General features: G+C 40.7%; 1 long non-coding RNA gene across 1 annotated transcript; it reads left to right on the top strand.

Annotated features, from left to right (window-relative positions):
• Nucleotides 1-1,158: 1,158 nt before the first annotated feature.
• On the top strand, nt 1,159-9,265 carry LOC145801370 (uncharacterized). The gene is made up of 4 exons (XR_014342744.1): nt 1,159-1,529; nt 6,061-6,495; nt 6,566-6,622; nt 9,006-9,265. It is a non-coding gene; the product is annotated as an uncharacterized LOC145801370 (long non-coding RNA).
• Nucleotides 9,266-60,948: the final 51,683 nt, after the last annotated feature.

Here is a 60,948-nt window from a genome sequence, read left to right as displayed (position 1 = left end):
TAATTATATATAATTTAAACAACCTAAATCATTCATATAACCAAGCATCTTCATACCTGCACTATATTAGACTACTTACCGTTACAACCAAACATTAATATTCTTCTCCATCCATCCCTCATCCTCTCTCTTTCTCTGCCCTTTTACTTAGTTGTTCAAATTCTATAATGGCATTTTTGTTCTTCAAATTCAGCTTCAACAATTATTTATGTCTCCAATTCAATTACATGAGCTGAAATAAGAAACTCTGAAGACTAAATAGATGAAATTGTTAGCTCAGGATCAAATAGAAAAAGAATAGCAATGGCTTAGAGAATAAAAGCAAAGGCAACTTTGTATATATTCATCTCTTTCTCTGGTGTTTTTGCACTGCACCACTGGTCTTTGTTTGTATATATTTTCTAAATTAATCTGCTGGACATATCAATTAATATTTTGGTTTCTAGAGTCATGTTCAGGCCAGTCTGAAACTACATAAACATAAAATGCAGTGGCCCAATCATGAAATCAGGCTTGAGCTTAATTTCCTAAGCTCAGACCAAAAGGAAATGAAAATGGTAATGATGCAAATTTAACCCAAAACTACTTTAAAAAAAAAAAAAGAAAAATTTTGTAACAATTTTGATACAAATGATAGTTAGATTAAGTGGCTTGGCTATGAATTTCGGGGTTCACATCTTCGAACTAGTCCTTTTATCATAAATGAATTGGTGGCGGCAGTGGTGGTAGTGAAGTGACAGTGGCAGCAGTAGTGATGGTAAGGTGGAGGTGATGATGGTTATTGAGAAAGTGACGATAATAGAGTTTTGAGTGAAGTGACAGTGGCAGCAGCAGTCCTTTTCTTATGAATTCACTGAATACTTTCAGTTTTTAGTGTTGAATTGAGTTGTCAAACAACTCCTTAGCCCTAGTGAAAGCAAGAAAGAGATTATGCCATGTGATTAACAATGTAATGCTTATACTTGATAAGAGTTGATCTTATAAGAATTTGGTATTTTGTTTTTTGTTTTTTCGAATTTTCTTAGAGACATAAATCATTAAAGGGTCAACTGTAGTTGCTCCCTTGTGTGAAAAATTTGTCCCCTTGTCTCTCTCCATTATTTTGAAATGGTTCTGCTACTTCCATTCCAAGAGAAACAAAAAACATCCAATATTTTCAAGGATTCCATTTCTAATCGCTTAGGGGCAGGGTTGTTCATGAGATCAATTACAGGTCATGTATAATAAAGTAAGATGCGACAGATTTCTAATATGTAATGCATGATGAATTATCATTTGTTCACTGTCAACTTATTAGTCTAATGGGACTTATGTTTTGTTTTTGCTTCATATTTCAGGTAGAACTAATTGATCCTGCATTGAAGGGAACAGTTAATGTGTTAAGATCATGTGCAAAAGTTCCATCTATCAAAAGAGTGGTTCTAACATCTGCTATGGTTGCGGTCATTTGCAACCGAAAGATGCTAACTCCTGGTTTACATATTGATGAAACTTGGTTTTCTGATCCATTGTTTTGCAAGGAGTCAAAGGTGTGTACATGTGCTACTTTCTGAGTTTCTGATCATCATTTCTTTGCAATTGCTTATGAAAATAAAGCTTGTGGAAATTCTACTTCTTGTATTTCAATGTGATGATGTGAAACACTTGAAAAGATCACCTGTCAGTTTGGTGTACTTGTGAGCTGGAGCCAGGATTTGATCATGTATACAGCAGGATACTTTCTTTTTTTTGGTTTTCGTTACTATTACTTTACGATCAGAAACAACTGTTTATAATATGGCCATTCTCTTTCTTGGTCGCATTTTGAAATGTTGACTGACATGATCTGACTTTGTAATATGAATATAACCAAAAGTAAAGATCATTTTTCTGATGCTTCATAATTCATATGTTGGAGAATGTGGTACTTGGACTTGACAATTTTTGCATTGAGATTACTAGAAGTAGAAATGTAGCAACAATGACGTTATGTATTACAGTCGAGTTTGTAGCGATGCACATATTCTATGGTATTTATGTAACTTTAACACGTCTCTATTAATAACTAAAGTATGTGTACATATGTTAGATCCGTTGATGGATCTGATTGTTCTTGTAGAATCTTCATTAGAGATACCTAGTTTTTTTTTTTTTTTTGGATAAATAGAGATACATAGTCATTTTTTATGAATCTCTATATCATAATCTATCAAGAGCATTGTAGAAACTATTAGTTTCTTCATTAATATGCTTCATGCTAGAAATGCTTCTAGTATGCTTGATAGTTTTGATTCAGGTTGCACCACCGGGATGCAATAATCATGACAGTTGTTAAGTTAGCAAGTAATTATCCATGCATACATAAAAAGCCTTAGACCCGTCCAAGAATCTTCATTAGAGATACCTAGTCATCTTTGATGAAGCTCTTCTTGGATTGTCAAATTGGGACAGTTCAGGAGCACAAGTCTATGTTGTAATTAGTAGTTCTACCGCTTAAATGTAGTCCATCTCGTAGAGATTTTGTGTAGTAGCTTCTCATGTTCTCTGAGTGCATACTAGACAAGGTGTAGCAGTACACCTAGTCTATGTCGTGTACTTGGAGAATCATGGGGAGATGCTGCCGAAATTTCGTTAGAGATGGATAGAGCGGTATGAGCTACTTTTTACAATATAGACTGTGCATTCCTGAATGGGAAAGTAGGATGAACCAACCTATGAGAGAAGAGTTAGCGGTGAATGGTGTCATGTTGCATGCATTGTAATGTACTTAATTGAGGTTAAGAATAATTAAAATGAAATGATAATTTTGAACCTTGTTGATTTGGCAGTGACATTTGTAGTGTAAGACGAAGTCAGATGGATAAAAGTTGGATAAATCAGCATAGGTTGCATCCAGAATATATAGAAGGGGTTAAGGAATTTGTTAAACTTGCATGCCAAAATAATCCTCTATCAAATGAAGTCACATGTCCATGTAAACGGTGTCGGAATGTCAAACTAGTAAAGAAAGACCTTTTGGGGGAACATTTAATGGTCAATGGGTTTCTTCCAAGCTACACCAGATGGATTTTTCACGGGGAAGATTTATCGGCGTCTGTGCCATTGAATGAGAATGTCAGTGATTCGAATGATGGCGATGAAGTCAATGAAATGATATATGAGGGGTTCGGACTTCCTCCACCAAGCTTGGTTCATCGTGCTAGTAATGAGACAGGAAGTTCTAATATCGAACTAGGCCCGGATAAGAAAACTGAAAGATTTTTCAGTTTATTGAAGGAGGCCGAAAGAGAGTTGTATCCAGAGTGTCACAAGTTTTCAACGCTGTCATTTGTTGTTCGATTATTGCATATCAAGTGCCTTAGTGGATGGAGCGACAAGTCTTTCACGATGTTGCTCAAACTTTTGAAGGATGCATTCCCAAAAGGTGAAACTTTGCCAAAGTCGTTCTATGCAACGAGGGCACTCCTTAGGGAATTAGGCCTCGATTATCACAAGGTACATGCATGCCCAAGAGACTGCTCACTGTATTGGAAGGAGACAGCTAGTAGGGATGATTGCATAGTGTGTCAGACGCCTAGATACAAACAGTTTGAGGGTGAGAAGAATGATTATAAAAAGAAGCAACAAAGAATTCCCCAGAAGATTGTGAGATACTTTCCTTTGATTCCAAGGCTTCAAAGATTGTTCATGTCATCCAAAACTGCTTCATTAATGAGATGGCATGTAGAGGGCCGAATTGATGATGGCAAAATGAGACATCCTGCTGACTCTCTTGTCTGGAAAAATTTTGATACTTTGTATCCCAAGTTTGCGAGTGAGCCTCGCAATGTCAGACTAGGTTTAGCAGCGGATGGATTTAATCCATTCAAGGCAATGAATGTTCCTCACAGCAGTTGGCCAGTTATTGTAATGCCTTATAATTTGCCACCGTGGTTGTGCATGAAACAACCTCATATGATGATGATATTGCTCATTGATGGTCCTTCTTCACCTGGCAATAACATTGATGTCTACTTGCGCTTGTTAGTGGATGAACTGATTGAATTGTGGGAAAATGGTGTTCAGACGTACGATGCAGAAACTAATCAAATGTTCCAATTGCACGCGGTCTTACTGTGGACAATAAATGATTTTCCTGCATATGCAAATTTGTCTGGATGGAGCACGAAAGGTGCTTTAGCTTGTCCTTGCTGTAACATGCATACTCGACATCGGTATTTGAAGAATGGAAGGAAAATTTGTTACATGGGGCATCGCCGCTGGTTGAATGCGAGTCACAAATTTCGAAAAGATGGTGCGTCTTTTGATGGAACTTCTGAATTTGAACCATGTCCAACTCGGTTATCGGGGGCTAATGTGTTACGACAGCTAGGGCCTAAGCATCAACCAACTAACAGACAAAAAAGAACTAGGAAAGGAAAGGAAAAAGAGGACAACGAGCAGGATCATAATTGGAGGAAGAGGAGTATTTTCTTTGAGCTTCCATATTGGGAGCATAATTTGATTCGCCACAATCTTGATGTAATGCACATTGAGAAGAACGTGTGTGATAATGTATTGTGGACGATATTAAATGTTGATGGGAAAGGAAAGGATAATTTAAATGCTCGTCGAGACTTGCAAGAGATGGGAATTCGAAAGGCATTACTTTGTTGTCGAAAAGTAGCTAACCATGGCTTCTTCCCCTTCGCTATCAAGTGTCAAGTTAAGCCCCTCCGGAGGTAAGTCATCTTCAGCAGAGTCAAAATGCTGTACAGAGGTTGTTAACCTTTATGTTAGAGGGGCACTCCTGTTGGATTGGGCTGGAAGGGACACATAACCTGCTTCTATTTGGCTCAGATATCCTCATACGTGAAATCTTCATAGCGAGGGCATCAACAAAACCATAGTTGTTATCTTCTGTCTTCTTAGTCGAGTTATTGGATGAGAAAGCTAACATAGAGTCATCACTGAGAGAGCTGCTGGTTACTACCTTGTTTCTCTCCAACTCTACTGCATGTCTGGCAGTCAGTTATCGTGAAGTCAATCTTACATGGTTATCCATTTTTGGCTTGGAAGCCAGTGTCTTCAATGTGGATTCTGTATGGGCCAAAATCCACGGATGATCTGGAAAAATATAAATTGGATCATTAATGTACAAAGAGATGAGACAACGGTTTCATTTGGCTTTAACAAAGCCAAAAGTAAAAGAATGCTACGAAACTGGGGGTGAATGAGACAGAACACTTACCCATCTGATTCATCCTTGCACATGTTTCTAGTGAAAAAAAAATGAAAAAAATGAGATGAATGGAGATTTAAAACAGATTGGTATGCAACTTCCAACAAAATTAGTCATTTCCTTCATTTTAGACAACCAAAATGGTAGCAAGAAGAGAAGTGAACCCTTCCTGTGCCTAGTTATCTGATTACCAAAATGCAGCCTAAAGTGAACCCTTCATTTTAGTACTTCGTCAGCATTGAACCTCGCTGAAACATCCCTTGTAAGTGTATGAGCAATTAGATCACAAGCAGCTTGGGGTACTGATTCCCATACTCCACTGCAAAAATCAAGTTTCACCTTGTTGACAGCCTCAAACACAGATTCTACAGAATCACCTTGAAATGGGAGCTCACCAACCAATTAATTCTACAGATTCAAACACAGATTCAAACACTGATTCTATGTTTGTTGACAGCCTCAAACACAGATTCTACAGAATCTGCCTTACTTAGTACTTCGTTAGCTAATTGATTAGGTATTCATAGATTATAGATTAGCTATGAATACTATAATTTATAGATTTAATGATTAAGTCTAATTTATAAATTATAAATCTATAATAACATTAAATCTATAATTTAGTGAAAGCTTCTTGTTTGATTCCATTTACCTGTTTTTGCTGCCAAATCTACAAGTCAAGGACTGTATTTTTATGAATTTTGAATTTGAGCATATGAAGTGGAAGTGTCAATGAAACAATTTTGAATCTGGATTGATGATGTTATTGAATTCATATGGCCCAATGGAAGCAGGTTACATTTAACGGCACTAGTTATGAACAATTTTATTGGTGGCTAATTACTAATTAACAATTGTAGACACAAATGAAGGACCTTGGGGCGCAATCCAATGCTACAGATGAAGAAATTATCACACAGGTTCTAGGGCCTGAGCGACCTGGTCGTGTTCGAACATATGGATTGGGTCCTTCCCCGACAGATGTCTTTGGAGGCGGATATAGGCAATCGCAAGAACAAACTCGTATCATCCAAATGCAAGTCCAAGAGCAACTTAACCAATATAAAGCACAAATGGAGATGCAAATGAAGGAGATGATGGATGCTATGCTTAATCAATAGAAAGTACAAATGGAGATGCAAAGCACAATCCAAGCTCAACAAGCCCGAATAGAGCAATTGGAGTCTCAACAGGCCATGGGTGGGCCTGTTGCACCAGCTGCTACACATGTGCATTCACAACAACAATCCCATGCATACACCTCATCATTTAATTGTCATCGTTCGTCCGAGGAAGTGAGTAAAAGTTAATTATGAAATTTTCATATGACATTTTATTCATGTTATTTGTTCTTATCAAATGCAGGTTCACATATCAAAGAAAGAAAAGAAGAAGAAGAAGAAGTAGATATGACAAACTCAGGTTCATTCTAAACCATTATAGTTGGATTTGCTTCCTCAAAAAGGAGTTTAACTATATTTCATCAAAAAGGATTGCCTTATTTCTATGCATCCAAGACAATCATTTATAATCAACATCAATTAACTAAATACCACAATCATTTATAATCAACATCAATTAACAAGTGGGTCTATAAGAAAAACATACAAAGCTAGAGAAGAAGACAAATGGGGGGTTTTAACTAACTTGGTTGAGCTTTATTGTAATAATTAATTACTAGGATATGAGGTAGAATGAGAAAATAAAGCCAGATTGGTAGAGAGAAAGGGACAAGAACAAAGAATGAGGAAGAGGAGAGAGAAAGGGAGAGAGAGATTCATAGCTGTCGTCCTTACAATGCATTGATATACATAGACATGATGATGATGCAGAAGATGAAAGCTAAGAGAGAGAGAGAGAGAGGGCCTGAATCAGAATCAGCAGCACCACCGGATGTGAAAGCAGAACATGGAAAAGCAACAAGGGACAGATGGTTGGCCCTACAAATGTCCTCCACAGGTTCAACCACAAAGGATAATGTTCTCTCCCTCTCTCCCTCTCTCTTGTATTCCGGATTTGCCTTTGTGTTTTTTAGGCAATTCCTCGAACATGTGCTCTACGCACTTTACAATAAAATTTGTTTTCATTTTTTGTTTTGAGTGTGATAATATTTGTTAATTGGAACTAAATCAATGACATTCTGTGGAATCTCTCGCTAGATAAAATGTGAGCTTCTTGTTTTGTGAAGTGCGAATGGAATTATTCATGTCGTGTGAGATTAGAAGTAAAAAGATTATTTTGTCATTCAAATATTCAAGCAATTGTTTTTTTTTTTTGGTTCAAAATTGATATTTGAACTAAAAAATAATTTTAATTGAACCAAAGTGTGTAAATAGAAGCTCTTCAGGATCAGCAAATCTCTAGCCAGTCCCTTGGGGTTACATATAAGTTAATTGATGTTGATTATAAATGATTGTGGTATTTAGTAGAAATACGGAAGCTAGTGGTTCAGTTAAAGGGACAGCCAGACCTGTAGGTTGGCACCGGATCTTTCGTTGTCAAAATTTTAAGCCTTGTTTCAATATATTACAAAACATCAAAATCTTAGCCATTGTCTCAATGTATTTTTTGAAACTTAACCCTTGTCTCAATGTATTCCAAAACATCAAAATCTTAGCCCTTTATTTTTTGAAACTTATGATGTGATCGAGGTATGATCATGCGATTGAGAATGTATTTACATAAAGAAGGGGTATCAATTTTGGAGACAAAAGATCCATGTCTATAGGTCTTGAAGAATGTTGTGCTAGATATGCTGGACTTGAAACAAATCATATCATGAGCAAGGTATAGAAAAAAAAAATTGTAGTGTGCATTGATTGTCCCAATCAACAATAGATAAATACAAGACATCTAGGAAACAAATAGAACATGAACAATATAAGATCATTATGAAACTTTGTAGGTCTGGTGATAGATTCAACTCATTTAACTGGTGATGATAAAGTTGTTTCTCAAACTAGAGATGATTCAAGTAGACTTCAAACAACAAATTATCCCCAACAAGATCTCTTCTTCTTTCACCAGTGTCAACTAGCTAGGGTTGAAAAATTCAGAGAAGTCAAGAACCAAAACAAATCTGTTATCAAATCCTAACAAAAATGAGTCAAAATTTATACAAATTTTTGATACGGAGAATGGCTTCGTTTACTTGTATACCTAAAGGATGCTGAATGAATAACCCTTTAACAAGAAAAGTCCATCAATCAAATGCTCTAAGGTTGCAATAGGATAGGATTCATTAACATCTTTAATGATTTACATACCGAGAAAATGAGGACATGCGCAACCTGTATAAGATGATTCAGATTGGTATCTTTCATATTTGGATAAGCTTTTTAGCTGTTTTTTTTTATCGCCTTTTAGCTTTTTAACGAGCTCTTGTTTCAATAAGTAATCAATTTTTAAACTTTTTATAGGCTTTGTGTTTTTATTTATTTGTTCATAGCAGCCTTTTAGTAGAAATACGGAAGCTAGTGGTTCAAGACATCGGATAATTATTTTCTTCAATTAAGTGTCTCAAGACATACTTAAAAGCTTAGAATAGTTTATTGTGCTCTTATTATTATCATCGTCATTTTTTTGTGTGTACTTGGTTCATGTGAATGAAATTTTGAGCCTTTTGGAAGATTAAATTAGTTGCAGTCTGCACTCCTTTTCATACATTGTTCAATTGGAGCATTAGAACAAAATTATTTTAGATATAAAACTTCAGATGTGGTTTAGTGCACATCTTAAAACTATATCAACTTGCTTTCTTTTTCCTTTGTGACTTCTAATTATTTGATTTTTTTTCTTCTTCTAGAGTGATGCAGATAAATTGAATAGGAGGCTTGTTCGCTTGAAGTCAACAAACCGTACTCGAGAAAGGTTGAGGCGTGATGGCTTTTTGGGATTGTTTGGACACAAGGTTGATCTTTTAGATTACCATGAAAAGAAGCTACAAGACTTGGAAGTCAACAAACCGTACTAAAATTTTTTTTGGTTGTCTTGAGTTTCTAAAACTTAATGTGGGCATGGAATCATTTGTTTGAATTGCGTCCTATGGAAACAATGTGTTACTGACTGGTGGTTGTTTAGATGTCTTAGTTGACAATATGCATGTATATGACATTAGATGTGAAATTTTTACTTGAAATGATGATTCTGGTGAGATTATATTATGCATATATATGGCATGTATTGAGGATTGATTTTAAATTTAGCAGTTTGGTTGCCTAGAGCAAACATAAAACATGAGATTCCCAAATTGTGAATTCAGTTTCCACCACCACCAGCAGGGAACCCACCAACCACCCCCCCTCCCCCCCAAAAAAAGAAAAGAAAAGAAAAAGAGAAAACGCCACAAAATAACGTCACATATTTTATTATAAAAATAAAAACAGTGGCGTTTTTCGAAAAACGCCACTAAATGACGTCATTCTCACGTCACACGTTATTGGGGACGGACGGTCGTCAAATATTTTGCGGCGTTTTAAGAAATGCCGTATAATGTTTTTAGCGACGTTTTTCAAACGTTGTGTAGCTATTGCGGCGGCCCTATCAGCGACAAAAATTTTACACGTCACTATAAGATATTACGGCGTTTTTCAGGATTTTCGCGGCGTTTTTGAAACGCCGCTAAAAAACGAATTTCCTGTAGTGCAACAAGCCCAATTTCGGAAATGGTACTCCAATTATAGAAAAATATAAATGGGTAATTATATTTGCGAGGAAATATCATTTTATCGCTTAAATTTTTACGCATTTTTCAATTTGACCCCCAAACTTTGATTAATATTAATTATACATCTAAACTTTCAAATTTTTATTAATTTGGCACCTGTCGTCACATTCCGTCTATAATTGGACGGATTGTGCTGACACTAAAATTCATATGGAATTTCATTTTACCCCTCAAACTATATCTTAAAAATTAATTTTCCCCCCACATATAAAAAAAAATAAATTTAAATATTTAATACATATTTTTTAATCTCAATAATGAAAAAAATTAAAATTTAAATAATATATACTTTGCAAATATATATATATATATATATATATATAAATTCTCATTTAGAATTATCTTGAAACTATGAAGTATGAGTATTTTGACAAACATACCGTACCCATATTGGTACTTACCAAATTTTGAAATCTTTTTCCCACTCAATTTTGAAATTACTATTAGTCGATTAAAACTATTGAAATTAATTAGGGTAATAAACTAGTTATAATTGCGCACGTACACACACATTGAGTAGCCAAAAAAAAATTGGCTCAATAATTTTTTCTAGGATCGACTCGAGATAATTTGAGACCTATGAAGCACATGTACAGCTATGCGTATTGGCATTGGTACGATACGGGTACGTCTACACAGAAAAATCCAAATAAAAAGTAGGGTTTAGGTATGGTTTAGGCTTAGTACGTTTGTAAAAAAATATTTGTTTTGAATTTAGAATAATACAAAAATTGATTAAGTGGTTTAATTTGTTAAATCCATATACAATTGACATTTAATATCAAAAGTACATGTATAAGATAAACCAAAATTAAATATCATTATATTAAAAAACTTACAAACCATAACCTAATTTTAAAATTATACTAAGAACAAAACTAAAAATGAAACCGACGTCTAGTAAAATGAATTATATCTTTGTAGTAAAAGAAGATATTATTTTGACTAAGATACAACACGGCTTGGGTATATATTAGATGTGTCTGGGCATGCCAAAATTAAGAAAGAAAAATTTAAGTACGTGTTTTGTGTACCCGGTATATATGGAGAAATACCATACGTCGGTAAGTATCTGGTACAAGTATGACATTTTTGTTGAATTATTCATACTTCATAGTCTCAAGATAATTCTAAATAAGAATTTTTATATTTTATATATTTTTTTTTGCAAAGTATATATTTTTTTAAATTTAATTTTTTCATTATTGAGATAAAAAATTGTTTATTCAATATTTAAATTTAATTTTTTTATATTTGGTGGCCAAATTGATTTTTAAGGTATAGTTTGCAGGGTAAAATGAAATTCTAAATGAATTTTGGTGTCACGTCAGTATATTTCGTTCAATTGTAGACGAAATGTGACGGTAGGGTCAAATTGATCAAAATTTTAAAAATTTTGATGTAAAATTAATATTAATCGAAATATGATAGTCAAATTGAAAAATACATGAAAGTTTAGGGGACAAAATGATATTTCTTTTTTTATTTTGCACCCAAATAATAACTTAGTGCATCCAATTAAAATTTTTATTATACCTAATGTAAATTTACTAGGAAATATAACCAATAAGTCCTATTTTGCTATTAAAATTACTGTTGAGTCCTATCAAGTTTCAATATGGACAATTAAGTCCTATTTGTAATAAAATATTTCTAAAAAGTTTATTATTTCATAATGGTGTATATTATCTCAATTTTAACCTTCTCATTTAATATAAACAATAATTTATAAATAATTTAACTTAATTAAAATTAAAAAAATTTAATTGAATAAAATATTAATATTATATTAAAAAATATAACTAACAATTGGATCAAAACAACTTTAGTATAAAATGCCTCATTTTTTATTATTTCCAATTATGAATTTTATCTAGTATAAATAATTTAAAAATTTTAAATTTTATTAAACTTCAAAAGAGTTATGAAAATAATGCTATAAAAAATTTATATATTTCTCGATGCATGAAATAGTTGATAAATCTTATACCTATGTTTTTATTTATGAAAATTCATTTAATTCAACAATTAAAAATATTATTATTTTAAAATTTTAAATAAATTAAAATTATTTATGAATTTTTTGGTTCATATTTTAATGAAAGATAAAATTAATATGTATATATATTATTATGAATAATTGAACTTTTTAATAAGAATTTACAAAATAAAAAATATATATAATTTGTTTGTCAATATTAAAATTTGATATAACTCAATAGTAATTTTTGAAACAAAATAAAACTTATCGGTAATTTTTTCTTTGTGGTTTATAATATTTGAATAAAATATCACAATTTTTACAATTAAAAAATATAATTTTGCTTAGATTAAAAATACTTTTGAAATTATTGTTCATAAATGAAGGGTAAAATTAGGATAGCATACACCGTTATCGAATAATGAACTTGTTGGGAATGTTTTATGAAAAATAGGATTTACTTGTCTATATTAAAAATTGATAGAACTCAATTGTAATCTTAAGAGAAAACTAGGACTTAGTGATTGTTTTTCAAATTTACTAATAAGAACATTACACATTAAACACTAAATTTATTTGTTTATTTTTGTCATGGTACACTCAAGCGACTTATACGTATTCTTTCAACTCTCATTTTATCATTCCCAAATTTTAATTATTTTCTCTTCATCTTCTTCCTCACTCCAAAACTCAATTTCATAATCACTCCACCAAAACTCACTATTATCATCAAAAGAAATAACTGCAATGAAAAATTTGTTCAAAATTTTTTGAAAGGATTTTTCAAAGTCGTGCTACCATGCATCTATGAGATCCTTTAGAATGGTTTAGCTTCTTCATCCTTAGTTTTCTTTATACTTTTTACTTTCAAAAATTCAAATTAAAAATAAATTTTGGCATAATGTTTAGTGAGCTTTAAATCAATAATAAGGTTGCGAAATTTCATTTATGTTGTGTTTGATTGGGAGATTTGAGGAGGGATTTGGAAATGAAAAAAGTAAAGGTAGGTAAAATATAAATAAAATATACCTACATTTTACCTAATTTTACATACATTTTTCTTTTCCCTTTTCAAATCCCTCCCCAAACCTCTATGATACCAGTTCGATTTTTTTCTGGTCACATGAAACATCCAGAGGAAACTGCTGTAAAAGGTTTTAAACACTATCAATTAAAAAAAAAATATTTCTTGATATTGTTGGAAATAAAATGGATCACACAATGATTAAAGAGATTGAAAGAGAAAAGAGGAATTCTTAGCTCTCAATATTTGATTCCACTTACTTAGAACACCTAGATACATGAGGTATTTATAGACTGTAATAGACAAGCTGAGAGACTAATGCATCTTCTATATCCAATGTACCATACATGAATCTTTCTACATACATGAATCTTTCTAGATACATTCATTCTAGGAATACATGAACCTCAAAAATATATGAACATTGACAATACATGAATAAAATATAAATAAATACTTCTAGAAAATGTGTAAATCAATTGAACTAAAATCATGTTTATTATTTTAACACACCCCTTTAAACTTAACTTTTAGTAACTCCAAGCAAAGTCTGAAACTTGGTGAAAGTCTTCATACTTGAGCGGCTTTGTGAATATGTCATCAATTTGATCATAAAATTTCACAAACGTGAGTTGTACCTCCTTTGCAATGCATTCTCTAACAAAATGATTTATACCTCGTATCAATGTGTTTACTTCGATCATGAAACACAAGGTTCTTGGCCAAGGCAATTGTTGATTGGTTATCAAACAAGAACTCTATCACTTCTTCTTGTGCAAATTATAAATCCTTCATCAAATTCCTCAGCCAAATTCCATGACAGGTGCATGATGTAACAACAACGTACTTAACTTCACAAGTAGAAAGTGCTACTATCGGTTGCTTCTTTGAGCTCTAAGTAAAAATTGTATTTCCCAAGAAAAACACAAAGCTAGTAGTGCTTTTTCTATCATCCAAGTTTCTAGCCCAATCATTATTACAATAGCCAACAAACTTGTATTCATTTGAGGATGAATAATATAAGCTAAAATCAAGTGCTCCTTTAACATAACGAAGAATTCTTTTCGCAACCTTAAAATGAATCATTGTGGGTGCTTCCATAAAGCAACTTACCAACCCAATTCCAAAAAGAATATCTGGTCTTGTGCAAGTGAAGTACCGCAAACTTCCAACTAGACTCTTGAAAGGAGTTACATCAAATTTTTCTCCATCTTCATTCTTTGTTAACTTCACTCCACATTCCACGGGGGTGTTAACAGGCTTGCAATCAATCATCTTGAATTTCTTAAGTATTTCTCTCGCATATCTTTCTTGAGAAATAAATGTCATTCTCCATCTGTTTGACTTGAATGTCAAGGTAGTACGCCATGAGTCCAATATCAATCATCTCAGATTCTCGAATCATTACTTTCATGAATTCCTCAAACATGCTCGAATTGTTTCCTGTAAAACTAAGACCATCCACATACAAGCAAACAACCAAGACATCTTCATTTCCGTTCACTTTAGAGTAAAAAGCATGCTCATATGGAAATTTAGTGAAACCATTCGATATGAAATACTTGTTAAGTTGAGTATTCCATGCTCTCTGTGCTTATTTCAACCTATATAATGTTTTCTTTAGCTTGATCACTTTATCTTCCTAACCTTTGATCACATACCCCATAGGTTGATTGATATACACTTCTTCCATAAGAAACCCATTTAATAAGGCAGACTTGACATCCATTTGATAAATTTTCAAATTATTGTTGGTAGTAAGAGAAATCAACAACCTTACAGTTTCTAAATGGGCAACAGGGACAAATACCTCATCATAGTCAATCCCAGCATGTTGACTATAACCCTTTGCCACTAATCTTGCTTTTTATCTTTTTATCTCTCCTTTTCCATTCTTCTTTACCTTGTATACCCACTTCATGCCAATGGCTTTTTGTCCTTTTGGAAGAGTAATGAGCTCCCATGTTTTGTTCTTGTTAATGGCCTTGATCTCCTCATCCATAGCAATTCTCCACTTCTCATATTGTCTAACTTCTTCAAATTGGAAAGATTTACCATCAGCTAAAAAGCAAAACAAATCCATAGGCTGAGTTACCTCAGAGAGTTCATCAAGACTTCGCATTCGAAGCCTTCTTTCACTTGAGCTTCCTTTTGATGATGATGGTTCATGATGATGAAAAGGACATATTGAAGATGTAATAGGATCTCCTAGAACCTCAAAAAGTGATTTGTCTTCTTTAAAAATGGGAAGAATTCATAACTTTCATCTTCTTAAGTATTTCAATCTCATTTGCTCTCTTCATCAAACTCTACATCTCTACTGATGATGATCTTCCTCGTAACAAGATTGTATAGCATGAAGCCTTTTGAACTTGAATCATACCCGATGAAAATGTATTTCTTGCTTAGGTTGGACCTTTGTTGATCCAGAACATGAGCATATGTAATGCTTCCAAATATATGCAAATGCAAGACATTGGGCTTCATTTCACTCCAAGCTTCTTGTGGTGTTAAGTTCTATACACTTCTTGTAGGGCATCGATTTGTTAAATAAATTGCACATTCCACAGCCTCTACCCAAAATTCTTTTAACATTCTCTTAGACACCCCTCACAAAGTTGATCCGGATGGTTGATAAAAGGCAACCCATGCACCATCTTTGTTTTGGCCATCAACTTTGGTCTTCCAAAGTTCAAGTGTCCAAGCCTCATATGCCAACACCAAGACTTATCTTTCACAGTTGCATTCAAAAAGTTGGCGATGTCGATTTGAAAATTCAACAAGAGCATTCTATTTTGGGTCATTAAAACTTTAGCCACCAAATTATTCATTTCATCCCTTAGAGAAAGAATATGATCCTTCATGTGAATTTTGTAACCCTATTCTAAAAGTTGACCTAAGTTCAGAATGTTATTTTTCATTTTGGGCACAAATTATACTTCAGGCATGATTCTATGATCTCCATTTTTCAAACGAATTAAAATTCTACCTTTGACCATTATTAAAACTTTTGAGGAGTCTCCAAAAGTAACTTGACCTCTCCAAGTTTCGTCAAACTCCACAAATTTGCTTTTGTCACCACACATATGATTACTTGCACAATTGTCAAGATACCATAGATTTACTTCCAATTCTTCATTGTCTTTGACGGCTAGCAATAAAGTAGGCTCAGCTACTTCATCTTTTTGTTCAACAAGGTGAGTTTTCTCTTCATGATTGTCAGTAGCATCTTGGCATTTCGAAGCATAATGGCCATATTTGTGGCAATTATAACATTCAACTTGAGACTTATCATACCTTCTTGAAACATTTCCTTAGCCTTTAGCTCTTCCTCTTCCACGTGATCTTGATGATGAGGACTAGTTTCTTTCTCCTGACTCATTGACAAATGAGTATGAATGGCAATGGGCTAGGGTAGAGTCAAGGATTACACTCCCCATCCCCGATCCCTGAAGGTACAAAATTCCCCGTCTCCGCCCCCGATCCCTAGCGAAGAACCCATCACCCCCTGGCCCCTGTCCCCGCCCCCCTAACAGGGATCGGGTTTCCCCAACCTTAAAAAATCCCTGTCTTTTTTTATTTATTTATTTAAATTTTGCATATCACAGAGATCTGAGAGAAGCCTTCAAAGAATGGAATCATCAAGATCAAGATCATCATCTTATCAACAAGAATCATCAACAACAACAACAAGAGGAAAGTTGATCTAATCTGATCTCTTCTCTCTCTCTCTCTCTCTCCTCTCCCTATTTTTCTCTCATGAAGCTCTCTCTCATCGCCAAAAATGGCAATTAGAGCACTGTCGTCGCCATCGAGACAATGATCTACGGTGAGAGAGTGAAATCCGTGAGATATTAGAGATCGAATGTATACGTCGATCTTAGCAATGATACCATAGTAGCGAGATAAATAGATTAAAACCTCGTTCTTGTAACCAGAACCAGCACTGCCGTCAGAGTCGTGCTCCAACGATGACGAGCGGTGGTCGATGCTTGGTGCTCAGCTTCAACAGCCGCCATCGATAACGGCAGTGGCCGATTTGCTTCTTGATCTATAATAGGCCAGAGATGGAGAGAGAGAGAGAGAGAGGGTTTGATTTTGGTTTCCATGGTATAACATATATACACATAGAGAAACAAACACACACACACACACACACACACACATATATATAGGGGTATAATAGTAATTTCAGTTCGGGACAGAAACAGGGATGGGGACGGGCCGGGGTCGGGCCGGGGGAACCTATCACTGTCCCCGACCCAAAAATTCTTGAAGATTCTTTTTTGAATACCATCCCCGGCCCATCGAGGGTATTTTTTGGGAAAAAACCGTTCTAATCGGGGTCGGGGGGTGGGGTTCCAGTCGAGTTGGGTTCAAATTGTCATCCCTACAAATGAACCACGACCGCCTCTTGCTTGTTACGTGCAAGTGATCATCCTCGACCTTTTTGGCCTCTTCTACTTCTTGAAGAGTGTTTTGTTTGCAAAACATGTTCCATGGTCTTATTTGAATTGTTCTTTAGCTTTTCCTCCTGAGCTTGTAATGATCTCAAGAGTTGATCAATAGTCATAAACTCCAAATTCTCTGACTCTTCAATAACCACCACAATATGTTCAAATTTTGGTTGCAACGAGTGAAGAATTTTCTTCATAGCGCGAACATTTAGTAATCTTCTCCATATCTCTTTATTTGATTCACAATCACCAATGCTCTTGAGAAATAATCTGAAATAGACTTAGATTCTTTCATTCGAAGACTTTTAAACTCACTTGATTGAAGTCGAACTTTCTTCATCTTGTCAACTCCTTGTAACACTGCTCCGGGGCTACCCAGGGCACACTTTGTGTTTTTAAGTAAGAAAAATAATCCTAACACGTCGCACGCGAAAGGAGGAGGAGCGGTGTGAACAAATAGGTGCACTTGCTATTTTTAACCAATTTGAACAATCCTAACGCATTGCATGCGAGAGGAGGAAAGGTTGGTGTGAACAAACAGGCGCACTTGCTGTTTTTAATCGATTTAAGCAATCCTAAAGTGTTGCACACAAAAAGAGAAGGGGTGGTGTGAACAAATAGGCGCACCTACTATTTTTAACCGATTTAAACAATCTTAACGTGTCGCACGTGAGAGAAGGAGGGGTGGTGTAAACAAATAGGTGCACTTGTTGTTTTTAACCGATTTTAGCAATCCTAATGCGTCGCACGCGAGAGGAGGAGGGGTGGTGCGAACAAACAGGCGCACCTGCTATTTTTAACCGATTTAAGCAATCCTAATGCGTCGCACGTGAGAGGAGAAAGGGTGGTGTGAACAAACAGGCGCACCTACTGTTTTTAACCGATTTAAGCAAGTCAACAAAGGAACAATCAAACAATCAGAACCTAAGCAAGATTATCTCTCCCCCAGAAAGGCCTCAGCCTCAGAAAATGAAACCCACAAAGATAATAAAACAAGGTATGAAGCGAACAAGTGCGATAGATGCACAAAGTGAACAAGATGACAACTCAACATAATGATAATGCATGTTCCATGCAAGACAGACAATCGATGTATGATGTTGAAAGCATATTCTATGCAAGCATACTCAATGCGCATGCTCAATGCATGAATCATGAATGATGCAGGGCATGTGTGCAACACAAGCGTATATGAAAACGCATACGTGATGCAACAGAAGAGAACAAATACGTAATTTAACAGAACGAGCAAAAGTAATGTTCAGCGATAACCTTCGACTTACCTCTTGGAGATGTTGCAACATGCTCAACAAGGATACACCACATTTATCTTGGCAAGTGAGGCACATTCACACACCGAAACACAGCCATCTGAATCCAAAACAAGAACCTTCCATACACTATGTGGGAAAACAAAAGCACAAAATATTAGTAGATCACAAATGAAGACCACTGGCCACCTGTCAACCTCCTGGGAAGGCTTTTGGCCACCTATCGGCCACCAATAAAGCTTGCCGGCCATAAATGTGGCTTACCGGTCACCCATGCTTTTCTTGGGGCAGTTTTGACTGTTCACGCATGGGTTTTTAAATATACACTTCCATACTTCATTTCCTCACACACCCTTGTCCGAAAATCCTCCCTCTCTCTCTAGATGCTTCCTCTCTCTAAATTTGCGCTTTATACGTGTATTCCAACACCCCACGCAAACTTTTTCTGTAAAACCCTCTTGATTCTCTATGTTTTGAACCAAACAGAATTTGATTTTGTCACTTTTTCTTGCATTTTCACCACTTTAGGCTTGTTTCCCTCGAGTTTTTCTTGGGTTTTGTGAACTTTCCCAGATTTTGACTTTTTCTTCCATTTTCTCTCTCCTAGGGTTAACGTTTTCCAAGTTTTCCCTATTTTCTCCATTTTTCTTCAATTTTCACCCACTTTTCACATACTTTCCCAGATGGCAAACGATATTCCACATGACGGGGTTCCTCCAAAGGTTCCGCCTCCACCATCACCTATTGCTGAGATTGAGGAGCTAGCGGTGAAGGGTATTACAACTGACCTGGTAGCAAAGTTAGCTTCTGGACTTGTGCCCGAGCCATTACCACTGGGGATTCAGCCCTTCGATCCAGAGACGTATCATCCCCCCACACATATATTACTGCCCGTAGGCATTAGGAACTTTAGCGACTTTGCACGTGGTATGCTAGAGGACCTTCTGCTAAGGGAGCTAGACTCTCATCTTTCTTACGGCGCCACAGAGGTAAAAACTCTATTTTCATGTATTTCTGCCTTCCCTTGAATTGCATTTCTTGCATTGCCTTTATTCTGAACGCTCATTTATCACTGTTCTTTATCTGATTCACTCTTCTTTGTTATAGGGAGACTCCCGTGCTAACAAGGGGTATGGAGCGGCGACGGCTAGGGATTGGTACTACGAGCTCCTCGTAGGGGTCCGCGATATTGTCAACAAGGCTGGTGTCGGCCTTTTCTACTCCAGAGTTTCATGCCTCATAGCGAGTTGGCCCCTTCTCGAAGTGTTGGTGGAGAGGTGGTGAGACACCACCAATTCTTTCCACTTCTCTTCTGCTGGGGTGATGACGATGACTACCTATGACTTCTCTATGCTGACAGGCTTAAGAGTAAGGGGTGATACGATCCCCTTCGATATGGACGGGCAAGTGGGAGACAGCTTGGATCTTCTTACTTGGAGTGCGCCCACCTATATCCAGACCAGCGATGGTGCGGTATAGCTGGTTTTCTAGGCATTTCTGCGGGAACGAACCTGTGACCCTGGAGGCGATAGAGCAGTACACCCAGGGCTTCCTGATGTTCCTCCTTGGTACCACCTTGTTTGCGAACAGGTGGAACACCGTAGAATTGTATTTACTGAGCACCTTTGTGACCTTACCCTGAGTCCGATTCTATGACTAGGACAGAGCTGGCCTTGCCACACTTTACGGCTACATAAGCTCCACTTCCCGCATAAGGGGAGAGCAGGTCGAAGGCTACTGTCGAGCCTGGGAAGTATGCACTCCAGTTTCTACCTTGCATTTATGCCTTCTACTTCACATTTTTTGCTTTATATCTGTTCAACACCTGTGCTTTCTACTTTGTACTTTCTATATATGTTTATACTCTGTACTTTCTGCTTTGCACTTTCTATATCTGTTGACACTGTACACTTTCTGTATCTGTTGCACTTTCTATATCTGTTGACACTGTTGATAACACTGTTGTCATTTCCTTGTAGTTATGGGTTTACGCATATTTTTCGGCCCTTGCTCCAGAAACATTAAATGAGATCCCCCATGTTGTCCCTTACTCGTGATGATACGACGATTGGTGTCAACTTAGGAGTTATGATGATACGATTTTCGCCTTCTTTTGTCGATATTTTGACATAGTGGCTAGGTAACCAGAAATTCACAGTCATTGCTGCTCAACTACTGTTCTGATGTATATTTCGACATCTAATGACAACTACCAAACCTGTACATTCTCTATTTGCAGATCACGTGGCAGCCTTGAGCGACGATGCCAACCGGGGTGAGGGACTAGTATGCTGGGGCTTGGGCCACCTCTCGTTTTCGGATTCTGCTAGAAGGCCCAATCTACCGGGCCTGGTTTCTGAGCGAGCAGTTTGTACGCCAGACCGTGGGCTCGCCCGTTCTGGTTGTTTCCATGCCACCCCTAGAGTTTATGCGGACAGTAAATAGCCTCTCAATTGAGGCTATTATTTAGTTTATGGCGAGCCTGGATGCGAACTTCTTCAAAGCAAAGGGTGATTATGCGACATTCATCCAGATTCATCTTATGCCCCCTCTGACGGGCATTTACGCAGGTGAGGAAGCAGGGGCTCTTGTGGCGGGTAAGGCGACTTGGGCGACCAAGGCCCATACTAGAGGGGCCCCTCATATTGGGCAGATGACCAATTGGCTGGAGATTCCTACTACGTTCACATGTTGGTAGCTGACTAAGACTGCTTACCAGATTCTGATCGAGCCGGCAAAGGCAGGGCACGAGTATGTTACAGCTCGAGGCGCGCCTCAAGTGTGGACCATACTTCATAATTTGCACTCCATATTTTTCATTTCAGATATGTTTATTCCAAATATTGATCAGTCAAATGCACTTGCAAGCACCTATTACGGAGTATGCAGAGAGCCTCCTCGAGCTAGTTGCCTCTCTGATCGGCATAGTGCAGAGAAGAGAGACGTTGATTCATCTCCACGGTATTCAGGTATTTTCTCTCATTTTAGCTTGCATTTCATTATTAATTCTGTTGTGCACCACACTATCATATTTCCACTGATACATTGGCATCTCCGCTGTAGTCTTCCCCAAACTGTACTGATACACTACATTGGCACACCGTACTCATACTGTATCTGATTTCTGCATGACACTCATTCTGCATACTATGCCTGTATCTGATATGTTGACAACTGTTTTTCTAGATCCTAGCTGTACCGAGGGCACCAGTGGTAGCGGCAGCATCAGCACCAGCAACACCTTCTCCAGCAACAGGAAGGTAAGAGAGACGGGCCCCAACACGTAGTTGAGACGAGCGTCACGGTCGAGGTAAGGAGAGGGGTGCCCGAGGCCAGAGCCTGTTCTGAGTGGCAATGATGATGATGAGGCCAGCGCCTTCAAGAAGATAGTGAGTTGACATTTTGAGTCTGAGAGCGGGGACGATGATGTCGGCTCAAGATCGGGGAACGGAGATGACACCATGGCAGGCTCCGAGGCAGGGAGCGGAGGCTCAGAGTTTGGTTCTGATAGCGGCCCCGACAAAGACAGTGCCTCTGAGTCCCCTCCAAGAAAGAGAACGAAGAGGGCCTCTCGAGCTTTAGATGATTGGCACTGTTTTTTGGATTTTTTTACTTAGTTTCTTTTAGTTTGGTAGTTTAGCACATGTATAGCTTCAGATAAGTTTTACTTTTACTTTTGAACTTGTACTTCTTTTGTAAAAACCATGATCAGAATAAAACCCTCGCAATTTTTATGAAAAGAGTTTTGGTTCTACAACATGAACACTGCACCCCAAGTAACATACTTGCATGAAAAAGAACATGATGTTGAATTTGAAACCGAACATGCTTGCATTGGAATAATGTTCTTAATCAGATAATGAGCTGACCAATGACAAAAATACAAAATACAGCTCAATAAACAAAGCAAAAATAACTCAAACACAGACCAAAGACAGCTATACACACGCGCAAAAACAAAAAGACTCAAAACAAGATCGAACAATACAAAGACTAGGACAAAACTAGGCTGTCAAAACTATCCAACAAACAGGTGGGTGGACGTCCTGCCAAAAGAGGTAGACGGCCTGCCACAATTAGTGGCTTGCCAGCCACAAATGTGAGGGCCACGAAAATGCTGACAGTTGGCCTTCACTCATAGCCTTATCTTCTACTAAAGGTCTTCATTCGTGATTTCTTCTCCAAAACTTCATTTCAGCTGATGTTTCTTCCACAAATGGAGTTATTTCTTGCCAAGAAACTCACGGGTTGGATAGCCACTTTAGACGGCATTAAAAAGGTAAATTTTTGGGGTTTCGACATAAACATGCTTTTTTTTGTTGAGCCGCACTCAACTTTATTTTCCGTTCCTCCATGCTGCGGTCCGATGCTGGGAACTGATTATGCATGTCTTTTGCTTCGGAGCATAAGAAATATGCCTGACTCTTGAAGAATTTCAAGCACTAATGGAATCTTGACGCAATGAGGAAATCATACTTCAGCCCCATTTTGGCCATGCCTTAGCCTTGGGATGGATGTGTGGGCTTACTTTGCACGAAGTTCGATCATTGGAACACAATGGAGAGCTAGATATACCTAGCTTGATTCATCAATTTTCTGACATCGGTGACAGAGGCGACCTCCTCTGGCGAGGCTTTCGGCAACACGCCCTCTGCTTGTGTATGCTTGTATACTACCTTCTTGCCCCTAGTTTCGGTGAAGCCAATATCAAGTTGATTGAGGTAGCCCAACGCCTGAAAGAAGGTAAGAGTTACATCGGTTTGGCCTTGGCCAAGACCTTGATGGGTTTGGACGCTTTTCACCAGCGAGAGACCACTAGGTTTGTGGGGAGTCTACTACTGCTCTAGGTATTGTTTCCCACCCTATCTTATATATATTTCTCACATCACTCGACATTCACACTCTATTTTCTCTCAAAGCCTTTTCTTGTCTTTTCTCTCAACATACATCTCTCTATTCTTTAATCTCTCTTATCTTTCATTCCTTCCCAGGTTTGGCTGATGGACAAGCTGAAGGTAGTGAACCTTTGCCCAGTATACTCAGCTCGAGCGTACGTTTTTTGCCAAAGCCTAGTGGACTTCCCTAATGAGGGATGCTGGTGCAACTGGATGTGCCACAGGTCTACAGCCAACATAGCTTGGTATTACCCTGGCTTAACTTTGCCTAGATGAGCTATAGCATGACCCGACAGCCAGGTGTTCAGTTGATTGGCGTCACACATTGTGTGTTTTATTTCCGCTTCCGTTTCAGACACCAATTTAGGCATGATCAGACACGTCTAGATGAGGGGGTGGAATACCTGGCTCCATTCCCAATACGTACTTCAAACTTGACTCGGTACCTCACTGCCTGGAGGACAAGAGAGCTCTTGGCGCCTGCTCCTAGTTTTAGTTATGCCCTTTCTGACGAATGCTTGGCTTGGCTTAACTCGAGGATGAGGCACAAGCTGGACCAACTTTGGCTATAGGGACTTCTGTCAGTATGAGCGGAGGGCGCAGGAACACCTGACTCATATGCTCCTAGTTTTATTGCTTTGATCTTTCTTTTCAAGTTTTATGATGTAAAAGCAACTTCAATTTGTAACAAAGAGTTGGAGAATGTTCTTGATGTTGAAATCAATGGAATTAAAGTTGTAAGTACTAAAAAAATTTCTTTTGGTCCCAAAATGGTCTAAGTTGTAAAAAGTAAAATTGTGAGAAAAATCAACTTTTATTAAAACTTTTCAAAACTATTTTCAAAAACGATCACCACCTAACACACGTAGAATCAATCCTCAAGATGTATAACCCCAAATCGAAAGATCATAACTACCCCTGCTTGCATACCACTACTGTTATACGTTGTACAACAAGTCATCTTCCCAAAACGACGATCACAACCAAGCTACGAAGATCACAACCAAGCTTATAAATAACGAACAAGGATGACCTAATCAAACAAATGGACAAGACAGTTGAGTTGGAGATGATTACGGTCGAACTTCAAGATGAAGTTGCCTACATATCCCAAAGATAGGAATCAGGCCTTACGGTTCAAGTTCACTCGGGTTTTAAATCTCTCCTTTTGATCTCTAACTTTTGCCAAAGTTGCCCTTTAGGGTTTTACACCTTGCGAGATTAGTTTTTCGTTATTTCTAATTTTTTATGCTCTAACTTTTGCCTAGGTCATCCTTTCGGGTTTTCAGCCTAGTGAGCCTCTCAGGGATAATATTTCTTCAACTTGTCTATGTTGATCGGCTGTGAAAACTTCAGGCCATCTAGGTCCATGAGAATAACCACTCCACCTGACTAGATAGCTTTGATAATGTAAGGACCAGTCCAATCAGGTCTGAACTTGCCCTTAGGGTCATGGATGGGAGCTTGATTATCTTTGAGCACCATGTCTCCTTCCTTAAGATTTCTAGACTTCACTTTCTTATCAAAAGCCCTGGCAATTCTACATTGGGAGCCCTGGACATCATACAATGCCCTTAGTCCTCTCTCATCAAACAACATTAACTCCTCAAACCTACTTTGCTGCCAATCTGCCTCTACTATCTAACACTCGGCCATAACCTGTAGTGACGACACTTCAATTTCAATTGGCAAAACAGCCTCCATCCCATAAACGAGAGAATAGGGGGTTGCCCCTGTAGATGTTCGGATTAAGGTTTTGTAGTCCCAGAGTGCAAATGGCAGTTTATCCGGCCAGTCCCTGTAAGCCTCTACTGTCTTCTGCAGAATTCTTTTGATGTTTTTGTTCGCAGCCTCGACAGCTCCATTGGTTTGTGGCCTATAGGTCGATGACTTATGGAAAGTCACGTCATATTTCTCAAGCAAGTCTATCACCTCTTTCTTGAAGTGTGACCCATTATCAGAGATAATCTCATTGGGCACCCCACACCTATAGATGATGTTGTTCTTGATAAATTTAGCCACACGCGACGCTTTTAGCACAAAGTAGGACTGGGCCTCTACCTATTTCGTGAAGTAGTCGATTGCTACCAAAATGAATTCATGTCTATTTGGTCCCGTTGGTGTGATTGCACTAATAACATCGATTCCCCAGACTGAGAAAGGCCATGGTGAAGTCATATTATAGAGTTTAGACGGTGGTATGTTCATGCGATTGGTATGAATTTGACATTTATGGCAGCACCGAACAAAACCAATACAATCTTCTTCCATGGTTGATCAGTAGTACCCTTGTCTAAGGATAAGCATCACACCATTCATGTAGGCTCCGCACTCTCCTTCATGAATGGCCTTCAGAAGGTGCTTTGATTCTTCTTCCTCCACACATAGTTTATGCATTCCCATATGACCTCTTTTGTACAGCTTGCCTCCGCAAATGATATATTGAATGGCCAAACGCCGTATTCCCCTTTTGTCCTTGGCATTTGCTCCTGGTGGATACGTCTCCTTTTCCAGGAAATTCTAGATATCATAGTACCATGGGTTCTTGTCTGAAGCCTCATCTATCGCGGCAATGGTTTCATAGGTCGACGTGTACTTCTGTTCAATAATAATTGGACACATCCTGACTCTCAATGGAATGTCTACCATAGAAGATAGAGTTGTTAGTGCATCAGCGAATTGGTTGTTCTCCATTAGCAGATGGGTAAAAGTTAACTTGTGAAACCATGGAATTAGCATATCCAAGACTTGATGGTAAACCTTAACTTTCTCCTCTTTAACCCGCCAGTCTCCGTTGGCTTGAGAGACAACCAAGTTCGAATCCCCAATGACGTCCACCCTTTTTGTCCCTAGTTCTAGGGCGGCTTCTAAACTAGCAATACATGCCTCATATTCTGCTTCGTTGTTGGATACTTTGAACCGGAGTTTGAATGCTAAGGGTATATGGGAGTCATCAGGCGCTATCAACAACACACCGATCCTATAACCGTATTAATTGGCTGCTCCGTCAAAGTACATCGTCTATGTTTTCTCCTCTATTTGCAGAATATCTTCATCTGGGAAAAAGTACTCCACTACTTCATCCTCCTCTACTGGGTGATCTACCAGGAATTCCGCTATAGCTCTCCCTTTAACCGACTTGCGTGTAACATATTTAAGATCAAATTCGAAGAGAAGAAGCAACCAACGGGCTAGCCTACTTGTAAACGCTGGTTTCTCAGAGAGATATTTGATGGGATCTAATCTCGAGACCAGGATTACAGAATGAGCTAACAGGTAGTGCCTCAACTTTCGGATAGCCCATACCAAGGCTAGACAAGATTTCTCAAGGGGAGTGTAACGAGTTTCGTAATCCAGCATTTTCTTGCTCAACTAGTAAATGGCTTTCTCTACCTTGGCCTCTGACTCATGAGCTAACATACACCCCATGGTTGAGTTTGTCACTGACAGGTACAAAATTAGCGGTTTTCCTAATTGTGGTGGTGATAACATAAGCGAATTCTGCAGGTACTGCTTAACTTGTTCAAGAGCAAATTGACAGCGATCGTCCCATTGCAACTTCTTTTCTTTCTTCAAGAGACCAAATAGTGGTTCGCAAGTCAAGGTTAGTTTTGAAATAAACAGCCTTATGAATTGCACTTTACCCAAAAAGCTGCGCACCTCCTTTTTAGTCCTTGGTGGTGGCATTTCTAAGATGGCCTTGATTTTGAAAGGATGTACCTCAATTCCTCTCTGTGTGATCAGAAATCCCAGCATTTTTCCTGTTGTTACGCTGAAAGTGCATTTTTGCAGGTTCAATCTCAATGTATACTCTCTGATTCGCTGAAAGAATTTCTCCAAGGCGGTGTAGTGGCCCTCTCGATCTTTGGACTTGACAATCATATCGTCCACATACACCTCAACCTCTTTGTGGATCATGTCATGTAGAATGGTAGTTGTAGCCCTGTGATAAGTGGCCCCAATATTTTTCAACCTAAACGGCATGACTTAGTAACAATAGGTGCCCCATGGAGTGCTGAAAACGGTCTTCTCTCTATCCTCAAGTGCCATCAGAATCTGGTTATACTCGAAAAACCTATCCATGAATGAGAGCAATGCATGGCCCGCGGTAAAGTCTACCAACTCATCAATATGCGGCAGTGAAAAATCATCCTTAGGGCTAGCCTTATTCAGATCCGTGAAGTCGACATCGACTCTGATTCTGTCATCCTTCTTTTGGACTGGAACAATATTTGCCAACCACATCGAATACTTAGACACAAACAAGAACCCTGCCTCAATCTGTTTGGTAACTTCTTTCTTGATCTTCAAAGCCCAATCTGGGCGAACTCTACGCAACTTTTGCTTAACTGGCCGGGCCTCAGGGTCAAGAGGGATCCGGTGCTGTACAATCTCAAGATCGATTCTAGGCATGTCTTCGTAGGGCCACGCGAAAACATATATTTTAATAAAGAAATTAAACACTCGCATTCCTCTAAAGACAACGTGGACCCAATCTGGACCAAGCGCGGATCCTTCTCAGTACCCACGTTAATAGTAATGATTTCATCTGTACAGGGCTTAACATGCCTCTCCTTCTCAAAATCAACCAAGTTTTTCAAAGCCCGAGGAATTTTTTCATCTTCGTTTAACTCAAAATTTTGGAAATCAAGATCAGTACAACAAACCAAAGGCATAGAGTAATAAACAAAGTCCACCTCATTCATATTAAAAAGATCTAGCTCCTCAGTTATAGTGGACTCAAAAGAAAAAGAAAAAAATGACCAAGACAAGACTTTGGCATCCGGATTACCAGTCTCGGAGATGCTAGACTCTGAAGAACTCAAATTTGATTCCGACCTGACTAACTCAGTGAAATCAGACTCGGACTCACTATCCGATTCAGAACTGCCGACGGTGCCCTTCTCAAACTTCCAGATCAGGCGCGAAGCCTCAGATGCATCCACGATAAGACTAGTAAAATCCTCTGCTGGTTTATCCCCGATCATTGAGATAGTAAAACTATCCCCCAAGTTGGCGGATTCAACTCCAGTAGTAGAACTCGCCAGTAAGTCAACCAATGCCTTTCCTAGCAACTCCTCCTCTTCAATAACCAGGCTCGCAGCCCTTCCTTGATCCGTACCAGTGCTTAGGTCTGCCTAGCCATCCTTCTCTTCTGGTAAATGGTGCCCGAAGAAGATTTCGAACCCAGGATACCTAGTCTTCGTCTCCCAGTCATACCAAGGCTCCGAGAATCGATAGAAGGGGAAATCTTCTCCTTGGCGGACAAAGCGTCTATTCAGGGTTCCCCGTATAGGTTTGTGGACTAACTCATATTGCTTTCCAGTCCTCTTTGCTTTGATTCTTCCTCTCAACTCCTTTCCATTTCTTTGCCAGTCTGCAGTGGTAGGTTTGTATCCTAGCCCAAAAGCATGGGGATTATAACTCATCTCCTTGGCAATGGTACCTCCTTGTCTACCGCTTCTACTTAATCCTGATCCCGGAAGATGCTCTCTTTATTCATCATGTAGATTGATTGGGCATTCACATAATTTCCCTTGTTTTCTGCTATGATGTTATGGACCAGCCGAGCTTTTGCTAGAGAGAAGCCGGAGAGAAATACATCCTTTTCTCCATGTATGATTCCTAGCACTGGTGTGGTAGTTCCTTGGGGAGGGTGAATTGTAGAATTGATATATACAGTACCAATCCTACCTTGAAAGGGGTACTTCAACAGTTGGTGAATAGTTGATGACACAGCCTTCATTTGGTGGAGCCAGGGCCTTTCCAGTAGCAAGTTAAAGGTTATTATTACATCCATGACATGGAATTCCATCCCATGTTTGGACGGGCCGATTAGGATATGGCTTTTGAACGTTCCCATAACATCCCGTCTTGTATTGTCACAAGCCCGGATAGCTTAGGTCGTGGGTGTAAAGTCAATTGGCCTCAAACCGATGGCATAGGCATTTCTTACTAGACATACATTGATCGCCGATCTGGTATCTACTAACACCACCGAAATCTATTTTTTCCGACTTTAGGGTTACATATAAAGGATAGTTGTGGTTAGCGCCCTCGGGAGGCAATTCTTTATCCATAAAGGATATTACTGGCATAACGTCCCTAGAGGTGACCAACGACACCAATTGGTTAGCGGTGGTGTCAATGGGCAGTTTGGTTCAGTTCATTGCTTCGAGCAAGGCTTGTTTATGCTCCTGAGATGCCATTATCAGTCCCCAGATGGATATGTCGGTCTGGATCTTCTTTAGTTGTTTCAAGACTAGGTTTTTTTCAGCATCCTTCTCCTTTGCTTTCTCAATTTCTCTATTGGAAGATTCTGGCTGACCTAAAGTCAGGCGTTTAAAGTACCAACCACTGCGGGTCAAATGATCAATCTCATCAATATACCACGTATCATCAGGGGTATCATCCTTCCATCCTTCATCTGTGTATGCATGGCTTAGATTGCTATCTTCCCACCACTCCTCCGCGGTCATGGCTGGGCTGCTATCAGGTTCTATTCTGAGCATGTTAATATCACGTGCCTCGTCATCATACCATTCTTCCTCCACTATAGCTCGGGTTTCAGCATCCCGGTACTTTCTAAGTTTCCTTAACATTCTCTTTCGATCACAGGGTTCCCACTCGATTTTCTTGGCATTTTAAACACTGACGGTTGTGGACTCAACCTTTTATTTCTCTTTTTCCCTTTTCTATTTCAGAGCTATTTTCTTCTGGATCTCTTCTACTATCTCCTGTTGGAATTGTTTCAATGCCTGTTCTTTCTTGGTCAGAGGTGTAGCCTCAGCCTTGCCACTAGCACCACTTTCTTCTTCCTTCCCAGTCTCTCCTATCTGTTCTTCCACATCAGACTCCTCACTCAACCATCTATTGCTTGTTTCTGGCTGGCTCGAGTCCCACCATCCTATCTGCATACAGCTTGCATCTTCTTCGTCAAAGAAGTAAAGATCTTCTAGATCCTCTTCCAATTCTACCAAATCCTCCTCTAGGCTTGCTAAGTCATTTAGGCCTTGCTCGGACCACTCATTCTAATTCTGTGCCATTTGGTCTTCCCCGATAGCATTAATGCTGAGAAAGTTCGGCAGTATGACTACCGGTTTCGGCTGATCGATGGCCACAATGTATAAACTGGGATCGTACTCCTTCGAGGGTAAGAACCCCTTCTCTATGACACGGGTATCAGATGACCCTATCTTTAGTGCATTATTCTCTCTCTCCATTTCTACTGCCACGGACCTGGATTGGGTTTGTGGTGTTAGATCCATCATGCACATGTTTGTGCCTTCTGGAATAACTACCTTCGGTTTTGGTAGGTGGGATAAGGTAATGTATGTACTAGGGTTGAAGGTGGGCGGTAGTGTATGGATGTGGTTAATTTTTCTGGGCGGGAGGGGGGGCTTGGTTGTGTGCAATAAGTGAGTTGGTTGTTACGTTGGGTTTGGAAGGTGGGGCGATGACTTTGTTGTCAATGAAATCTTGGATCTCATGACGTAGATGGTAGAACATGTCTGTGGGATGGCCATGTTGTTGGTGGAAGATACAATACTGGGTAGGGTCATGTTTGGGTAGTAATGGGTCTGGAAGTGGACAAGGATCAAGAGGCTTGAGATGCCCCTTTTGCATTAATAGCTTGAGGGCGTGGATTGGGCTCATATGAAGGGGAGTAAAACCTCTTCAATTCCGGGGTGGACCGGTACTTTGTGAAGGTTGTGAGGTTGTGGCAGTAGCAAAAGGATCAGCCATCTTGGCCGTTGAAACAACAGTACTAATATCCGCAGATCGTGGAATAGTACTACTACTAGCATTAGTACTCCGAGAGAACAGCCTTCTTTCGCTTGTTCTATAGATAATACCCTTTTTGAATGCACTCTCAATCTGGACTTCCAGCTCATGTAAGGAAGCAAATATGGATAATGGTGCCACTATCATTCTCTGCAACATGTTTGGCTCAAGGTTCTGGACCACTAGTCTGACTTGTTCTCTTTCAGCAGGCCTATTTGTCATTTGTGCTGCCTTGGCTCTCCACCAGGCGAAAAAATCAATGAATGATTCTTTGGGGTTCTGGGTAGTAGCCTCTAGCTCACTAATGATTACTTCTATCTAGGTGTTATATGAGTACTGATTGACAAACGCCTCAGATAACTCTTTCCAATTCCATTTTGTTGAGTCTTCTAATTTAGTGTACCAGATGGTTGCTACATCAGACAGGGTTCTCCCAAACAAGGAAAGCTTCTGTGCCCTGGACAAACCCATGGGCCTCAACACATCTGAAAACAACCGGACATGCATAATCGAATCCCCACTCCTATCGAATCTGTCGATGTGGGACATCTTAAATTTCTCTGGTAATTTGACTGAAGCCTCATTGTACCCATCTTCAATATCCGAAATAGAGTTAAAGCCCTAGGATTTCTTCAATGTTTTCTCCAATCTAGCAATCTTGACTAAGGCTGGATCAATTTCATTGATATCAAAAGGAAAGATTCCTGCGGGAGGTTGAATCGAAGACCTATAAACTGGAGCCGAGGGAAATCTGGGATTGGCAGATTTTCTAATGGTAAGCATAGATCCAAGTTTGGCTGAGCAGTCGGGATCGGATGCACGGTGGATGCTGACGTCCCAGATGTACATTGTAGATCGACAATAATCTCATCTTGTCTAGCCATCCTCTGGTTTACAGTGTCCATGGTTCCTTGGAAAGTTGTCATCATGGCAGCAAATTCCTCTGCGTTCTATGTTATATTATGTGCCATTGCTGGTCTGGGTGAACTAGACGCTAGTGAACTGATTGAGTGAGAACGGATAGATATTTGCAGAGTGTTTTGTATTGGTGCTATTGACTATCTGTTCCTTCTTCGTTGGGTGACTAGCAGAAGCGAGACTAACAATGGCTGGCCACCAACAAGGTCTTGAGCTTTACAAAGCCTACCAAAGCGAGCCCACACAACTTGGGAAATATTGGGTCTTTCTGAAGCTATGATGGGAAAAACTACCTAGTAAAAAGAAAAAAAGAAAACACAGGATCAAAACTCGGACAACACTTCAGCCCTAATTCACAATAGTCATAACACAACTAAACTGTAATCCTCACCGAACTCTATATGAACCATCCTGTACAGTTTCACTGAAAAGACACATATCAAGTAAAAAAAAGAGCCAATGCACCCTTATAAGGGGGTAGGGTTGCCTTGTCCTAGTTTTTTGGCATGATCTAGGCTACACTATTTCAAACAAATGATTTCACACAATCCTACACGGGTGAGCATCTTGTCTTAAGTTGGAATAGTCACTATAGTTTCACTATATATAACTAGGTCAAATGGTCGAAAGGGTAACTCAGCAAGATTACCTAATATACCTCTCACACTTAACACCGAGAAGTGAAAGGTGGATCAAGCGATACAGTGGTGATCCAGATCCAAGAGTTGTGTTCCCAACATGGCAGAGCCTACGACTAGTCAGCCTTTTGGCAAGCTTTTAGGCAAGCCTCCGACAAACCATCCAGGAGTAGCAGTCGGTAAACACAGTTACTTAAGCGCACCAATGTAAATACAAATGCAAAGAACATATAAGTGTAGATAAAAGTTCACATCATGGAGTTGAAGTCAAGTTCTCTAAGTCCCCAGCAGAGTTGCCAGAAACTGTAGCTTGACTTTTCACCCTCCTTTTGGAAGACGAGAAGCCCTACAGTTCGGACTCTACCTGTGGTTCTGAATCTGATTTCAATGTGAAACAGTGTAAAAACAAAAAGAGTCTAAGTCTAGCAATTATTTTTAAAAAATCGATGTTTTGAATAAAATGCCAAAAATGGACTGCTTTGCCAGATTTTAGAGTCGCCACCTAAATATTTTTGATAAATTTAGGAAACCTAAGACTCGTGCCAAAGGCCATTAGTCCGTCATCACCAAAGTTGTCTAGGCTCGGGAACTTAGGTACGAGAGGGAAAGGTCATGAATTGAGCACTCCCCTCGCCCGATCAAAGATTGGCCTTTACTATTCATGATGTGATTTTTATTTACATTATATGCTCTTATTCTGATTATTAGTTACATTACTATGTGACTCACATAAGTATAGACTAATTTTTGCAAGAATTGGAACATTTGATTTCAGGTTTTATTTGAAATTATTTTGTGAATTTGTCACTTGAAAAAGTGGGCTAAAATGAACATTAATCAAATTATCCCAAGTCAAGCAACTAGCCTTCATCCACAGGCATTCAAACAGTTATATCATTTAAGCAATTAACCTCATGGTGAACATACTGGATATGGAAACAATCACACTTATGCAATATTCTAAAGTGAGTAAAGGCTCACCTAGTACTCTAATCCAAAATAAACAAAATAGTTTAAAAAAAAAATGCATGATCCTAACTAATGCAATATGACTAATGTAACACATGCGATATGCAATTACTAGGCTCGGTTACTAACATGGCATATGAATTAATTTAATAGCATACGGTCTAAGCACGTATTCAAAGAGGCATTTAACTAACGATGTAAGTTAGAATGATGTGCCGAGCCTCAATGCATGCAATACACGTGGATGCAAACATGAGAGATGCTAAATGAAACATGATGCTTCTAAACTAACCATCATAAGCAGGTAAATAAAAACAAAAAAGATGTGGGGTTGGAAGACATACACGTTATTACAACATTTGCGCCCTCACGCAGAAGGATCTGAATAAACTAACTAGCTAGGTGAATTACTACGAATTACAAACCGAATGAAATAATCAACTAAACTACCTAATTAATTATTACAACAAATTAACTAACTAATTGAACCAACTAATTAATTAATTACAAATCAAAACGAACTTATAATTACATGAATGCAACATGAAAGAAGTGATAAACTAGCTATTCTAATTACTCTGCCTTGGGAAATGAGAAATGCTCATGCATGCATAGATTTCCACTCAAAAAAGGCCACTGTCCTGCTGCTAGATGCCTCTGTCGTATAGTAGAACATTTTCAATGTATAGTAGAAATGCTCATGCATGTTTTTCAATGTTTTTGCTAAAAAAGTACATTGCTTGATTTTGAAAAGGAGGCCGGCAGGCACAAAGTGGTGGCCAATCGGCCACAAAAGTAGCCTACCGTCCACAAAAGATGGCCTGTCGGGCCAAAAAAGTGGTCGGCCAACCACTGGAGCCTGGCCCTTCCTGCTGCAACAGAAGACAAATACAGCAAGCACAGGGTATTCTCAAGGGTTGTTTGCACGCTTACCCCTCCTTATCATCTAACAACTCAAAGGAGTCGTAAACTTGATTCACAAACCATCAATCGATGTAATTTCATTGCATGATGGCCTATGAACCAAATGGTGCAAGTTCAATAAATGCTCAAATAAAGACTCTCAAACCTCCTTCCTATTATGAATGATCAAGGGAAATGGTTGACAATGACTCTTGAATCGTTTTCATCACTAATGAGTATGAAACAACTCAAGACTCAAGGGTTCAATTAACGTCTGATTGAACCAAAACCAAGTTATCATCTTGCATCATTTTAGTCCAAGTTTTTATTATTTCATTTTAATTACCTTTCCATCCTTTAATTCATTAAGTCCAAAGGTGAAGATTAAGTCCTCTAAAGGAGGGAAGTGTCAAACCAAGGATTAGTTTAAGACATGAGAGAGATGTCATGCCATTTATAATGAACCCCTAAAAGGGATTAAACTATTAAGCATGACAATCGCTATCTCAAGCATACAAGAACAATCGGTTTGAAACAACTCTCAAAGCAAATAAAAAACCAAGAAATGAAGGAGGTTGCAGAGATGATTAGAGGTGATCACAAGTAATAAAAGTAAGAAATAAATGCTATCAACTCAAATAGGTTGGTGGTTAAAGCCTAAAACACCAAACCTATGAGGACAACTAAACTACAAGCATGCAAAACAAAGCATAAATGCAATGAACACCTAAAACAGTCCTTAAACATGCAAAAGAAGTGCTGGAATTAAGACAAAAAAAAGGCTAAAATAGTAAGCTACAACATGGAGCTATAAAAGCTAGTGAACAAGACACAAAGATGGGAGGCTAACCCCTCCAATTTTGGACTTCAAAACATGTTTTTAGCCATTGAAACAACTCTGAAATTTAGTATTTAAATGCTCAAAAAAAGATATTGTAAAGGTGGAAACACAAGAGTTAAGACTAGAGAAACAAGGTGGAAAGAGAGGTGAACCACCCCTCCACCCTTTAAGGCCTTACACCACAAGTTTCAGCCCAAAAATACAAAGTTTATACAACCCAAAAATAGTAGGAAAAGAAGCAACCAAAGCAATGAAACAAGCTAAGCCTTATACCTCTTGAAGAGAAGAACACTTTTAAGAAACAATTCAACACATACACACCCTCAAGAGCTCAAAGTAGGCTTAAAAGTACCTCAGCTCAAAGACGGCATGGTTTTGGTTAAGAGTGTATAGGCAAAAGCTTAAGAAATTTCAAGAGAGAGAGAGAGAGAGAATTGTAGAGAGAGAAAATTAATTTTGCTCTAATTTTTCTAACCCTCAAAAATGGAAGGGGAGGTCCTCTATTTATAGAAAAACATCACACTCCCTCAGAAACACCCATCCATACACATGTAGGTAGATGCAAACATCTATGCAAACAGTTGGCATAGCTAGCAAAAAATATTTGCAAAACACACTTGTGGCTGACAAGCCACACACTTGGCCGACAAGGCACAAAGGTGGCCAGCAACCAAAAGGGATGGCCGGTAGCCCAAAAAAATGGGCCTGCAGGTCCCAGGTTTTTCAAGTTTGAAAGGCTTGGGTTTTGGTACAAAAACAAGGCACAAGGTATGTAGGGTTTTGAGGCTTAGAACTGTGGCATTCTGCTGAGGACTTCCGAGCACTTGACAAGTATATACATTCATCATTGGGTGTGCAAGTGATGGTGCCCAAGTCGTATGGACGGTCAAAATGGGGTGTCTACAGGTATTTGATGACATTTGTAGGAGGAGCTGTGGTATGGCAATCTAAATTACAAAATTGTGTTGCTCTCTTAACTATCGAAGCTAAATTTATCGCCATTACGGAAGCTTGCAAGGAATAGTTATGGTTGAAGAAATTTTTGCAAGAGTTGGATTTGAAGCAAAAATGTATGTGCTTTATTGTGATAGTCAAAGTGTTACTCATTTGAGTAAAAATGTATGTGCTTCTTGAAGTGATGTTTTAAAGTGGTGTAATTCAGAATTTTTGATTTGTTTATTATTTAGGTGTATCTTGAAAGGTAATTTAAGAAAAACACATAAGATGTATTGAGAGTAAATTATAACCTTAAATAATTTAATAGAGTGTATTAAGAAATTAGGTGTACTTAATGATTTGTTAGATTCAAATAGAATCCCCAATATAAATTGAATAATTTCAGTGAAACAATATCTTTAATAATGTATGAAATTAGAGTAAAATTAATTATTTAATTGAATTAGTGGAATAAATAATCTCTTCTTACCTACATTTGTTTATTGTTCTTGCATACATGCACTCATGTCATTTTAATATTACAATTATATGTGTGCATTCATGTGTTTACATACATCATGTCATAAAGTGCAGTAAAAGATTATATAATAATGCAATATGATGAACTAAAAAGGTTTGAGTGTGTTATGTGAAAGGTTATGTGTTACAATTGATTTATTATTATATTAATATGTGTATTTCATGTCTTTGATGATAGGCCTTTAAGGAGTGACTTACATGCATGGTGAAAATTTATATTTTGTTAATGGTAGAGCCAATTGGAACATTTTTATAATATATTTATATATATTTAAATATATAATATAGTTATATGAATTATTAAGAAGATGTGACTTTTCGGTTTAAACCGTAGGGTGTAACCATTGAGTTTAAACAAAAAGACAAGACTCTTGGATTTAAAGGGTGTCACTTTTGAATCTAAAGGACACGACCTTTGGTCTAAGGGACACAAACCCTTGCTTCTATAAAGGCAGAATGGGTTGGCAATTGAAAAGAAGAAATCCATATGAAATCTATGGAATTTCTCTTAATGATTCATACTGTTGTTTTCCTCGTTACTTGGTGGATTAGAAAAATCCAAAGGTATTTAAGATTTGATTTCGTTCGTGTATAACGCAGTCAAATATCAGTCTTTAGCCTAGGTTTCATTGTATCTTTGAGGCAGATTCGCAGGTAACCCGGTGCAGATTATATTTGACAGAATTGGTGGAAACAAATATCGTCTTAAGGAAAGCGACATTGTAACGCGCCTTGAAGCAATACTAATTGTGGGGATGTGGTTTGGAAATACTCTTCTGATCCTGGGGGACGCTCGTGATCCTCTGCTAGTCACCTGAAAAGGAACAAACACTCCGGTCGGGGGTGCCGGATTAGCACTCCGACGAGCAAGTTAGTTTCTGCACTCAAGATTACTTGTATTCTAAGTTAAGCTTAATATTTCTCACATACCTTTCTAGAACTGAAGATCTTGTATTTATAGTATTCTCTTTGGGCCTTGGGGCATGGCCCAACACTAGTCCTTTATATGTGCTTCTACTCGGCCCTTGTTTCACTGGTAGGAATGCCGGCTACTTTATTCGACCCTTCAATTGAATAGGGTCAATGCCAAGTAGAGGTTATGTTCTGGACCAGACTGGTCCGCTCCTATTGATCCAAAATTATTCGGCTCCCACAATTGCCCCCCAAACACCCCACTAGCATCAGTTAGTCGGCGTGTTTGGCTTCTAGTTTGGAGGTTAAAAATTCAGCGGTTACTCCTCTTCCCGATGCGTGTCAGAACGCGTACATGCTTTTTGGTCATTGTAACGCTTTCCCGCCCCTTCGTACATTGCCTCCATTTAATGCGATTTGAATTTGTCTCTTCGAATGTTTGTTCTGAATACTTAAAGATATCTGGCTCACCTTCTAGTGCAACTCCTACATTCCGCGGCTTCTGCAACCCCTTGTTTCTCGCTCTTTCCTTCGTCTCCTGTAAGTTTTCTTCTCCTTCATTTTTGATCCCCCTTCTTTATCTGCTTTTAGTTTTCCTTAATCCTTGGGTTGGCCAAAATGGCAAAACATCTGAAGGAGCTCCTTTCTGCAGATCGAATCTCCGGCTTTTGACGCCATTTCTCCATCCCCGACGACGTCCATCTGTCACTTTTGGCAGACAGCACCACTGATATGGTGAGGGAAGATGAGAGCACAATCGTCTTTCCTCTCCTATCAATTGCTAAGGGCGGCGTCCGTTTTTCTCTTTACCCACTTTTGAGGGCCGTTCTTCGGTACTGGGGTCTCATCCCTTCCCAGCCCAATGTGAACTTCTTTCGCATCATAATGGGGATTGTAGAGATAAATCGGCGTCTTAGAATTAATTTAGGTATTCCCGCCATTCGGCACTGTTATGTCCTAGCCAAATCTACCGGCCGGCTAGGACGCTACTTTCTTAGAGCCAAGGATACTGATCATTACTTAGTGACCATGCTTTCCAGTTCTGGCATGCGTGTCGACGATGTGATGGTCGTTGTCTGAGGTAACTGGGAATTCGGCGAAGGTAAAGATCGCCTAGACCCTGTGCCAAGGCGAAAGGCGAACCAGGTGGCCGATTAGATTACCTTGTTTCTGTTAAGCTCATTTAATCGTTTTGTTTATACAGGCAGCGACTTGAGAAAGTGTTGGTTTCAGACGATGACGTTGTGCTTGCAGAAATTAAAATCGCGTTACAGTTCGTCGGCCGTCCAGACCTTCAAAAACAAGGGAGGGCAGCCCACATTCTCCTAAGGTACGAGCTAACTTACACGACGTTCTCGGTGGCAGATAATATTCTGATCGCGCGAGGCGACAACCGCCTTACAGCTCTTATCTTCCCCAGTTTCAAAAACTTGAGACAGATCGACTTAGAATCATCCAATTTTGAATACGTAGAAGAACAAGCGGCCGGGCCAATCGCCGAGGACCAGGACCAATTGGCCACGAAAGTTGACGAAGTTATTAATTCGGCCTTCGAGGAAGCCGGATTGAACTCTTCTGACCCTCCATCTACATCAGGCCGAGGGGACGCCTTCGAAGATATTTTTACAAACTTGGGAGACCTTCTCGGCGATTTTTCTGAGGATATGGCTAGGGAAAATCTTACGCAGATGGCACAAAAAAGAAACGCCGAACGCATGGCCGCCCGACAAAAGGCCGTAGCCATCCGTTTTGGACTTGTCCCGACTGAATCTGTTGCCCCTATTATTGTTGAAAAAATGGCTTACGTTGTCGTGGCCGAGACAGAAAAAGAGGTTGAGCGCCCGATTACAAAAGGGCGGCCAATTTCGGAGGATCGGGGCAAAAAACGAAGCGCTGAGGGCGAGGACGGCTCCGAAGAGGGCCCCATTGAAAAACGGCCACGCTTAGAGGAGTCGGCTGTCGTTGCTCCTTTCGTTATTGAGCCATAGATCAAAAACATGCCAATCTCCTCCAAAGCGTCAGCTTTGAATAATGCAGTTGTGGCACTGAGCTTGGCTGCCTCGGTCTCCTTGCCGGCTAACAAGGCGACCTTTCGTGTTAAGCCGAATTTGGTGACAATAGCATTAGCCGCCCAGTCGGCTCTTTTGGTACATGACTAACTCTTTGGTTTGGTTTGCATTAGATGTTTCTTGGCATATGACGATCCTTTGTTTTGCAGACGGTTGGAAGGATCGCCGAATTGGGCCGTCGCCAGCATGACGCTGTTGAAAGGATTGGCCGTTTGGAATCTGAAGTGGAGGGTTAACGAAGCAGGGCGGAGTTTGAGGCAATGAGAGCCGCGATGGAAAGTGCGTGGGCCGAGGCTGAGAAGGAAAGGCCAGGACTGCTGATCAACTCAGAGCTGATGCCGAGGAGAGGGCAAACGTGAGCAAGGAATCGCTCAAGTTAGCCAAGGAGGCACTTGCCAAGCTGGAGGCCGAGTTGGGAGAGTTGAAGAAGGCTAAGGAGAAAGCCGACTCTGAGGCTTCAACGGCGTTCGAGGTTGGGAAGAGCTCCGCCCATAATGACTATGTAGAAGAAGTCCCCAAATTCGAGAATCAGGGATTCAAACACGGCTGGCTCAAAGCCCTTGCTGCCGCTGGAGTTACATTGGCCACGCCAATTCCATACGAGCAAATGGACGTTGAGCTGCTTGAGTCTGACCCTAAGACTTGATTTGGGAGACGTTCTAGTTTTGTTAGGTTTTTCTCAATTTCAATGTATGTTTTTGTTTAGTAGATTTTTGTTAATTCAAGGTAATTTTCATGTATTTTATTAATGAAAATTTCCTTTTCCTTTCATAATTCATTGTACGCAGTTTTTGATATTGACAAAGAGTTTTGCTTTGCTTTTGCTTTTCACTACTTTGGATAAAATGATCACTGCATGTTGCGCTTGCTAATTATCGATCCGATAGGAAGTAGGATCATGAGATGAGAAAATTAAATAACCCATTGCATAGTTGCCGATTATATAACGCTGTAAATTCGAATAAGTAAATCCATTCGGCGCCGTGAGCTCTTGGTGCCGAATAAGATTAGTTCATGGTTCATGGGGTGGCTGGGGCACACAAACCGAATAGATTGATGAATCTGCCTTTGCTCCAGTTGGTTTATGAACATTAGACGCCGAATAACACGCACTCATGAAGTACTGATGAATTGATTCATGGAGCGGCTGGGTCACTCGAGCCGAATAGATTAATGAATCTGCCCTTGCCCCAGTTGGTTCATGAACATTAGACGCCGAATAACACGCACTCATGAAATACTGATGAATTGATTCATGGAGCAGCTGGGACACTCGAGCGGAAGTTGGTTTATGAACATTAGACGCCGAATAACACGCACTCATGAAGTATTGATGAATTGATTCGTGGAGCGGCTGGGGCACTCGAGCCGAATAGATTGAGGAATCTGCCCTTGCCCCAGTTGGTTTATGAACATTAGACGCCGAATAACACGCACTCATGAAGTACTGATGAATTGATTCGTGGAGCGGCTGGGGCACTCGAGCCGAATAGATTGATGAATCTGCCCTTGTCCCAGTTGGTTCATGAACATTAGACGCTGAATAACACGCACTCATGAAGTACTGATGAATTGATTCGTGGAGCGACTGGGATACTCGAGCTGAATAGATTGATGAATCTGCCCTTGCCCCGGCTGGTTCATGAACATTAGACGCCGAATAACACGCACTCATAAAGTACTGATGAATTGATTCGTGGAGTGGCTGGGGCACTCGAGCCGAATAGATTAATGAATCTGCCCTTGCCCCAGGTGGTTCATGAACATTAGACGCCGAATAACACGCACTCATGAAGTACTGATGAATTGATTCGTGGAGCAGCTGGGGTACTCGAGCCGAATAGATTGATGAATCTGCCCTTGCCCCGACTGGTTCATGAACATTAGACGCCGAATAACACGCACTCATGAAGTACTGATGAATTGATTCGTGGAGCAGCTGGGGTACTCGAGCTGAATAGATTGATGAATCTACCCTTGCCCCAGCTGGTTCATGAATATTAGACGCCGAATAACGGAGGGGGCGATTGGGGCACGTGACTCGATCAGCACCGGGCTGTTGAGGTTTCGATATTAATGAGATTGTCTCGGAGGTGCTGCATTCGCATGGAGTAAATAGGTGTGTACTTCGTGAACGAAGGTCTTATTTATATGTTTTGACAATAACTTAGTCCAGTTCTTAGTGGAAACTTATACAAGTGCGAATGTCGAATAGACTTTTCTTTAACAGTAGAGGTGAAGCAAAAACGCTAGCTGAGCTGGGAGGAAACATGAATCGTAGTGATGAACCTTCACGCACGGGCAGTAGGACTTCGAGAGATCGGGAGAGACACCAATCTCCCCGTCGTCGAAGTAGGTCGCCTAGGAGGGACAAGCAACAACAGTGCAAGTCTCCTCAACCTCGTGCTGGAAGGGAATCTGATGCGACTTCTTGCCCGTTAAGTTTTGTGGTCTTCGTGGGCAATAGACCAATGACAGAGGCGGATTCGATCGTTTGAGATTCAAACGTGGCAGTCGAGTTCGCTCGACAGATCTTTTCACCCGAAGTTCAGCAATCGATGGTAGGCTGGCCGGACTTCAAAGTGTTTCGTGAAGGCGTTCACGAGGCGGTAAAGGGACTCTACACTGCTTATGAGATCGGCATGCGTCTCTGAGCCGCTCGTCACGATATAGAACAAAGGGATTAATGCATTCGGAAGTTAGAAGCTTGTACCGAGAAGGCCGAGCGTGAGCTCAAGAAAATCAAGTCCACCGAGCCTCAATCGGCCAGCCACCCAAACCTAGTTGTGGAAGAGAGGGTTACTCAAAGGTTGATTAGCGATGCGATCGCCGATCGGAACACGGCCAGCGTGTTTGCAATCAAGACTGCGAGGGCTGTGGCCTATGAAAAAGGCTTCCACGACGGCCGAAAGGTCAGAATTCAGAAGACCAATGAGAAACTCGCCGAAGAAGTTTGCCGATGTGAAAATCATGGATTTAAGCACGGTTGGATCAAGGCACTTTATCAAGCCGAGAGTCTCCAGGCAACAAGGATGGATTTGGCATTTCCGTTGTACCAACAGAATGATTTCCCCTTCTCCGCTTTCAAAATTGAGAAGAGTGATGATGAAGAAGCCGCCGAACCGAAGAAAACCTTATTTATTGGCTGATTTTAATAAAATGCTTAGTTCTCAATTTGAGCATACTTGTTATTTATATTAGTACACATTTTATTCCGAATGTGCGCACGTTTTAGATTACATTTATGCGGCTTGAACAATCTTATTTGAATATTTGTATTTCTCGGCCTTTGTTTATGGAGGCATTAATTTGGATAATAGTACATCGTCTATTTCAACTGTTTGTTTCGTTGTATTTTTTATTGGGCGCACGCGTGTTTGTTTGTTTCGAATGTGCGCATGTTTTAGATTACGTTGTAATTTAATGGCCCAAGGACGTCATGCGCCGATGGGGCTCCGAATCCAGAGACTTTATTTGGCCAATCGTGATATCCACGAAGAGCGCTCCGAATCCAGAGGCTTTTTCAGCCCAAGGACATCATGCGCCGATGGGGCTCCGAATCCAGAGACTTTATTTGGCCAATCATGATATCCACGAAGGGCGCTCCGAATCCGGAAGTTTTTTCGGAACAACTTTAAACTGGAATTTGTAGTGAGTAAATAGGGATCTTTGCATTACAAAAAATGAGATGTACATGGTGAGCCGTTCAGAACAAGCATCATGTCCCACAAGTTGGTTCAATGATAAAATTTGCGTAAATGCGTGGAATTCCAAGGCCGTGGTAGACTCCTTCCTGACATGTCTTTGAGCCGATATGCCCCTACACCTGCGATCGAATCAATCTGATAGGGGTCGTCCCAGTTAGGACCCAATTTTTCATCAGCCGGATTCTTGGCAGCTGGCAATACCTTCTTCAGGATCAATTCTCCTAGTGTATAGCAGCGCAGCTGAACACGTTGATTATACGACTTAGCAAGCTGCTGTTGATACCGCGCCATGGATGCGAGGGCACGGTCTCTTCGTTCTTTAATCAGAACCAAATCCAAGGCCAGCATCATGTCGTTTTGGCCCATATAAAAAACTGTCGATTTCAAGGTTGGGAGGCCAATCTCCAGGGGTATGATTGCTTGGGTTCCAAAGCATAGGGAAAACGACGTTTCCCCAGTAGACTGCCTCGGCGTAGTTCGATGAGCCCACAGCACACTCAGCAATTCTTCGACCCATTTGCCTTTAGCTTTTTCCAGTCTCTTTTTTACGCCGTCCAAAATGGATTTGTTAGAGGCTTCAGCTTGATCATTGCTTTGTGGATAAGCCGGCGTGGAAAAGTAAGGCCGTATACCATACTTGCTACACAGTTCTCGGTAGATGCCACAATCAAACTGGGTGTCGTTGTCTGAGATAAGTGCTCTTGGAATGCCGAACCGTGTTATGATGTTTCTCCAAACAAAACACTTCACGTCGGTATCTCGGATGTGGGTTAGTGCCTCCGCTTCTATCCATTTTGTAAAATAATCTGTCGCGACAATCAAAAATCGCTTGTTACTCGGGGCACGCGGCATTGGTCCGACGATGTCAAGTCCCCATTGGGCGAACGACCAAGGACTAGTTATGGAGCTTAGCTCTTCAGCAAGCAGGTAGGTTAAATGAGAGAACTTCTGGCACTGTTCACACTTTTTCACATAGCATTCGGCGTATGCTCTCATTGTCAGCCAGTAATACCCCTGTGTTACGGCTCGATGAGCCAAGGACCGCCCGCCGGAATGGACGCCACAACTGCCTTCATGTATTTCAGTCAGAAGCTCCTCAACTTTGTCCGGGTGCACACCTTCCAAATATGGACCAGAGAGGGATTTTTTATAAAGCCTTCCTTGTGGGTCCAAGTAGTATCGCAGGGCTTTGTTTCGCAGCTTGTGCGCTTCTTTCTTATCCTCCGGGAGCTGTTCGGAAGACAGGAATACGACAATGGGATCCATCCAACTCGGTCCAGATTCTATAACATTGACCTGGACTTCCTCTGAAGGGCCAATGCTCGGCTCTGGGATGAAACCTACTTTGATGGTTCATTTAATCTCTGAGTTGATGGCGAAGGCTAGGCAATCAAGGGCATCTGCATGTGTGTTCTGATCACGTGTTATCTGGTTCAATTCATGATGGTCAAATTTTGCCAGCAAGGAGTTGGTCGTTTTCATGTAAGCCGCCATACGGTCGTTTCTTGCCGCGTACTCTCCCTTTAGCTGATTGATCACCAGTTTTGAATAGCAAAATACAAGCAAACGCCAAGCACCCAGAAGATGTGCATTTCGCAAACCGGCTAGAAGGGCTTCGTATTCGGCTTCGTTGTTTGACGCTTCGAAGCCGAGCTTGACAGCCTGCTCAATTATTGCGCCGTCAGGGGCCATGATTACAACTCCAGCTCCGCTGCCCTGCTGATTGGATGACCCATCACAGTACAACTACCAAATGTCCCCAACATAAATTCTCCAGTTCGGCTCCTGTCGAATCTCATCGGACTTGAAATCGGCAAGACCCCCAGTGAATTCGGCGACAAAGTCAGCAAACACCTGTCCCGTGATTGAGGTTCTAGGTAGAAACTGAATGCCGTACTGACCAAGTTCAAGAGCCCACTTTGAAACACGTCCTGATGCTTCTGCACTTCGTAGTACTAATCAGAGGGGATAATCTGTTAGCACCCCAATGCTATGTCCCTGGAAGTAATGCATCAGTTTTCTTACCGCTATGACTAGGGCTAGAATGAGTTTTTCCAGTGAAAGGTAGCGTGTTTCAGCATCAACCATTGCCTTGTTCACATAATACACTGGCCGCTACTCCCCTAGCTCTTCCTTTATCAGTACAGCACTGACAGCCCTGTTGAAAACTGCCAGATACAAAATGAGCGCATCACCAGCAGCGGGTGTTGTCAAGAGTGGTACTGAGCAGAGGTAGGTCTTGAGTCCGTTGAAAACGGCTTCACATTCGGCAGACCATTCAAAAGCCTTGCCCTACCGTAGTGTATGAAAGAATTGTCAGCAGCGATCTGTAGACCGACTGATGAACCTGTTGAGTGCGGCGGCCATCCCCATCAACTTTTGAACCTCTTTTACCGAACGAAGGGAGCCGAGTTCCAAGATTGCTATAATTTGCCTTGGATTGGCCTCAATTCCTCAGTAGTTGACAATGTATCCCAAGAACTTGCCAGAGCCGATCCCAAACACATATTTGGAAGCATTCAGCTTCATTTTGTATTTGCGTAGAATGTCGAATGTCTCCTCCAGATCGGCTATATGACTCTGCTCTTCCTTGGATTTGACAACCATGTCGTCAATGTATACTTCCATAGTGTGGCCGAGTTGCTCTTTGAACATGGTGGTGACTAGTCTCTGGTAGGTTGCCCCTGCATTCTTCAGCCCAAAAGGCATAACCTTGTAGCAATAGATGCCTCTTGTGGTGAGGAATGCAGTCTTGTCTTGGTCCTCCAGATGCAAGGCAATTTGATGGTAGCCTCTGTAGGCATCGAGGAAGCTCATGCGCTGATGTCGTGCTGTAGCATCTACCAGTTGGTCTATCCTTGGGAGGGAAAAACAGTCTTTGGGGCAGGCTTTGTTTAGGTCCGTGAAATCAACGCAGACTCGCCAGGTCCCGTTCTTCTTGTTCACAACCATAGTATTAGACAGCCATGTAGGGTAAGTCACTTTCCTGATCGCCCCGGCGTCAAGCAACCGGTCAACCTCTTCAACAATTGCGGCGGTGTGCTCTGCGGCTGATCGCCGGCTTTTCTGGATGATCGGCTTGCAATTAGGGTCGGCATTTAAGCGGTGTTGCAAAACAGATGGGTCTACACCCGGCATCTCATATGGAGTCCACGTAAATATATCAAGGTTACCGAGCAGGAAGGAAATTAACTTCTGTCGGTCGGCTTGATTGAGGGAGGCGCCGACCATGAAGAACCTGTCTGGGTTGTTGTTGATTTCAACTCGATCTAGATCTTCCGTGGCCTTTTCATTTGGGATTCGCCCAACGTCGTCGAGGCTCTCACGATCTGTGACCTCGATAGAGTTCACTTGCAACTCCTTTGGCGCCTTTTGAGCAAGGAGATAACATGCTTGTGTCGATTTCTAAGAGCCACGGATTTGCTCAATGTCACATTCTGTGGGGAAACGTAGCAGCTGATGATAGGTGCTTGGCACGGCCTGTATAACATGCAACCAGGATCGCCCCATGATGAGATTATACGGCGATGGCAGCCTGACGACCAAGAATTCCACATCCACTGTTCGGGAGCTGGCTCGGACTAGTAGTGTGATTTTCCCCAATGGGTATTCTGGATTGGCGTTGAAGCCGAATAGTGGATAAAGGGCCGGGGAGAGATCCGATTCGGAGAAGCCGAGTTTGGTGAATGTCTTGTAATACATAACCTCCGATGTGCTCCCTAGATCAATGACTACGCGCTCAACTGTGAATCGATTTACGCGTAACTCAATTACCAAGGGATCGATGTAGGGAAGTGTCACACCGGCCAAATCTGAATCATCAAAAGAAATGCTTGCAGCTTCATGGGGTCGTTTAGCCGAAGTGAGTTGGTTTTGAGAGCCAAGATTCGACTTAATTGTGTGCACCGCGGATGAAATTGGCAGGCTGTAAATCATGTGGATCACGCCGAGCGGAGGTGAATCCTGTCTTAAGGCTATTGCTTTGGTTGGGTTACTTTTTCGGACATACTGTTGTAGCTGGCCATCTTGTACCAATTCCTCAAGGAGATCCTTCAGTGCACAACAACTATCAGTATCATGGCCATGGTCCTTGTGATACTCACACCATCTATCCCGCTTTCTTGTGTCGGGAGGTCCCACCATTTTCGACGGCCATTTGAAAAACGGAAGGTGTTGGATTTTGGACATAACCGCACTGATCGGCTCTGTCAACTTCGTATATTTCTTGTCGGCGTGCCTCGTGCGCCTGCTGTCAGCTTGTAGCTGTTCATTTTCTTGGTGGGAGCATTGGTCGCTTGATCAGCGGGAATCCCATCTCTTGTCCCGTTTGGCCCGATGACGTGGTTCAGGGCTCTGGGGTGCTACAGAATTTAACGGCTGAGTAGTTTCAGCAGGAGCCATCTTGTTGGTCACATTTCCGGCTTTAACCCTCAAGGCATCATCTTTCACTTTACAATATTCTTCAACCTTCTTCATCAACGACCAAACTGTTTTGGGGGGCCGCCTGGTCAAAGAGCTACGGAGGGCACTGTCGGGGTGCAGCCCCATCTTGAAGGCTGTGATGGCCATGGAGTTATTGCAAGCATCATCTACTAGATTGAAACATTCCCAATACCATGCCGAGTAGGCACGAAGGGTTTCCTCCGGTTGAATCTGCATTGCCTAGAGGGAATCGGCTTGCTTTGGCTGGACCTCATTAGTGATAAACCTTGCCCTGAAGGATTTTTGGACTTGGTAGAAGCTTTTAATCGAAGCCGGCTCCAATTTGTAATACCACCTAACAGTTAGTGGTCCCAAACTACTCAAAAATATTCTGCACATCAAAGCCTCGTCATCTGCATGCAGTGTCATGGCTTGCTTGTAATGGCAGATATGATCAGTGGAGTCTAATTTACCGTCGTACAAGGTGAATGACGGTGCTTTGAATTTCTTGGGTAGCACTGCCTTTGCAATCCGTCGTACAAAAGGATCGTGTTGATCTTCATCCGAACTGTTTCTTCTTCGCTTATGCCTTATACGGGGACTCTCTTCAGAAGAACTGGAAGTTTCAGATCGTCCCTTTTTCTTGGGCTCCGGGGATAATGAGTCGAAGTCACTATCAGTATTTTGTTGTCGGGCTCGAGATCGTTGACCACCTGCTCTCATTGGTCGTTCCGGATCTTGGCGTACAGCTTGTTTGGACTTTGCCACCTCAAAGGCCAAATCCTGACGGAGATGTTCGTTCTCAGCTATCATGTTCTCCAACCTCTGTTCGTTTTTCTTTGCTTGTTCCATGATCACCTGCATTGCCTCATGCTCTGGAGTCGAGGGTGAGGCGAAGTTCAAAGCGCGTCTTACGGGGATAGTCTCCGGTCCAAGCATGTTTGTTGGAGTGAGGTCATCTCTCCACGTGGTTTCATCAGTGACTATCAGAGGGTCTTCCGTTACGCCCGCCATGGATATGTTTGAGTATTCCCACAAACGGTGCCAATTGTGGGGATGTGGTTTGGAAATACTCTTCTGATCTTGGGGGACGCTCGTGATCCTCTGCTAGTCACCTGAAAAGAAACAAACACTCCGGTCGGGGTTGCCGGAATTAGCACTCCCACGGGCAAGTTAGTTTCTACACTCAAGATTACTTGTATTCTAAGTTAAGCTTAATAGTTCTCACATACCTTTCTAGAACTGAAGATCTTGTATTTATAGTATTCTCTTTGGGCCTTGGGGCCCGGCCCAACCCTAGTCCTTTATATGTACTTCTACTCGGCCCTTGTTTCACTGGTAGGAATGCCTACTACTTTATTCGGCCCTTCAATTGAATAGGGTCAATGTCGAATAGAGGTTATGTTCTGGACCGGATTGGTCCGCTCCTATTGATCCAAAATTATTCGGCTCCCACACTAATTATTTTTTGTTTTATCTCTTTCCATCTTATGAAATTTGTCTTGGAACAATCTTCTATGTAAAATAAATAACTTAAAACAAATTAAACAAATAAAAATAAATTTTTATTAAATTACTTACAGAATTTATTTTACCGAAATATAAAAGTACAAAAAGATCAAGTCGAGTGTGTGACACTCTATCCTTAAGACAAATTGGCCCCGCTACAGTTCTTACGGATAAAAAGTGTCTATCTCCTAGGATACAATGATCTTCACAAATTGTAGTAGCACTCCAAACAATTTGTACGGTGAACCAAACCTGTTTTCTATATTCTTTGAATTTTTTCCCTAAAAATAATATGAAGAATAATGCAACCAAAAAGCAAAATCGATAAAAAAAGAATTTTTCTAACTTTTTTTCTGATCCCCAAACTGCTGGAATACACTAGTATTTATAAGAAAAATGATGACCAACAGATCTGTCCGAACAAGTGCAGATTTGAATCGAACAAGTATGAAATTTGAATGAACAGATACAGTTAAAATTTGAACAGATCTGTAGCAGTTTTGTACCTGTAACTGCTGGGCAGTTTCTGGCAGTTTTAAACCTGTTAAAAGACAGTTTATCTGTTGGGAATTTCGAACTGGAAAAGGCACAATTATGGACAAAAAATTTGAATTCAAATTTAGTGCAAATTCTGAATTAATTTCCCACAAGAATTTTTGGAAAAATTCAAATAAATTTTGTCCAAAAAGTTAATATTAGAATCGACCCGTCCCATAACCCACACCCGCGCCCGGTACCACCGGCCAGTAGGACGGACTGTGGCGGCGGCATACGCGCGTGTGTGTGGTGGTTTGGGCTAACGTTCACATTGTTCATAACTCCTCCCTTCTACACACTTGGGGTGCCCCTTGGGGCCCAACCCAAGTGTTGCCACCTAGAACTTATATACAAACATAAGTTCTCTTAAGTTTCCAATATGGGATAACCATTTCAAAGAAACCCGCATTTTATTTCTTGAATTGTCCATTCTACGAATCCGAAAACGACATCAATTTCCCATTTACTCATAAATGGTTTTGATGAACCGGTGTGACTTGCCATGCGGCAAGGAACACGTCACCTCTTTGTACCCACCCCAAAAGACGTATGGGACCCACTCAATTTTGGGCTCAAAATTTGCCCAAAGTAAGCCTATAAAAACCATAATTTTCCAACAATCCCCCACATGAATGAAATTTAACGGAGAGAAAATGCAACAACATGATCTAATTACAGTGAGTACAGAAATTAAGAATATTCTGCAAAGGATAGGTAACTTTTGGCTTTGAACCTTCCCTTGTGAGCCACTATCGAATTTACTAGCTAATCAGTGAACATGATGTCTTGAACTGTTCAACCATTTGTGTAAACCAAGACAATAGAACTCACATAGTATATTACCACACACAAGTTAGTTCTCACTATTGTGTTCATTTTGGCCCTGAACAACCTGGTCTTTCATGAGTGCTCTAGAGAATTGTAGCCCTTCACAAATCTTATAGAACCGGCCCAATTCACACTCATATAGGTGATTCTTATAAAGAGTATCCCGCCATACTCCACTAGGTATTCCTAGATATAAGAATCATTAAAAGTATTTACTTAACCTAAAACGTTGTAGACATTACTATTTCATCATAGAAAATGGGTAGGAGTTTGACTCTCCAGTGATCCTTATGTGTCATACACAACTCGGTTGTCCCTTTGAACCTAGATCTTGGGATCTCCAGTCAGCTAGGTTGGGTTGCCGTTGTAGTAACTCTTATTTAATAGGCTTAAGTCCCATTCCCCTCTATGAATTCTAACTAACTCTCTTGCTAACCCTTTGGTAAGTGGATCCGCTATGTTGTCTTTAGACTTCGCATATTCAATGGAAATAATTCCATTAGAGAGTAGTTGTCTTACGGTGTTATGTCAACGATGAATGTGTCGTGACATACCGTTATACATATGACTCTGTGCTCTACCTATTGCTGATTGACTATCGCAATGTATGCATATAGCAAGCACCAGTTTTGGCCACATTGGAATATCTTCAACGAAGTAACGAAGCCATTTTGCTTCTTCCCCAGCTTTATCTAAAGTTATGAATTTTAATTCCATCGTAGACCTAGCAATGCAAGTCTGTTTGGAGGATTTCCAAGATACAGCCGCACTACCAAGAGTAAAGACATACCCACTGGTGGATTTTGAGTCTCTAGTATCCGATACCCAATTTGCATCACAATACCCTTCAAGTACTGCTGGATATCTAATATAATTTAGCCCAATGTTACGAGTAAATCGAAGATATCTTAGAACCCTTATAATTGCTTTCCAATGTTCTACTCCTGGATTACTCGTATATCTACTTAATTTACTTACTGCATAAGCTATATCCGGGCGAGTGCAGTTCATCAAGTACATTACGCTTCCAATAATTTGGGCATACTCTAATTCAGAAATACTTTCCTATACAGCCTTAGAAAGAAACAAATTAACATCCACAAGTGTTCTAGCAAGATGATCATCATCTTTACTAAATTTGTCAAGTATTTTCTCAATGTAATGTGATTGTGATAGAGCATAACCTTCTGATGTTTTGATAATTTTTATACCAAGAATTACATTAGCAATCCCCATGTCTTTCATCTCAAAATGTTTATTCAACATTTTCTTGGTAGTTTTAATCATGTCATTATTATTGCCTATGATGAGCATATCATTTACATGAAGACATACTATAACATAGCCTTTGTTTGTGTTTTTAATATGAACACATTTGTCACATTCATTAATTTTGAATCCATTTGACATCATTGCTTTGTCAAATTTCTTATGCCATTACTTTGGCGCTTGTTTTAAACCATATAATGATTTAACTAATTTACACACTTTTTTTTCTTTTCCTGGAACAGAAATCTGTCTAGTTGTTCTATGTAAATTTCTTCATTTAACTCACCATTTAAGAAAGCAGTTTCACATCCATTTGATGAATTTCTAGATTGTACAACGATGCAATAGCAATTAGCATTCTAATGGATGTTATTCTAGTAACCGATGAATATGTGTCAAAGTAATCAAGACCTTTTTTTTGTCTAAAACCTTTGACCACAAGTCTTTCCTTGTATTTGTCAATTGATCCATCCGCCTTCATTTTTCGTTTGAAAATCCACTTATATCCAAGAGGTTTACACCCTGGTGGTAAATCCACTAATTCCCAAGTGTGATTTTGCCGGATGGATTCAACTTCGCTATTTATAGCCTCTTTCCATAAAGGAGCTTCAGGACTGGACATAGCCTCTTTAAAAGTAAAAGCTCATTTTTTAACAAAAATGTTAGAAAATCTGGACCAAAAGATTTTGAGGTTCTAGCATGTTTACTACGCCTAGGTTTCTCTTCATCATTTGATCTATCTCTTGCTCTTGTTCTTGATCTTGTTCTTGATCATGACTAGTAATAGTATCATAAGATCTTTTATTATTACTAGTCTCTTGTCCAGTCTTATTTGAAAATACATGTTCAAACAATGATGCATTCTGAGATTCAATAATAGTATTTACATGCATTTCAGAATGTTCTGATTTATGAATCAAAAACTAATATGCACTACTATTCTTGGCATAACCAATGAAAATGCAATCAACGATTTTAAGACCTATCTTAGTCTTTTTAGGACTAGGAATAGCCACTTTAGCCAGACACCCTCACACTTTTAAGTATATGTAGGATGGTACTCTCCCATGTCACATTTCATAAGGTGTTTGATTTATTTTCTTTCGGGGTACTTTATTAAGTATATAATTAACAGAAAGCATTGCTTCCCCCCACAAGTTCTGAGGTAATCCAGAACCTATCAACATGGCATTCATCATTTCTTTTAAAGTCCAATTTTTCCTTTAAGCAATTCCATTTTGCTGAGGTGAGTAAGGAGGGGTGGTTTGATGAATTATTCCATGTTCTTTACAAAATTCACCAAAAGGTGATTCATATTCACCACCTCTATCACTTCTAAGTTTTTTAATTTTCTTACCAAGTTGATTTTCAACTTCATTCTTATATTAAATGAAAGTTTCCAAAGTTTCATCCTTAGTTCGAATTAAATAAACATAACTATATCTAGTATAGTCATCTGTGGGGAAGGTGGTTTGGAAATACTCTTTTGATCCAATGAGACGCTCGAGATCCTCAGCTAGTAACTTGAAATAGAATGAACACTCCGGTTGAGAGTGCCGGAATTAGCACTCCGACGGATAAGTCAGTGTATACTCTCTTGATTACTTGTATCTTAAGTTAAGCGTACTAGTTCTCACATACCACTTTTTGGTTGCTCTTCCTCTATTTATATATGCCTCTAGTCCTCAGGATATAGCCCGCTCTTAATCCCTCGTGTGATTGTTCATTCGGCCTTCTATTTGTTGTATTCCTACTTCTATTCGGCCATCCGCTCAACTGGCTTTATGGCCGATTAGGATACTCAGCACCTAGAACGCAAGAGACGGGCGAATATAATATATACCAGGATTCTGTAAATGTGTACTCGGCCTATCTGAGTCCTTTATTATTCGGCTCCCGAAATTGCCCCCCAAACCCCCCACTAACACCGGTTAGTCGGTGTGTTTGGTTTCGAATTCGTGAAGTCAAAAATTTGGCGGTTAATCTCATTCCAACGTGTGTCAGAACGCACACGTCTTTTTTTGGTCATCATTACAAGTTCCCGCCCCCTCGTACGATTCCTCCATTTAATGTGATTTAAAACTTTGTCTCTTCGAATGTATGTTTTGAATACTCAAGGTTCTAGTTCGCCTTCTAGTACAACTCCTCCACTTCGCGACCTCTGCAACTTCCTTCTGTTTCTCATTATCCCTTATGCTTCTCGTAAGTTTTCTTCTCCTTCACTCCCAATATCATTTCCTTGTTTACTTTTAGTTTTGCATAACCCATAGACTTGTTAGGATGGAAAATTTTTTGAAAGATCTCCTTTCTACAAATCAAGTTTCCGATTTCCGGCGTCACTATTCCATTCTCGAGGACGTCTATCTGTCACTCGTGGCAGACAGCACCAACGATATGGAGAGGACCAATGAGATCAGTACAATCATTTTTCCTCTCCTATCGATTGCTAAAGGCGGAGTCCGTTTTCCCCTTCATCCATTTTTAAGGGTCGTCCTTCGACACTGGGGTCTAATTCCTTCCCAGCCTAACGTGAACTTTTTCCACATCATAATGGGGATTATAGAGTTGAATTGTCGTCTTAGGATTAATCTAGGTATACCTGCTATTCGGCATTGTTATGCTTTAGCCAAGTCTACAGGCTGGATGGGATGCTATTTTCTCAGGGCCAAGGATACCGATCATCACCTAGTGACTATGTTTGCCAGCTCTAGCAAGCGTGTTGACGACATGATGGTCGTTGTCTGAGGCAACTGGGAATTCGGCGAGGGTGAAGATCGCCTAGATCCCGTGCCAAGGCGAAAAGGCGAACCAGGTGACCGTATAGCTCATTCTAGTTTTTCTTATTACCTTATTTGTATTCGGCTTTCCTTCCATGTGTTTACCGTTTTGTTTATACAGGTAACAATTTGAAGAAAGTGTTGGTTTCAGTCGACGACGTTGTACTTGCAGACATTAAAGTTGCTCCACAATTCGTTGGCCATCCAAACATACAAAAACAGGGAAGGGCGGCCCACATTCTTTTGCGATACGCGCCGTCTTACTCTACGTTTTCGGTGGCAGACCACATTCCAATTCTGAGTGGTGAAGATCATCTTACCGCCCTTATCTTCCCCAGCTTCAAAAACATAAGGGAGGTTGGTTTAGAAGCCTTTGATTCGGAGCATGAGGAAGAACAAGCAGCCGATCTGGTCGCCAAGGACCTAAACCAGTTGGAAGCCGAGATAGACGCAGCTCTTAATTCAGCCTTTGAGGAAATCGGACTCAATTCGTCTAACCCTTCGTCCGTCTTAGGCCAAGGGGACTTCGAAGACATTTTTACAAACTTAAGGGACTTGCCCGACTCTTACCTTGACAACATGGCCGGCGAGTCGCTGACCCAATTGGCCAAACGGAGAAACGCTGAAAGGATGGCTACCCGAAAAAGAGCTAAAGTTGAGCGAAAGCAACCCCCACCTCCTCCACCTGACGCTAGGGAAGAAACTCCATCTGTTCCTATTGGAGAGGTGGTTCAGGATGAAGTGGCCAAAACGGAACCTATTGTTGATCAACAGGAGGGTCAAGTGATAGAGCAAAGCGGTGAAAAGTGCCCAGCCAATCACGAAGCCATTTATTCGGAAGAATCATTAGATAAACAGCCACGCTTAGAAGAGTCAGACTTGGTTGTGCCGTTCATAGTGCAACCAAAGAAAAAAAACATGCCAGTTCGCTTCGACGCATCGGCTACGATGGACCCGGCTGTGGCCTTGAGCCTGGTTTCCTCCATGTCTTTGCCAGCTGACAGAGCAACCTTTAGGGCGGAGGCCGATTTGCTGGCCATCGCGTTAGTCACTCAATCGACAATATTGGTACGTAGTCTTTTATAGTTTTGCAAGGCTAAACAGGAGTGTTTCTATATAAGCCTACTGATCTTTTCTTTTCCAGGCAGTGGGGAGGATTGCCGAGATTGGAAGTCGCCAACACGACGCAATCGAACAGATCGGCTTTCTTACAGTCGAGTTAGAAAATGAGAAGGGAAAAACAGCTGAGGCCTCTATCTGAGCCGAGTCTGAGGCCGCAAAAGCGGCAGCGGAAAGAGCTAAGGCCAATGCAGAAGCAAATGAGGCCAAGATAGCCGTCGAACTGAAAGTGACCACTGAGGAAAAGGCGAAAGCGAATGAAGAAGCGCTCAGACTGGCCAATGAGATGATTGCCAAGCTGGAGGCCGAGCTGGAAGAGTCGAAGCAGGCAAAGGCAAACGCCGAGTCTGCACTTTCCGAGTCATTCCAGACTGGCAAGAGTGCGGCCTTGGCGGACTACGTTGAAGAAGTGCCAAAATTCAAAAATAGGGGGTTCAAACACGGCTAGCTCAAAGCCTTGGCTGCCACTAACGTGGTATCGGAACAGCCGATTCTGTACGAGTAGGTAGACGTTGAGCCGCTGGAATTTGACCCCGAAGACAGCTGAATATTTTTCCTTTTGCTTTTGGTATTAAGCATATGTACATTTTGCTATATGTATTAGGTTTTTGTTTTTGACTGTCCATTTTTGTAAGAAGCTGATATAGGATAGTTTTCATTTGTAAAATGAATTCTATTTGTGCTCAATTTACAAATGAAAATTATTTTTGCTATTTGCGCTCAGCTTATGAATGGAAATTATTCTTGCCTTTTGTGCTCAATGAATGTGCTTGTTAGGAGCCAAGTAAGATGTAAAATCATGAAATGAATGAGACAAGATGCCAAATTAAAAATAACTGTCAAGTGCTACAGCTTATCCGAATATATTAGTGAATATGCCCTTGCCGCAGCAAGTTAATGAACCGGCCGGACTGAAAATGACAGTTTAGGAATTTGCTGGGGCACAACGGAAATTCGGCTGAGCCTTGATAGTTCTGCCGAATAGATTAATGAATCTGCCCTTGGCCCAGCAAGTTAATGAACCAAGACAGACTAAAAATGGCAGTTCAGGAATTTGCTGGGGCACAACGAAAATTCAGTTGAGCCGTGATAGTTATTCCGGATAGATTGATGAATCTGCCATTGGCCCAGCAAGTACTTGAACCAAGGCAGGTTGAAAACGACAGTTCAGGAATTTGCTGGGGCACAACGGAAATTCGGCTGAGCCTTGATAGTTCTGCCTAATAGATTGATGAATTTGCCATTGACCCAGCAAGTTAATGATCCAAGGCAGACTGAAAATGACAGTTCAGGAATTTGCTGGGGCACAACGGAAATTCGGCTAAGCCCTGATAGTTCTGCCGAATAGATTGAGGAATCTGCCCTTGCCCCAGCAAGTTAATGAACCAGGATAGGCTGAAAATGGCAGTTCAGGAATTTGCTAGGGCATAATGGAAATTCGGCTAAGCCCTGATAGTTCTGCCGAATAGATTGATGAATCTACTCTTGCCTTGAACTGGGATAGCGAAAACAATTAGTTCGTGGCATGAGGCTTTTGAAGTTCAACATTAATGATACCGCCTCGAGGGTGCTGCACCCGTAAGGAATAAATGGGGCGAGTGCTTTGTGCACGTAGGTCCTATTAGTGTACTCAGACTCAACAATTCAGACTAGTCTGTTGGGGAAGGTTAAACAAGCGCGAATGTCAAATAGACTATTCTTCAACAGTAGAGGAGAGGGAAGGACATTTGTGGAGCTGAAAGGAGAGATGAATCGAAGTGGCGAACCTATGCGTACGGGCAGTAGGACTTCAAGGGAGTGAGAGAGACGCTAGTCCCCACGTCGTCGAAGTAGGTCGCCCAGGAGAGAAAAGCAGCAACAGGGCAAATCCCCTCAACCCTGCTCCGGAAGAGAATCCGATATGACACCGTGCTTGTTGAGTTTTGCGATTTTTATGGGGAATAAACCGATGACGGAAGCGGATTCAATCGTTCATGACCCAAATGTGGCAGTCGAGTTCGCTCGACAGATTTTTTCACCTAAAGTTCAGCAGTCGATGGTCGGTCGACAGGATTTCGAAGTGTTTCGGGAAAGCGTTCATGGGGCGGTGAAGGGGCTGTACACCGCCTATGAAATCGACATGCGTCTTCATGCCGCATGGCGGGATATAGAGCAGAGAGACAAACGCATTCGAAGCTTAGAAGCTCACGCGGAGAAGGCTGAGCGCGAACTAAGAAAGGTCAAGACGGCCAAGTCACAATCAGCCAGCCACTCTAACCCGATCGTGGATGAGAGGGTGACCCAACGGCTAATAAGTCATGCGATTGCCGATTGAGATACGGCTAGCATGTTTGCAATTGAGACTGCAAAGTCCAGGGCTTATGAAAAAGGCTTTCACGATGGCCGAAAGGTTGGGATAGACAAGACCAGGGAAAAACTTGCCGAGGAGGTCTGCTGATGCGAGAATCGTGGATTCAAGCACGGGTGAATCAAGGCACTTTAAGCCTCGGATGCTCTCCGAGCAACAAGTGTTGATTCGGCGTCGCCGCTATATCAGGGTCATCATTTTCCTTTTTTGGCCTTCGAAGTCGAGAAGAGCGATGATAAGAGAGGTGCCGATTTAAACCAGATATTGTAAATGCCCCAACACAGATTGGGAGCAAATTATGTATTTATTGGTTAATTTTAATAAAACATCCTATTTTAAATGTTTGCATGTTTCAATTTATGTTTATACATTCTGAGCTAGTCGGTTAATTTAATGAAACACTTCATTTGAACTGCTTGAGTGTTTCAACCTTCGCCAACTATGTGTGCTTTTTAAGCATAATATTTACGAAAAGCGTGCCAAATCCATGGCTTTTATCTAGGCCAGTCATGAGATCCACGAAGGGCACTCCGAATCTAGAGTCTTTATTCGGCCCAAACGTGACCTGCACGGATGAGGCTCCGAATTCAGAGGCTTTTTTATCTTGGCTAATCATAAGATCACGAAGGGCGCTCCGAATCCAGAGTCTTTATTTGGCCCAAACATGACCTGCACGGAGGGGGCTCCAAATTCGAAGGCTTTTTTATCTTCGCCATTCGTGATATCTACAAAGGGCGCTCCGAATCCGGAGTCTTTATTTGGCCCAAATGTGACCTGCACGGATGGGGCTCCGAATTTAGAGGCTTTTTTTATCTTGGCCAATCACGATATCCATGAAGGGCGCTTTGAATCCAGAGTCTTTATTCGGCCCAAACGTGACCTACACGAAGGGGGCTTCGAATTCGGAGGTTTTTTTAACTTGGCCAATAGTGATATCCACGAAGGGCGCTTCGAATCCGGAGGGTTTACTTGACCCAAACGTGACTTGCACGAAGGGGGCTCTAAATTCGAAGGCTTTTTTATCTTGGCCAATCGTGATATCCACGAAGGGCGCTTCGAATCCGGAGGCTTTATTCGGAAGACTTTTGAACTGAATTTCATGACGAGAGAATAGGAGATTTTGCATTGCAAAAGTGAAATCCATACATGGTAAATCATTCAAAACAAGTATCACGCCCCACAGGTCGGGTTCAGTGATAGAATTTACGCAAATGCGTGGAGTTCCAAGGGCGTGGCAGACTCCTCCCAGACATGTCTCTGAGCCGATATGCCCCTGCTCCCGTGATCGAGTCGATCTGATAGGGGCCGTCCCAATTAGGACCCAATTTTCCATTAGCTGGCTTCCTGGCAGCTGGAAGCACTTTCTTCAGGACCAATTCGCCTGGTACATAGCAGGGTAGCGGAACACGTTGATTATACGATTTATCAAGTTGCTGCTGGTACCGTGCCATGGAGACAAGGGCACGGTCTCTTCGTTCTTCAATCAGAGTCAGATCCAAGGCCAGCATCATGTCGTTTCGGCCCATATCAAAACTTTCAATTTCAAGGTTGGGAGGCTGATCTCCAAGGGGATGATTGCCTGCGTTCCGAAACACAAAGCGAACGGCGTTTCCCCGGTGGACCGCCTCGGAGTAGTGCGATGAGCCCACAACACGCTTGGCAATTCTTCGACCCATTTGCCTTTAGCTTTCTCCAGCCTCTTCTTAATGCCGTCCAAAATGGCTTTGTTAGAAGCCTCAGCTTGGCCGTTACTCTGTGGATAGGCCGGGGTGGAGAAATAGGGCCGAATACCATACTTGCTGCACAGTTCTCGGTAGACACCGCAATCAAACTGGGTGCCGTTGTCAGAAATAAGTGCTCTTGGAATGCCGAATCGCATTATGATATTTCTCCATACAAAACGCTTCACATTAGTATCTCGAATGTGCGTTAGTGCCTCCGCTTCTACCCATTTTGTGAAATAATCTGTCGCGACAATCAAAAATCGCTTGTTGCCCGGGGAGCGAGGCAATGGTCCGACGATGGCAAGTCCTCATTGGGCGAACGGCCAAGGACTGGTTATAGAGCTTAACTCTTCAGCAAGCAGATGGGTTAAAGGAGAAAACTTCTGGCACTGTTCATACTTCTTTATGTAACATTCGACATCAGCTCTCATTGTCGGCTAATAATACCCCTGAGTCATAGCTTGATGAGCCAAAGAGCACCCGCCAGAATAGGCACCATAGCTACCTTCGTGTATTTCATTCAGGAGTTCCTTGACTTTGTTCGAATGAACGCACTTTAGGTACAGACCAGAAAGGGATTTTTTGTAGAGTTTTCCTTGCGGATCCAAGTAGTATCGCAGGGCTTTGTTTCGCAGCTTGTGTGC

This window comes from Camellia sinensis, chromosome 10 (genome assembly GCF_055761805.1).
Source record: "Camellia sinensis isolate YWXY chromosome 10, ASM5576180v1, whole genome shotgun sequence".
Lineage (NCBI taxonomy): Eukaryota > Viridiplantae > Streptophyta > Magnoliopsida > Ericales > Theaceae > Camellia > Camellia sinensis.
Note: the sequence above shows the minus strand (reverse complement) of the source record. Positions and strands in the feature narration are given on the sequence as shown.